Source organism: Urtica dioica, chromosome 2 (genome assembly GCF_054948205.1).
Source record: "Urtica dioica subsp. dioica isolate 48M chromosome 2, U.dioica_male_clone48M_v1_H2, whole genome shotgun sequence".
Classification (NCBI taxonomy): domain Eukaryota; kingdom Viridiplantae; phylum Streptophyta; class Magnoliopsida; order Rosales; family Urticaceae; genus Urtica; species Urtica dioica.
In genome coordinates this window covers 54,623,883-54,676,947 of record NC_142757.1, presented here as the reverse complement: position 1 = coordinate 54,676,947, position 53,065 = coordinate 54,623,883, and the positions used below count along the sequence as shown (strand labels likewise).

General features: G+C 36.5%; 4 protein-coding genes across 4 annotated transcripts; 2 read left to right on the top strand and 2 right to left on the bottom strand.

Annotated features, from left to right (window-relative positions):
- Positions 1 to 18,019: 18,019 nt before the first annotated feature.
- On the top strand, positions 18,020 to 21,076 carry LOC149405782 (histone-lysine N-methyltransferase ATXR3-like protein). Its single transcript, XM_089608057.1, has 6 exons — positions 18,020 to 18,284; positions 18,377 to 18,447; positions 18,796 to 19,548; positions 19,761 to 19,958; positions 20,051 to 20,496; positions 20,608 to 21,076. The coding sequence occupies exons 3-6, from the start codon at positions 18,840 to 18,842 to the stop codon at positions 20,806 to 20,808; spliced, it is 1,554 nt and encodes a 517-aa protein (XP_089464183.1). The 5' UTR covers positions 18,020 to 18,284; positions 18,377 to 18,447; positions 18,796 to 18,839; the 3' UTR covers positions 20,809 to 21,076.
- A 150-nt stretch (positions 21,077 to 21,226) lies between these two features.
- On the bottom strand, positions 21,227 to 25,279 carry LOC149405781 (GRAS family transcription factor). The gene is made up of 2 exons (XM_089608056.1): positions 23,152 to 25,279; positions 21,227 to 22,466 (listed from the first exon to the last, which is right to left on the bottom strand). Exons 1-2 carry the CDS (start codon positions 24,301 to 24,303, stop codon positions 21,555 to 21,557), a joined length of 2,064 nt encoding a protein of 687 aa, XP_089464182.1. The 5' UTR covers positions 24,304 to 25,279; the 3' UTR covers positions 21,227 to 21,554.
- Positions 25,280 to 28,599: 3,320 nt separating this feature from the next.
- On the bottom strand, positions 28,600 to 33,418 carry LOC149405780 (plant UBX domain-containing protein 8-like). The gene is made up of 12 exons (XM_089608054.1): positions 33,314 to 33,418; positions 33,017 to 33,133; positions 32,222 to 32,292; positions 31,304 to 31,877; positions 31,104 to 31,181; positions 30,674 to 30,792; positions 30,335 to 30,554; positions 30,018 to 30,221; positions 29,804 to 29,935; positions 29,322 to 29,465; positions 29,135 to 29,191; positions 28,600 to 29,034 (listed from the first exon to the last, which is right to left on the bottom strand). Exons 2-12 carry the CDS (start codon positions 33,098 to 33,100, stop codon positions 28,927 to 28,929), a joined length of 1,791 nt encoding a protein of 596 aa, XP_089464180.1. The 5' UTR covers positions 33,101 to 33,133; positions 33,314 to 33,418; the 3' UTR covers positions 28,600 to 28,926.
- A 3,360-nt stretch (positions 33,419 to 36,778) lies between these two features.
- On the top strand, positions 36,779 to 41,219 carry LOC149405779 (uncharacterized). The gene is made up of 14 exons (XM_089608055.1): positions 36,779 to 37,064; positions 37,178 to 37,225; positions 37,323 to 37,383; positions 37,545 to 37,577; positions 37,667 to 37,791; positions 37,960 to 38,094; positions 38,212 to 38,288; positions 38,374 to 38,612; positions 39,009 to 39,065; positions 39,151 to 39,319; positions 39,423 to 39,480; positions 39,566 to 39,651; positions 39,738 to 39,794; positions 40,670 to 41,219. Exons 1-14 carry the CDS (start codon positions 36,899 to 36,901, stop codon positions 40,763 to 40,765), a joined length of 1,407 nt encoding a protein of 468 aa, XP_089464181.1. The 5' UTR covers positions 36,779 to 36,898; the 3' UTR covers positions 40,766 to 41,219.
- Positions 41,220 to 53,065: the final 11,846 nt, after the last annotated feature.

Sequence of the window (53,065 nt, the reverse complement as noted above, 5' to 3'; positions counted from 1 at the left end):
CCAGACACGGTCTCTCACAAACCCAAAAAGCTCTGCCTTCCTCTGACCAGAGAATGCGGGAAGACCCAGGTATCGCTTATGGCAGTCCGTCTTCCTAACACCTAGGATTTGAGCCAAAACCTCACCTTCCTCTTTGCTAACCTCCGTACCGAAACAAACATCGGACTTTTGAAAGTTCACCATCTGGCCCGAGGCCTCTGAATAAGTCCGTAAAATGTCTGTAACCCTCTCACACTCGTCAGGAGTCGCTCGGCAGAAAACTAAGCTATCATCCGCAAAGAGAAGGTGGGACACGTGGAGATCTCGGAACCGGACTCCTGAAATCGCTCCAGCATCCTCGTTCGCTTGAAAGAGGCTCGAGAGACCCTCCGAGCAGAAGAGGAAAAGGAAATGAGAGAGAGGGTCCCCCTGGCGGAGGCCTCTGAAAGGAGTCACACTGCCACGGATGGAGCCATTGATGTTGAAAGCAAATCTGACTGAGGTAACGCATCTCATGATAAGGTGCACCCACCGCGTGCTGTATCCCAGTCTCAGCATCATCGACTCCAGGTAGGTCCACTCGACCCTGTCGAAAGCCTTCCCCATGTCAAGCTTGAGAGACGCACACAATCCATTTCCGAAGCGTTTCCGTTTCATCGTATGGAGAGCCTCGAAACCAACCATGACGTTATCGAAGATCAGTCTGCCTCCAACGAAAGCGCTCTGGGACTCAGAAATAGCCTCGTGCATAGTAGTCTTAAGACGATTGACCAAGCACTTGGCCACTATCTTATAGATCACATTGCACAGGCTAATCGGTCTGAAGTCGCTGACCCGTCTCGGGTCCTCGACTTTGGGGATGAGGGTGACCACAGTATCATTAATGGTGGCCACCTCATCCCCGTCGTTAAGAATCCCAAGGCAGGTCTTCAAGACCGATTCGCCAATATGAAAGCCATCCACATATTATTCTATTATTTAATAAGTACGTCTCTTCTAACCAGCTGGGTCTTAAATTACTTTCAGTACGTGCATTCAATTCTACCAATAAAGTAGATCCACGAATCTTAAATTATTACAGTTCACCATTAATAAGTTACACATTGTGAATCACTAATGGAAGGACAAGGTGAAGCAAAGAAGCAACAGAGCTACAAGATGACGAGATTATAGGATAATTAGACTCATAATTTCGAATTTATTTTGTAAATGCTCCTAACTTCATGTGTGTGAGTGTTTATTTATAGAGTTAATAGCGGCAAAAATACTCAAAGTTTTCGAATTGGTGCAGTTTAATACTCAACGTTAAATAGTCGAGGCAAAAATCACTAATGTTGATTATTTGTTCCACCTTTACTACTTTTGCCGTTAAAGTCACATATTAAGCGCCACATGTCATAATCTGGTAATTTTGATTAAAAAATAAATAAATAAAAAATTGTTTTCATTTTATTTAAATAGGAAAAAAAATTATTTAAAAGAAAATAAATACTATTTATTTTAGGATAAAATAATTATATAAAAAAAATTGGCGTGAGGGACCGGGTTGGGGTCTAAAGGAGAATAACCGTCGAGCGCCACCATTAGCGTCCCGGATCCGAACGGCGGTCGATCTCGTTGGAGCGCCATCTCCGGTGACTGAACCTCTGCGCGATTCCAGATCTGGAGGTCGCTGCATCGGATCGACCGCACGATTATTATTTGAATTATGATGTGTACCTATGTGTTGCATTTACTTCAAAGGCTCATATAAAATATTAGTCCACGGTAGTTCATGCAGATGACATCACTCATATGACATCACTGAAAATTGAGACATGTATTTGTAGTAAAATAAGTCATCTTGAATTTAATTGAATCTGGACCAAAATACTTTACAAAGTTGGCATGGCCGTATGGAAGGGATACGTACCGACATGGGTTTAAATATATATATATATATATATATCGCATGGGATTTATTATAGCCAGCCAACTAATTTGGATTACATACATGAACACGTTTGACGGGTAACAAGTTTCCAATATAAACAGCAAGTATATAATAGCATACGACAAGGTAGAGTGTAAAATTAAAACGATTATTATTCAAATTTGTTTCAGATCTTGCATTGATTAGGGCTGATCAAATTATATACAATTTGAAATGAGAAATTTCATTTTATAAACCTACAAGTTAATAAAATATCGGGATTAGACCTCACACTTTAAAAATATCTAAAAATGGACTTTTGTCCCAATTTCGGACATAAATACCATTTTGAACAAATACACTCATTTCACTTGAGATATCTTCTCAATCCTTCATTCGATCTTTCACGCTCGATTTCGACGAGATATAACTAAATTCAATGAGATATGAAGGAATCCGACGAGCTATGATAACATAGAATGACAAAATTTCACGTGAATTTGACTTTTTCCGCTTAAAATGTCCAAAAAATATGAATTTTATAGTATAGCATCGTACATTATCGATGCCGTACGATGTCGTACGATGAGATACAATACATTATTATTATAATGTACTATAAAATTCATACAAATTATAATGTACATTATAATTATAACATACGATGTCGTACGATGAGATACGATATATTATAATTATAATGTACGATAAAATTCATACACATTATAATGTACATTATAATTATAACGTACGATGCCGTACGATACATTATAATTATAATGTACGATAAAATTCATACAAATTATAATGTACATTATAATTATAACGTACGATGTCGTACGATAATGTACGATGGAATACGATAAAATTCATACAAATTATAATGTACATTATAATTATAACGTACGATGCCGTACGATGTCGTACGATACCGTACAATGCCGTACGATAATGTACGATGGTATACGATAAAATTCATACTTTTTTTGACATTTTACGCGGAAAAAGTCAAATTCACGTAAAATTTTGTCATTTTATGATATCATAGCTCGTCGGATTCCCTCGTATCTCATTGAATTTAGTTATATTTCGTCGGAATCGAGCATGAAAGACCAAAATAGAGATTGAAAAGATAGAAAGTGAAAGTGAAATGAGTGTATTTATTCAAAAGGGTATTTGTGTCCGAAATTGGGACAAAAGTCTATTTTTAGATATTTTTAAAGTGTGAAGTCTAATCTCGATATTTTGTTAACTTGTAGGTCTATAAAATGAAATTTCTCTTTGAAATTCCTTACACAGTGATTAAAATAATTATTCAATTAGTGGATTATACAACTTGTTGAATAACCGATTATTTTTAAACATGTTTAATTTAGGTTCATAACTTTTTTTAGTATTATTATTTGAGTTATTTTATTTGTATATACATAGAGGTTATTTTATATAAGCATCTTCGACTTTTTGATTTTCAGTAGCATCTAAATCATTTAAAAATCAATATATATATATATATATATATATATAAGTAACTTAATTAATGTCACATAAGGTTATTGAATGCTTAATTATTGTCTAATTATAATTTTTGTTAACATACAAACATAAAATGTATTGGGAAGGAAAGAGGTGGAAGATGTGTATAGAAATAATATTATAGAAAATGCTATATTAAATAGGAAGGATTAATTTTTTTAAACCTACAAACATAAATGGTCTTGGGAAGGAAGGAACCGGAGGAGGAGGAGAAATGTAATATAATTAAATATTAGTTTTTTTTTTTTTTTTTGTATTTTAAAGAAAGCATTAATACGTGCCACAATTTTATGTACGCATACATCGTATGAAATTCATTACTTGAATTTGGATAAACATATTTAAAGTACACGCCTAAGGTGACACTTTCCAATATAGACACTAGAGTAAATAATAGCCTGGGATTAGGTAGTAAATACTAAATATAGACAACTTAAGTGCTTTTGAGCGGGTGAGTGAGTGAAACACACTATAAAATATAAATAGAGGTGTTGAAACACAAAACCAAATATTAATAATATTGAAAAAAGAAGAAAGAAAGATAATATAGTGATGATGAAGATGAGCAAGGGTAGCGTGGTATTTTTGCAATGTCAAACGTTTAAATTGGTTATTTTCTTAATTTTTTGAAGGGAAAATAACACATTTATATTATGTATTTTAATGAAATGTCGAATTTAACCTTTGATTTTCAAAAATATCAAGTTTGTACCTCCTGTTTCATTAAAATGACAAAATTATACCATAAAATAAATAACAATGTCACAAATAAATTCTATTGACTTTTCATTAATGTTGACTCTGATATAAAAAAAACGAACAAAACACTAAACTAGAACTCCAACCACCCAAATTCCTAATTTTGATATAAAAATAGTAATAAATCGAAATAGACTAATAAACTCATACATCTCAAGAGATCTCTTCATTCTGTGTTCGAAATGCAACTTTGAACCCTGTATTTGAGCTCGAAGAAGCAATTTTGATAACTATAGTCTGTCGATTTTTACCCATTTCCTCTATTTGTATTCCAAATGATTCAGTGATTGTTGTTTGTTTTTTCGTTTTATAAATAAATTATATAAATGACGCGAATAAGTTAGGGTAAAATTGGGTTTACATATAAATATTATAGTCGCTATCAATGAAAAGTCAATAAAAGGAAGATTACTAGCAATGTTATCTATTTTATGGTATAATTTTATCATTTTAATTAAACAAATGATTCAAACTCGGCGTTTTTAAAAACCAAAGGTCAGACTCAACATTTCACTAAAACATAAGATATATACGTATCATTTTCCATTTTTTGAATAATAAAACCATAAGAAATATGACTCAATCTGAAATCCAATATATTCAAATCCCAAAATCACATATCAACTTTCTTTACCAACTCAGTAAAATTATTATTTAGCCACAATCAAACTTCATATTAGCCTAAGCAAGTAGGAAAGGTACATTGCAATGAGACTTTGGTAAAGAAGCCGAGTGCCAAACTCGCAAGAATTCATAAGCAAAACCCTTTGTTTGCATAAATTTTTTCCAAAGATCAAGATAATTTAAGTAAAGTCGAGATTGAGGCTTAACTTGTTATTAATCTAATTTATTTATCTATCTCTTAATGAGAGCTCTTGCTTGCGGCGCCCTGCCCATCATACCTCAGCAACGAGCTACTCATAATTTTCCTTAGCTTTTGCTATTTTTTTGGATATCCCGCTCGGGAAAACTAATGCCACGAATTTAGGTATTCTAGTTTAGCTAGTACTACGTACTAGATAAACTGGGGAACTAACTATTGATGTTGGAATTCGTCCTCCATTAATACAAATTCATTTGGGTTCAATTTAGTTCAGGCCCATAGATTGATCTTGAGTCCCAGCCAATGACACATAGTGAGCTAAGCCATATTCAGCGTAGCTCTCCGGCTCAGCTCGTCAGCCTAGCTCTCTGGTTCAGCTCGTCAGCTCCTTAGCTTAGCTCTCTGGCTTAGCTCGTCATCTTAGCTCTTTGGTTCAGCTTGTCAGCTTAGCTCTCTGGTTCAGCTCGTCAGCCTAGCCCTCCAGCTCAGCTTGTCATCTCCTCAACAAACTGTTTCAAAGAGATACCGGAATCTCGAAGATCGAGGACCATTCTACCACTACTCTCAACCGCTTCTTCAATATCGGATCGTGCCGCATACATGTCACAACCTGAGAGGAGATGACCTATTTGTTGGTGATTGAACACCTTTTAATAACGCAGCGGAAGACTTAATTACGCTATCATAAGCTAATTAAAACGGTTATTAAACAATATCTAGGTTTACATGTTTAATTTCTTATTTAAAAGACAAGAGAGCGAGCAAGCAACCGATAAAAATATTTTAAGGAGTTTCTAGAAGACTTACGGGTTGGGCTCACGAACCGAATCTTCAAGCTTTGACAGATCCGTCTTCAGTCTCTTTGAGACTACTCCTTCGTCTGAATCGTCGTTGATGACACCGTAATCTTCCGAGACGCAATATCCGAGTCGAATGGGAAATATGAGTGGTCAACAATATGTATCTCACTACGATCTCAAATCTGGAATTTAGATCGCACCGTGTTTATGGGAATGGAATCACGGAATTCCGAGGAGAAGGGAGAGAGCAAAAATTTGTCCACTCAAGAGGGGGGGGGGGGGGGGGGGGGGGAACTGTATCTTCTGGGTATTTTCCAGAATATTCTATTTCTATTATTGTGTTCACATCATGTGTTCACACTATGGATTCAATCTGGGCCTTATGATCTTATCTCCATAAATCCTACTTTTTTCTCTCATCCATCAGATCAGTAACTAGGATATTTTATTTTATTGTTTAAATAAAGAATATTTATTATTGAGAGAATAAATGAGAATATATTATTTCCTTTTAATTATATTCTCTCTAAATATTCATGAGAGAGAATAAAGGAGAATATATTATTTCCTTTTATATATCATTCTCTCTCCTTTATTTAAACAACTAAAGAGAAAATATTGGTAAATACCAATCTTAGAATTTTCGAAAATATGCTCAAAGCCCATTTAATTATTTATTTACTTGGTCCAATAACAAATAAATAACTAATTGATTAATTATTTACTTGATCAAACAATAAATAATTAATACTATCATAAATATTTATTTTTATTCTGCAAATACCCAGATGATAACAATGAAAACATTGTCATTAGAAAGTTCCTATTCGTCTTTATCGAAGCCGAATCGGGGACTATGGACCTAGTAGTGGAAGCTTAACAAATCCGATCAAAAAGACAAAACATTCATTTCTCTTTTCCGATCGATTTGTCTAATCTTACTCAGTACTCTACCGTGTAAGCTAAGACTGAACTCTCCTTTAATACTATAATTATATTTACTCATCGTGACGAGTGTCCACTGATATAGTCAGTAAGTGATAAAAAATCCTCCAGGTTCAACTCGTATCGAGAAAAGGTCAATTGATCCATTATACCTTTCTCATACATATGAGCCCTAAGCATTGTTGCTTCCCCAGCGAAAGATTCTCTCGAACGTTACTAACTTCGAGAGTGTGCACAATCAATCGGTTCTGGAATCAACCCTTAGGTGAGAGAACATTTATCTTCTTTCAGGAAGGCTGGATTCCATATCTGTGAAACACTTCACTTCTACGATCATGTCCCGAGTTCCCAAAACATCTATTTATACAACCTCAATTGGCCTTTAACGTGATGAATCAAAGAAGTCGGTAACAAGACCTAGAAGTCCATGATCACTTCAGGATTTAGATTAAGTATCACTGTGACCATCATAGGTGACTTTGGTTAGTGTGTCGTAATGGTCCTTAAACGACTCATCTACAAGCAAAGTTTGTCCAGGTCGTACACTTACCAAAAGTGTAGAATGCTCCCACTACGTGATCAACCTTCACTCGTATTCCACATATATGATTTTAGATACAGCTTCCCAGGCGTGTATCAATCATCGACCATGTTTTAGCTCACCGCCCGAACTTAGATGCCTAACATGTAATTCAGTTTAATACGGAGGCTATGGGGATAGTTGTTATTGATTCTATATTGAAATATCATAACTCAACCCACTAATCATAAATGCTATAGTGTTCTTCTTATCGAATTCAATAATCATCATCTTCAGTGGGCAATATTCCTAACACTATTCAACAACAACGTGCCCCAAAATTCAGCGAAGCTCACCACCTTCTCATGAGGTCTATAAATAGAGACACCTCCATTTGAAGATCAATGGGGGATTTCCAACTGCCATTTTTCTTTAAGCTCTCTATTTATTTATTCTATGTTCTTCATAAATCTTTTTTTATTGCAAATCCTTATTTAATATTTAATAAAAAAAAGGCCCCGAGCCATTCTATTATTTATAATCAGCCTTTATTTATTCCAATAATATTACGAGGCGATCTCGTAACGGAAGTTTGAGGCCCATTTACGAATTCAAATCGACCTATTTGTCATAAAAAATTGTCGAGAGTGTTTTGAAGTGAATTCTCGGTTCAACAGTTATCTTATGGTCTCGACTGTCGAACCATTTGCAGTATTGGTTACCTTATGATTTCGATTGCCAAACCATTTGTAGTTTTGGTCACCTTATGGTTTCGGCTTTGAGTTAGTCATGCATGTATACGAGATAGACCTGAGTGAACTTCTTACAATATACATACCACGCGAACAATTAAAAAGAGTTTCAAATGAGTAAAGATGAGAAATTGAATGAATTTGAACGTGAAAATCATATCATATGCAATGTCTCTGCTTGCATTTATATGATATGATATGTGATTGGTATATTCATGGCATTTGCATTCATGTGCATCTCATCTAAAAGAGAAAATAGTTTTTACAATAAACGAGGTTTTCGAAAAAGGTGTGTGTTGTGTGTCGTCCATTGATGGCTTGACTAGTTCTTAGGCTAGGATAATAGCTAGTTCGAATAACTCCTAGGATCAGGGGGTTAGGTGTAGTCTCGTGAGATAGGATCGGTCTCACGAGTTTGTTGGGCCATTTGCAGTATTAGTTACCTTATTGTCCCGATTATCAAACCATTTGCAATATTTGTTACCATATATATGATTTCGACCGCCGTACCATTTGCAGTGTTGGTCACCTTATGGTTTTGGAGTTAGCCATGCATGTATGCGAAATGGGACATAGTGACCTTCTTACAACACATACAACGCACACAATTATGTAAGAGTTTTTGAAAAAGAAAGAGATTAGAAATGAAAGAAAATGGTTTTGTGAAAATGAACAACATGAACACACATATCATATGCATTGCATTGTTTATGCTTACTGGGCATTAGACTCACTTGTTTTTGTGATACATGTGAGGAGAGTGCTTAAGATATATAGATACAGTAGCGAGTTGATTGGCAAGCTAGCGCCTCCATGCTGACGAGACTTGATATATGGATTTTTTTGACATGATGGGCATTCTAACAAGTGATAAACGTTTTGAGTTTTGAGTCTTATGTGATTTCTCTATGGTTTTATAAGAAAAAAAATTTACCACAAATTTGTGTAGTTGATAAACGACTCATCGGGGCGTGAAACTGAAAACTGAGAAAGACATGTATTTGTAGTAAAATAAATCATCTTGAATTTAAATTAAAAAAAACACTGAATTTAAACCAAAAAACATTACAAAGTTGCATGGATGATAAGGTAAGGAAGGGATACGTATCGACATAACATGAGTGTAGATATATATCACATGGGATTTATTATTGCCAGCCAAATAATTTGGATGACATACATAAACACGTTTGACATCGAATTTTCAATATATACAGAACAAGTAAATAATAGCATACGATAAGCTAGAGTGTAAAATTAAGACGATTAAAATTTATATTTGTTTCAGATCTTGCTGATTAGGGTTGAGAAAATGATATCCAATTGACAAGTTACTGATAGATACGAATCGATCCGCTACAGTACTGGACAACACGATTAAATAGTTTATTGTACAGTTTGAAGTTTGAAGGAAGACAGTTCATAACTTTTTTTTTATATTATTATTTAAGATATTTTATTTGCATATACATAGAGGGTTTTTTTTATATAAGAATCTACGAGTTTTGATTTTTAGTAGCATCTGAGTTTGTTTGTTAATGATTGTTTGTTAACATACAAACATAAATGGTCTTGGGAAGGAAAGAGGTGGAGGAGGAGTAGAAATATAATATTATTTAAAAAACATTAGATTAAATAAGATTTAAAGTGGTGATAGTCAATGAATAACGCATTGTTAATCAATATCAAATTTAGGAGTAGAAGCTGATGATGTCGGCAATTAAACGCGGAGCTAATGTCTAGCCGCTAAACTCTTAAAAAACTAAAAATTTTACCTATGAATTTGTTAAATTTATATTTTGACCCTAATACTCTTCATTTTTAACGCAAAAATATTATATAATTTGTCCCTTGAATATTTTTTTAAATTAGCTATTTAACTCTTGAATTTGTTAACATAATTTTTACCCTAATATCTTTTATTTTTAACCAAAAATTGTAATAATCTTCCCCCCCTGAATATTTTTTTTCTTACACACAACCCCTTGTAGAATTTAGAATAATACTTTTTGAATAAGTTTTACCCTCCATTGTCTACAAAATCTAGCTCCCCCACTGTTGGTAATTGTAGTATTTTTTTATTGCGGTGTTAGGGTTAGCCCATCCCATGTGTTAGGGTTGTTTTCTATGGAGATATACAATACACCGAGCCATGTATTTACTGTAAAATAACTCGTCTTGAATTTATAATGAATGTGTGTGTGTGTGTATATATATATATTGTGTGTGTGTGTGTGTGAATTTGAACAAAAAAAAACTGTAAAAAGTTACATGATTGATAATGGTAATTAAATGGAAGGGTCGTACATGTACCGAACTGTACGCCTATCAAAGTGGGTTTAGATATACATCGCATGGGTTTCACATTTTTGCCAACCAACTATTTTGGATAACATACTTAAACACCATTGACAACAAGTAAATAATAGCATACTATTATTAATACATAAACGATTATTATTTAAAATTGTTTCAGATCTTTGCATTGATTAGGGCTGAGAAAATGAAATCCAATTGACAGAGTCACTAATAGATAGGAATCAATCTGCTGGCATGTACAACACGACTGTAGCATCTAAACATTTTGAAAATCAATATATATATATATATATATATATATATATATATATATATATATATTATGTAACTCATCACATAATGGTGAGTGTCTAATTATAAATAGGTTTTGGACATACAGGCATAAATGGTGTTGGGTAGGAAAGAGGTGGAAGAGGAGGGGAGAGGAGAAATATAATATATAATTATAGAAAATGGTTTATTAAATAGTATTTATTTGTATATGTGTGTCCAAAACCAATGAACGACGTATTCAAGGCAGCTTGATTTATTTTAGTATATATTTTTTTAAATAAGTTGGGACATGATATTGGTGACAAGTTACCTGATTATTTTATCTAAGTAGCTACGACTTTATGATTTTCACTAACATCTAAATTTTGGAAAATCAAATATATAATTAAGCAAGTTGTGACAGGTGGTTGAATGCTTATTATATACATAAATAAAAGATTCAAATCAAGATTTTTTAGCAACTAGATAATAGCATAGAACAAGGTAATAAAATTTAAATAATTATTATTTAAATTTGTTTCAGGTTTCCATGAGATATATACAATTCACCGAGCCATGTATTTACTGTAAAATAGCTCGTCTTGAATTTATGATAAATGTGTGTATATATATATATATATTGTATGTGTGAGTGTGTGAATTTGAACAAAAATAACTGTAAAAAGTTGCATGATTGATAATGGTAATTAAAAGGAAGGGACACATGTAGCGAACTGTACGCATATCAAAGTGGGTTTAGATATACATTCCATTGGATTCATTATTGCCAACCAACTATTTTGGATAGCATACTTAAACACGTTTGACAGGTAACATATTTAGCATACTTAAATAGATACAAATCGATCTGCTAGCACATGTAACACGATTGCTTATTAAATAGTTTGTTGGCATAAAGTTCATAGATTTTCTAATATTATTTAAGATATTTTATTTATATATACATAGAGGTTGGAAGTGTTGGGGCATGATATTTTTTTTTAAAAATAAGTTGGGAGATGATATTGCTGACAGGTTACCTGGTTATTTTATAAGCATCTACGAAATTTTTTTCAGTAACAGCTAATATTTTTAAAATCAATATATATATATATAATTAAGTAACTTGTTACATAAGGTTGAATGCTTATTGTGTAATAATTGTTTGTTAACAAACAAACATAAATGGTCTTTGGAATGAAAGAGATGGAGGAGGAGAGGAGAAATATAATATATAATTATAGACAATGGTTTATAAAATAGGATTATTTACTTATGTGTGTCCAAAACCAATGAACAACGTATTTAATGCAGCTTGATTTATTTTGGTATGTTATTTTGCGGGGCCGGCCCAAACGCACCCGAATTCGTTAGGGACCCTAGGCGAATTCTTATTTTGGGGCCCTTTTGATGATAATAAAAATTTAAATATAAAAGAAAAAAATTTAAAATATAAAATTTTGGGGCCCAGCTCAATCGGAGGCCCTAGACACCAGTCTTGCTCGCCTATAGTCAGGGCCGGCTCTGGTTATTTGCAAGTTGGAGTTGTGATTAATTTCAAAGAAGAACTCAATCATTTAGGCATAATGGGATTCAATACAGGCAAAGGCCTATTAAAACTAATTTTGATACATAATGAGAGAGTAAAAGTTAATTAAATAAAAGCATTTGATCAGGTAGAGTGTAAATTTTAGACGGTTTTTATTCAAAATTGTTCCAGATCTTTGCATTGATTTTTTTGAAACAAAAAAATAATCAATGCAAAGATCTGAAAGTATCGTGAGGTTCCATTTCAAAACCAATTGGCAATGAGAAGAGTAACCCATGACCTTTATAAGCACTTGTTAATTCATATTCACTTTCGATGTGTGATTCCTAACACGCCCCCTCAAGATGGCGGCTTTTTGCGTTCGCTCATCTTGGGCCGAATTCCAACATTTGGACCGGATACCCGTTAAGGTTTAATGGGCTCTGATACCATGTGAAAGTATCATTGGGGCTCCATCTCAAAACCAATTGGCAATGAGAAGAGTAACTCATGACTTTTATAAACACTTGTTAGTTCACATTCACTTTCGATGTGAGATTCCTAACACGCCCCTCAAGATGGCGGCCCTTTGCGTTCGCTCATCTTGGGCCGAATCCCAATATTTAGACTGGATACCCGTTAGAGTTTAATGAGCTCTGATACTATGTGAAAGTATCATTGGGGTTCCATCTCAAAACCAATTAGCAATGAGAGGAGTAACCAACGACCTTTATAAGTACTTGATAGTTCATATTCACTTTTGATGTGGGATTCCTAGCACGCTCCCTTAAGATGTCGGTCCTTTGAGTTCGCTCATCTTGGGCCGAAAATTCCAACATTTGGATCGGATACCCATTAGGGTTTAATGGGTTCTGATACCCTGTGAAAGTATTATTGGGGTTTCATCTCAACATCAATTGACAATGAGAGGAGTAACTCATGACTTTTATAAGCACTTATTAGTTCACATTCACTTTCGATGTGGGATTCCTAACGATATTAATCACGTTTGACAACAAGTAAATAATAGCATACGATGAGGTAGAGAGTAAAATTGAAACTGTTATATTATTTAAATAGTTTGAGATGTTTGCACTGATTAGGGGTGAGAAAATGAAATCTCATGTGACAAACTCACTACACATCAACACGATTATATAGTTTATTATTAAAGCTGTTTATATACATAGAGCTTATTTTATAGCAAGTAAGCATCGACGACTTTTTGATTTTCAGTAGCATCTATATCTTTTGGAAATAAAATAAATATATAATTTAGTAACTACTTATCGTCTAATAATAAGTGCTTGTTAAAATATAGATAAATTAAAGTAAAACTCAATTATTTCGATTTGGACACGTCAAGAAGCAAGTAAAGCAGCGTTATAAATAGAGGTGGGAGTGGCATATATGATGAAGCACACAACACAAAGTGAATATTAAGCATTAAAAGTCGATATTGATACAAAGAAAGTGATGAAGTTGAGCAGCGTGGTAATATTGGTGGTGGTGGTTCTGGCGGTGGCGGGCCCATCTCCATCGGCGGCGGAGCAGATGTTCGGCGGAAATAGGAAGCTTGACGTCATCATGATGCCCAACGCGTGCAAGCAAGCGGGCGGAATATGCGGGTTCGGCACGGGTACTTGCTGCGACGGCCTCGACTGTAACTTTGGTAGTTGCGGCCCGCGCATACCTTGGATGACGCTGCCACGCCCACAGCCCAACGCGTGCAAGCAAGCGGGCGGAATATGCGGGTTCGGTACGGGTACTTGCTGCGACGGCCTTGACTGTAACTTTGGTAGTTGCGGCCCGCGCATACCTTGGATGATGCCACAGCCCAACATCTGCATGACAGAGGGCCGAACTTGCTCCATCTGGTTTCCGTGCTGCTCCGGCCTCAAGTGTGACCCGGGGCCGGACTTTAATTTTTGTGTCAAGAACTGAAATGCTACTCCACTGTCTTTGTTATATTCTATGCTTTTACTATTTCATCTTCGTTTTTATATGTAATAAAAATGTTTGTGTGTCTCAAAATAAAATGGTCATCTGTCTTTGTTATATTGTATGCTTCGTTTTCATATTATAATAAAAATGTCTTCTTTTCCTCTGTTTAACTCATACTGTTTCCTTGTACGTACGTCTTCTTCTTTCTTTTATATCATTCCTTCTGCTATCATCTTCTTCTTAAAATCACTCGGAAACCGTAAGGCCTATACCGCTCTCCTCGGCCAAAACGATGAGCCCATGCACCATCCGAACAAAGTTCGGGCACATCTGGGGTATCGCGAGCTGTAAAGCTCGCAAGAAATCAAGGAGGAGGGGATGAAAGGGAAACCTAAGGCCGTACTTTTCCAACCAGATCTCAAACATACAACTATAGCCCTCGATTATAGTGTTTGCCCTAGCTCCAGGAGGAGGAAGAAAAAGGCGAACCTCTGGTATTTCCTCCTAAAAATCTCTAAATCAGATGATCTAACCGTGGAAGGACCTAATGTGTCCTCGTTTCCTACGAATTTACTCTTAGAAGACGACCCAGCTGTTTTGATTGGTGATTTGGTCATGGTTATTTAAACTAAGAAAATAAGCTAAAAGACCTCGCTAAGAAAAATTGACGCGAACTGAGAAAATAAGTAAGAACACAAAGCGAGCTAAGACTTCGCACGAAGAACTTCGAGCGAAGTAAGAAAAAGCTTTAAACGCGAAGAGAGAAAATTTTAGAGAGAGAAGTAAAAAGTTTAAAATGAGGGAAAACTTACTTGAATTTCTTCGGCTCTGGAGTTATAAATGAGAGTCAAATAAATGACTTTTGGTTTCGCTCATTTATATTGAGTAATTTTAACCATTTTCCAAAAAAAAGTCATGATATAAAATCAAATCCGATATCTTATCCCTCAAAATTCGCGAGAAGGTGAAACGATTCGAGATTTTTGCTAGTCGACGTGGCAACCCTCGAACAAAACACGTCACGGGTTTGTCAAATCAAATTCTTCGTCCCTCGGTCTCCGCGAGAAGACTAACCGACTCGCCAAAATTAACGAGATTCGAACGCGTCATCAGAGATCTTTCGTGCGAATCTTTTCTAAAAGTAAAATAAAATAAATGAAAAATCAAATATTCGAAAAATATTTAGGTTCCCGCCTATATATTTTCGGAGTATGATTCCTTATTCCCGCTTAGAGTATTTTTAATATTTTAATAAATATTAAATATACTGGGGGCTAGTTGTGGGGATCAGAATTCTCATTTATTTAAAAACTATTATTAGGGCTAAAGCCCAGTGCGCAATTAAAAGCCCATTCTAATATATTTAGCCCGATGGACATACTTGAGTCCAGCCCGATAGAATTTGCCAGCTCGTTAAAAAGATAATCTCGACGAAGTCGTGGTCAACACTCTGACCTCGCCGCAAAGCCCGGATCAAAGATGAATTCAAGATAACGATTATTCAAACTAGAGGACGACGTGTCAAGCATCCAGCGTAGTCAACACCACGTGTTCTCCGAAGTTCTCGCACCTCGACGACCTATAAATTCCTCTTCAACGAAGGAATTTGGACGTGATTCTATCTACACAATTTCTGTCTAAGCTCGCTATTATTCTCCTCATATTTGTATTCTTGAGTTCGCTGAATATTGGAGCTCGCTACTCTTTGTTTGGCGACCTCGCTTGTAATCGAAATCTTTTATTTATAATATACGGAATCCCTATTTCCTACTTAATTCCGAATTGTCTATTTCAATTAGCCAGTTTCTACTACGAAGTCTTTTGAGATCCATACAAATAAATCAAATAATCCTTTATCGTATAGTTTAAATTTGAGATTGTTGAAAGCTAGAAATTGACATCAACAACTAGCAAAATTAAAAATTAAACACTCCAACTACACTACTTCTTTTTTTTTTTAGAAACGTGGACGGTGCCACGGAGATTTCATAAAAGCTCTCACGTATGGCGGAGGAAAACCGTGGTTACAAGAGAAAAGAAACAAACACACAACCACGCAGCCAACTCAAGAAACCAAACACGAAAACCCTATCCCGACATGTGGGATTGAATCTCTCTGTCATCGGCTCTAATAGCCTCTTCCGAGCACGGAGGGACAAGCCCCAACCATCTCGAATTAGAACTTTGAGTAACAGCAAAACGGGCTAAATTATGCGCCGCGACATTACAGAGACGAGGAATATGCATAATTTTAAAATCAATCAAAGTACTTACCTCTCTCTTGATGTGATGCAAAATCGTCCCGAGCTCAGTCGCGGGAACCTACCCCCCGGCCACCGCCTTGACCACCTCCGTGCTATCCGAATGAAGCTCCAGTCTCGACCCGCCGATGCTACTAGCCAAAACTACGCCTTGGAGGACCGCAACCGCCTCCGCAAGCTAGGGGGAAACCCCTAGCTTGGGAAAACGTTTGCGAGGCTAACACCCTTCCGGTGTGGTCACGAGCAATGCACCCCACACCGAACCCTCCCTGGTCCCGATCTAGCGCAGCATCCACAGTCACCGAGATTGTTCCTTGCATCGGAGGGATCCACCTAGGCTTGGTCGATCTCTTCTCCTCTCCCCGAGCACACTACTTCTTATTTATCAGTCAGAATTACTTTATTATATTACATTAATTTTTTTCTCTATTTTTTTATTAAATAAATACATAAAAGTAATAAATATTAACTCTAAAATAGAAAGTGTGTTGGAGTGAAATGAAAAAAAACAAATTCTAAAATACCTTTTTAGTTAATATATTAGCTAAAGTATATATAAATATATTAATTCCTTTTGCTTCTTCTTCACATCATCACATGACTTCTCTACCAAGCGAACAACCCAAAAATAGAAAGAAAATAAAAAAAGTACATCTCTCTCTCATAAACTCGCACAAACTCACTCACGAGTCCAATTTTTGGTCCTCGAACATCTGAGCGATATCGATCGCTCGCCAGAGAACATGATTTCCCTAAGCAGCGACGAACCATCGGTTTGTAGTTTTCTTCTTCCAATTAGGGTTTGGCATTGGTTTTGGGGATTTTTTTCCTCTTCTTCGTGTTGGTGATTTCCTCGGCTCCGACAGCCTCACCGCCGCGTACATGATGTTGGACGACACTTGTGTCGTTGACTTGTACAACAAGCAACAGCTTGAGATGCTCTGTAAAGACCTGCCAGAGCTGTTTCCGGCGATTGTCAAAGCTCCGTCGATCGGCATCGGCGCTCCCGTTTGGACCGGAAAGCAAGTGTTCAACATGATCCTGCCTCGGGGGTTGGATTACTCGTTTGAGCCGAGCGGCGTCTGTGTCGAGAATGGGCTGCTCATATCGGCTTCATCGAAGGGTTCTTAGTTCAAAGTACTTATCGCACTCCGATATTGTTTTATTTCGTAGCTGACAACTGAGCTGAACCGAGGGGTTCACTTATACGAAAATGATGTTGAGGCCGCCAAGAGGAAGAGAGGGGAGCTCGCCGGAGTTCAGCAGGGGATGGAGTCACTGGCAGTTGAGCATAGCGCGATGAAGGAGAAGGTCGACGCCCTTAAGAAGGAAGTGGTGACGGACTCCGTCCTCATTACGCAGGATCTCGAGGTGTAAAGTATAAAGTTTTGTAACACTCTAGTTGTAAATTTCGAAAAAAAAAATAAAGAGCTTCTTTTTTTTACAATTAAATTTTTGAGCAATTTAAATATTAAATTATGCTTATTGAATGATTTAAATTATGTTAAGGTTATTTTAAGTATCGGAATAATTAAAGGACGTATCGAGTTCATCTCAATTAAAAAAAAAAATTCAAAGAGACGCTTCGAAATATTTAATTCATCTATTCTCCAAACGAGAATAAAATTCGAGAAAAACCTCAGTTATATTTAAATTAAACAAGATTAGTCAAATATAAAAGCACATTTTCGACTCATTTTCTCCATCTTCACTCTCTCTCACTCTCACTCTCACTCGTCTCCTTCTCCTTCTCTTCGGCCGCCCCACTCCAAGCTTTCTCCTCCGCCATCACCGCCACCCCCTCTCTTTCTTTTCCCGCCATCTCCTTCTTTTTCTTTCTCACCGCGAGCAAACGCCGTCAGAAACCGAGATCTACGAGTCACGAGCCTCAATCCGACCACCACGAACGGCCGCGAGCTCTAAATCGAAGGAAAACATCACCGGAGAGTCACTAGAGGTATGGGTCGGTCCAATTAGTGAGTTTTCTCTCCGATTTTGCAATGGATTTTTCTAGGGTTTGAAACCCATTTTTCTTTTCACCGATTTCAGAGCCACCGGAGAGGAATTTGGACGTCGGAGAAAGTGTTTCGGACTCGGAGAGTGTTCAGATTTGAAGCAAGGTAATGGATCTCGAAAACCCCCAAATTGATATCGAAAATCTAGGGTTTGAAATCTAATTTGGGTTTTTGACTTTGGAAAATTGGGTGTTTTAATTTGGTTGATTAATGATTAATGTACCTGATTTTTATAAATTTCTCTGAATAGTTTTTCCTATTTTTTTTTTTTTTGTTTCTTCTCCGTTGAATCGTCTGTAAGGTTGGAGGTTTTCTAGTATGGATTTTGAGGGGTTTTGGTTGTGGGTTTTAGTTACAAGTGGGGAAAAAAAAGTAGTAAATTTTTTTTTTGGGGTACTTTTTTAACAGAAATTGGATTAAATTAATTGAAGAAGAAAATGTGTTTTATAACAGGTCCATATAGGAAAGAGGAGTTTGATGCGAAAAATCCCTCGCTAATGGCGTCCATAAACTTCAACCCGTTCGAAGGGTGGTTCTCGAAGCCCCCAAAAGCGCTCGCTCCAATAAACCTCTTATCTCTCACCAAACACTTTTCCTTCCCCGCCTCTTCAACGCCCTCAAAGTTCGCGTCCCTCTCGTCCTCAACCGCCGCCACGCCTAAAAACAACGATCTCAGTCCCGACCCTGAGCCCGAAGAGCCAAAGGGTCCGATGTCGGAGATGCTCGACCAGTTCTTCTGGGAATCGGAAAACCTCCCGGACTACCGACACACGCCCGAGGTGGAAGCCATCCTCACGCGCGACCCAGTCTTCGAGAAGAAGGAGAAACCGACGGACGAGGAGATCGAGGAGAACGAGAAGTTTTGGAAAGCTATGAAGGAGAGTCCGGTGATGAATTTCCTTCTGAGGGCGGAGGAGATATACGACTCGGTGAACGAGATGGCGCTGAAGGATAACGACACGCCGTACCGGAAGGAGGATAGGGACATGTGGCGGAAGGTGCCGCACGTGATAGGGCCGGACGGGAGGCCGATGCCGAGAAAGGCCATTAAGACGAAGAAGGAGAGCGATGACAAGTTTTGGGACTTTGCTCGGCAATTCTTCTTTGGGCTTTGGGGGTTTCGGCAGCGGCCTTATCCTTCTGGCCGGCCCATCGACGTCGCTCAGGCCATCGGATACAAGCGCCTCGAGCAGCGCTACTACGACTGTCAGTACTCTCTCTCACTCGTTGTTTGAATACAGATTTTATCAGGAAGTCCCACGTCGACTGTTGGGATGTATCATTTGTGCTCCTTATAAAAGTCACGGGTTACTCGTCCTGTTTCCAATTGGTTTTAAGATGGAACTTCATGATACTTTTAACAGAAATAAAATCTTAATCCTAGAGTCCGTGATGTTCTGGTAATGTGTTTGATTCAGTCATAATGAGGAGCGGGGGTTTTTTCTACAAAGACCGGCTGGGGCGCAGCCGAGGGCCGTGCGAGTTGATCCAACTCAAAACCGCGTGGGGGGGAGGCATCATCGACAAACACACTTTCGTTTGGGGCGAAGACATGGACGAGTGGGCCCCCATCCACATGATCTACGGCATGGAACGCGCCATCGCCACCTGGGAAGGTCCACTCTCTCTCTCTCTCTCTCTCTCTCTCTCTCGCTTGTTGTTTACTTGCTCGTTCCGACCAATCTCGTCTCGCCACCTGTTATTGCAGTTAGGCTTGGCGCCGCTGCGACCGCATTTCTCCACAAGCTACAGAAGGGCGTGCCTCCGTGGGTCCCGCTCAAGGGGTTCGAGAAGAAGACGTACAAGCAGGCCCAAGAGGAGGCGTACGAGAGCAAGAGGCGCGACTTGGCGGTGCTCGAAGCCAACGACGGGGTTTGGCCAGGTGTCAGAATACCGAGCCACGCGCTGTTCCTGTGGGCCAGCGGCTCCGAGCTCACCAACATTCTCGAGGAAGACCACATGCCCAACAAATACATTCCCAAAGACCTGAGGCGTAGATTGGCTAAAATCATCCCTGGTCTGAGGCCTTGGGAGGTCTTGAGCGTTGAACAGGCTATGGATCGGATTACGTACAACGGTGAATGGTACCGAGAACCGCTCGGCGTTTTCACGACCGGCCCGCCCTATATTCAGGAGTACAACAAGGACGTCATGGTATATGAAATTTTAATCAAATGTCTCGGTGTGAGTTTTTGAAATTTTTTCATTTTTATTATTTTTGGGTGTGATCTCGTGTTGTTTTTTTTCTTTTTTCTTTTCTTCCAGAGGCTGTTGGAAACTTACTTGAAGCTTGGTGACGAAGCTTACAAAAAACTGTGCGAAACGATCCCGGGTTTCGACAAGATTATGGATAATTACGAGAAAGAGTCCGACGCCAGGTTTGAATACCGAACGAATAGGAAGGCTCTAGAGAGGAAAGCTGAGCAGGAGGAAGAAATAATGGAGATGCTTAGAGCCAATAAATAGTCGTTGACCCGGAAAGTTTCAGGTGCGAACACTATTTGTTACCGCGCCGAAACTTCTGGGAAGTCGGAGATTCTGACTTTTTTTGGTCAATGATTGTATTGTAATGAGACTACACAGGTTTTTTTTTTATTCCATTTCATGTATTTGTAGGAATTGAGGACAAACAAGGATACACACATTGGATTAATTTTTGCTAAGACTATATACAAATATGGTTTTCTTGTCCCCTTGTATTATAACATCATGCAAGTTTCGAAATTTTGTCCAAGACCTCACTATTATTAGTGAATCGACCTTCATTGAATTACAACACTTCTTTACTGCTATGACGGTATGGACCAAAAAGATACGATTACAAAAATCAAAACCAAAATCGACTAGAAACATGTTGAAACCAATACCATAGACCAAATGGTATAATTTATTTCCTCCGCATCATATTACTTTCAAAAGAAGTACGAATAAAAGAATTACATCATCAAACTTGACTCCAAAAACTAAAGAAACATTACATGATTAAAAATGAATTCATCTATATATATCTTCAGCCACTAAAATATCATATCTCCTACTGTATCGATTACAAACAATTTGTCTTGACTATATTGTTGACTCATAAAAAGAATGAAAGAATAAATAACCCTACAAAGAATGCTCTATATTTCTTTACTTTCTTATCCTTGTACCTATATATTATATATATTGTAAATTTATATAGTACCAAATCAAATAGTCAACCCGTTGACTCAGCTCGACGGAGCGATAGTCCAAGCCGAGACCGTAAACAACGGCTGATCTCTCCACCCAAGCGTTACTCCTCCGCAGCCCTCTTCGCTCTCTCTGACGAAATACCCATTTTGCCCCTCTCCGCTCCATCCGTACATCCTCAGCAACATCCTCGCCTGAGCCGCGCCGCCGATCCCAGCCTCCACGTGGCGAAACCCGCCTCGCTCCTCCATAATCATGCGCCACGTGGCGAATCCGACGTGGCGCTCGACTCGATCGAAGCCCTCGCAGGCCACCAGGTTCCGAATCTCCCTCCCGAACATCTCCTCAACCCTAACCCTAGCCGCGCTCTCCGGCGCGGCTCCGCCGGAAGCCACGGCGTCGAACACCGCCGAGTAGTACCGGAGCGAAGCCGAAACCCTAGATTCCAGATCAAGATCGCCGGAATCGCCGCCGTGGTGGTCCGATTCCTGCTCCGCCACGACCACCACCGTCGGATTCGCGCTCCGAACCAGCGTCAAGAAATCGCGAATCGCCGATCCGGACGAGTCGTAGAGCGTGCGGTGGAGCTGGAGAGCGAGGTTGACTCCGACGGCCTCGCGATCCTTGTTGCTGACGTGGAGCATCCAGAGCCGTACGTCCTCGAGGCGGTCGACGACGGCGTGGAACTCGAAGGGGAGGTTCAGCGCCGCAGCGACTGCGGCGAGGCGGTCGCCGGTGTCGTTGAGCTCTTGTTTGGACTCGCCGACGCCGGTGATTCTGACGTGGCTCGGCGGTCGGGGATGGCGAGAGGCTAGGCTCTGGAGGAGGCTCGGCCATTGGAGACCTTGCTTGATGTCGAAGTCGATGACGTGGACTCTCTCCTTTCCCTCGAAGGCTTGAAGAAGCATCTCGTTCGCCGTGAAATGGATGAACCTCGGAATCGGACTCATCTGAAAAAGGATGGCCCACAGTTTTTGAATCTTTTCTTAAAGGTTCAATTAAAATGTAAATTAACAAGAAATCCTTTTCATGTTTTACTTTTACACACTAGTACTTAATAGTCAAGCTTGCTTATAGTAAACTTTTAACCGAAAATTTTCATAAACTCAAACTTGAATGCCTAAAAATAAGAGTTGGGTAAATTTTCATAACTTCAAACTTGGACAAAAGCAGCTAACCTCTAGCTGAAAATTTTCATAATATTCTTTAAAGTTAACCAAATATTATTATGTTCACGTTTAATTTGATTTTAAAATTGATAGATCATAAAACTAATCAAGAAATTAATATTTATAAATCTAATTACTTCTCATAAATTAAATTTTATAAACTTAATTTTAATCAAACTTACTCTGGTTTAATAAATATCGTTTAGCAAGTTTCAATTAAATTTGATAAATATTTTATTTTTAATTTAAATTCATTATAAAATCTTTTTTTTTTACCTAGTTAAAATCGGTTAATTTTAAACTCAATATGCTTCTCTCTAGAATAATAGTTACAAAATTTTTCGCGCAAGTAAGAATCTAGAAAGGTTACGAGGCAAATTTTGAAATACAAAAAGTTATTTTTATCGACTAAACCGGTTAGAGTAAAAAATATTACAACTTGTTGGGGCCAATATATAATATTTACCTGGTTGAGGATTCTGAGAGCAGAGGCAGGGGAAGAGTCGTCGTCAATGGAGGCAGAGAACCTCTCGAAATCCCGCGGCGGAGCGACGTGAAAAACGTGCGGCCACAGACGCGCCGCCCTGAGCGCGAGCGCCTCCGTGTAGTACGCCATGAGCCGATGCAGCGTTCCGGCGGCCCACGGCGAGGCCATTCCTCCGAGCCTCGCGATGCAGTGTCCGATTCCCTGTACGCTCTTCGCCGCCATAGCCTCCACGCACGAAGCTACGAGGCTCACCATCTCCATTCCCTCCGCCTCCTCCGATCCTCCGCCGCCGTTGCCGTTGCCGCTGTCCGGCCCGGAGCCCCCCGCCGGAATCGCCGCGATCTGGTGATGGCGGAGATGCTGGTAATGGCGAGGGTTAGGGTTGGGGTTAGGGTTGGGGATAGGGATAGGGATGTTGCTTCCGTTTCCGTTCCCGGCGGCGATCTCCGCCGACGACGCGCTCGACGAGCCTCCGATCATCGGAAGGAGAACGTCTTTCTCGCCGAGGTCGGCGATTTCCTCGATCCATGGAAACGGAGAGTCCTGTTCTTCGAAGCTCTCTTCTTCTTCGGTGCCGGAATAGGTCAGAGGGAAATGAACCTGTGGATTGAGCCAAAACTGACCTAATTCCAAACTCTGATCTTCTTCTAGTCCTTCATCTTCTTTCTCCTCTTCTTCTTCTTCTTCTTCTTCTTGTTCTTCGTCCTCGTCGTCCTCGTCGTCGATGCTTTTCTTCCTCTTGATCCTTCTCATCATCGCAGGCTCGTCGCAGCAGAGCTCCTCTGCGAATCTCTTCAAGCTCTTCCTCTTCACGCCATTGTTGATGTTGATGCTGTTGTTGTTGTTGTTGTTCCAGTAGTCTTCTCCGATCGCCGGCGCCGCCGCTCTGGTGGTGGCCAGCGGAGGAAGCCTGATGCTCTGCCGGAGCGAGCACGACGAGGCCTTGGTCGTCGCCGGCTTCGGCTTCGAATCCTCGGCGGTGAAGCTTGCGGTGCAAGGCAAGTCGAGCCTCTGAGCGGTGTTCATCGCCGGAAAATGGCGAGCCTGGAAGTTCTTCGGTGACGGAGCTTCGCTTCTCACTCTGTGCCTCGGAGATAGCAATGTCGATGAGCTCGAACAACCGGCCAACATGATCTTCTTCTCTATCGCCTTTCAATCTCTTCTTTTTCTTTGCTTTTGTTTTTTTTTTCTTCTCTTTGGAAAACAAATGAACGAATGAAGGAATAAAATGAAATAAAAATAAAAATAAAAAATTCACACCCCAATCCCTGTGTTTTATATGAATTTCTAAGTGTTTTTGTGCTATAATGTTTATGTTTGTATGTGTGTGAATTTTAATTTCAGCTTAATCAATCAAAGTGAAAAAAAAAGAAAAAAAAAACACAATAGGAATCCGATGAGTGAAACAAATCAAACAAATGTGTGTGTATGTGTGTGTGTGTGTGTTTCTGTGATCCTATATATGTTTTTTTTTTTTTGTGCAATAAAAGAATGATCAGATCAGATGGTTTAAAAAAATAATTAGGCTGTTCAATGAAATAAAACCCAACCCCAAAAGACAAATATAATCAAAAGAATGAAAGAATATGAATTTATCCAAAGCTTTGGTTAGAACATGTATAATCAAATCAAATCAAACAAACATATAAAAAATTCATCGGATTCCGAAACCTTCAAACAAAGCTCATAACTGGGATGGACAGGAATGTGTGGCTTTTCTTCACTGCCACGGAACGAAGAGAAATCGAAGAAGATTGTGATGAACTGAAGAAGAAGAAGACGAAGAAGAAACCGAAACGGACTCTCAGACCTTCAATTCTTGAGTGCCAAGAAATCTCCATGGCTGACATGAGAAGAAAACCTCTCTCTGACTCTCTCAACCATAAACCCTGGAAATCACTATTGCCCTTTTTCTGAATATGAATGAAGAAATTTCTCTCTTTTCGTTGAATACTTGTTCTTGAGTCTATCTACTACAATGACATACTTTGCCTCTACAAAACCCAAGTCACTATCATCATGGAGTTTTTTTTTTTTTTTGTGATTTGATTGTTTTTTTGGCGAACTAAAGCTCTGAAAGAAGAAAAAAATGATGACGAGCGTGGAAAGGGAAGTTATTGATGGAGAGGAAGAGAAGGGAGTTTTTGATCGGACGGTGGAGATTGAGCGTGTAGGGTTGTGGGTATGTGACCGTTGGAGTTTGTCGGGGGAGAAAATGTAACCGTTGGCCAATATGTGGGTTCGGTTGGTCAAGTATGTATGTAATGTTATGTTTTGTAAAAGTGTGTACGGAAAAAGATTAAACGATTTATTCTTATTTATTTATTAATTATTCACTTCATCGCACGTGCCCTTCTACGCTTCACCATTTCAACTTGACCGTTGGCTTTATCTTACTATTGTTATTATAATTATTTATTTCTATGTTTTTATTATTCATAAATTATCCATTCATACAAACTAATTTTAATAATAATAATAACATAACTTATTTAGGTAGTGTAAAACAAAATAGGGATAAGGTTAGTGACCAAATTAAGGGATCTTTATAATCATTTTATTAATAATGATGTGTTAATGACTTTAATTTACTAATGTATGGCTTTATGATAATAATAATATGTATGTATATAGTGATGCCATATTCCTTAACAATATTAAAATGGCATCTGTCACCAATATGTATCGCCATTTCTTATAGCAATTATTGTATCATATGCTTAATATTGTAAATTTATAAAATTGCATATTTGGATTTTACTTGCATTTTTTTTTCAATCTGTAACACATTATTTATTAAAAAAATTCATTTTTTAATATATTTTTAGTACATCAACAAAAGTTGAATGTGGATTTTACTATTGGTGGAGTGAAATTGTGAAAGTTATATTCTTTAGTCAGAGAGAATAAGCACTTGTCCAAGAAAGTTCAAGACTAAAAAGTAATTTACTTCACATGACCAACTATTTTACCGTTTATTTATGGGAGAGGCTGCTAAGTATATTATTGTACATGTTTAATGTAAAGTTTTTAATAAATTTTATTCCACGTGAAGGAAAAGAATAATAGCCCTGAAAAAAATGAAAATTGGTAAAAAAAAAAAAATAAAGAAGGGTGGGGTAAAAAAAAAAAAAAGTGCTTCCTGGTAACGGTAAGTAGGAAATCTATACACAATAGATTAATGATACATATTGAATTTTTTTTCTTCTTCATTCTAAATAATCTTTCTGTACATAGTATGATTATTGACATCAGCTGGGATTTTAGGGAGAAAGCGGGAGGAAGTTTCTGTTGTCAAAAGCAACGACAAGAAAATAATTACGACAAGAAAATAATTATTGCAAAAAATAATGGAATTATTTTGTGCCGTAAGAAGATGTCGTACTTGAAACTTTTTACAACTTTTTCAGTTTTTCTTATGCTTTGATAATCATTATTATTGCATTGATTATGAGGGTAGTCTTGTGTTTTAGAGGAAGGCTTTTGATATTATATTAGTTGATTTGGTTGCATTAAGAAGTACCATTGGAAATTTGGAATATGGTACCCCACGGTCAAGGACGAAGCCATAAATTTCTTTTAGAGGGGGCAAAAATTTTATTAGCATATGTAAAGATGATATAAATTTACTTTATTTTATTTATTTATGTCAAATGGATGTTGATTTTCCATCGAAACAAGTTCATTTTCTCCATGTTAATACTAGTTCTATTTGCTTGCTAATACTAGTTGGTACTCGAATATTATGATAACCATCATTAGATTTGTGGGGGTTAAAAATCAATTCTTGAAAATAATGATTCGAGTTGGTTTTTAGCTCGACCAAAAGCCCAACAGCCGACCCAATTCGACTCCTGAAGGTCAGCCCAAGCCCAATCAGCAGCCCAGCTCGCCAAAGGAGGAGCGAGTTCGATCGTGTTGACTCGGTCGAAGGAACCAGTCTTGGTCAGATAGAAGATTATTTCGCCGCGAAGACCGGATTTGAGATGACTTCGACCAGCGACATGGAAGATCCGAACTGATCAACACGTGTCCTCTCCGATGAATTCTCTTCTGCTTTAAATAGAAGCCGATATGCTGATTTTCGCACACACAAGCCTACGCAATGAATATTTCTTTACTGTTTATTTTCTTATTGTGGAGCTCGTCTGCTAGAGTTCGTCACTTCGCCCATTTGTAATACATTCGCTCATCAATAAAGATATCGTTATTTTAAAAAAAAAAAAGTATTTCACACTACACTATGACTATGACCTTTGTTGATGTCAATTTCCGAATCGATCAACAATCACGAATAATAATACGTATATATTTAATTTTTATTAAATGGAGGTCTCAGAAGACGTCGTATAAGAAACAATTTAGAAATGGAAAAACTATAATAAGGGGAAAGTATGAATAAACTTTATTGTTGGCGAAATTGAATTACAAAAGGGACGAAGTGCCGAGATCTAACAAACGAACTCGACTTTGAAGGCAATGTAAATATGAGAATAATAATTGAGAAAATAGATTCTAAGCTTGCGCGTGCTAAAATCGACATTTGATCTTCTATTTATAGACGAGGCGGAGTTCTTTTGCTAAAGACACGTGTTGATTGATCCGTTCCTCCTTGTCGGGGTTGAAGTCGTCTCAGATCCGGTCTTCGCGGCGAGGTCGTCTCTTTGACTATGACCGATCCTTCTGGCCAGGTGGACGTGGTCGAGCTGGAATCCTTGGAAGAGCTGGAAAGTGTAATTGGGCTTGGGCCGACCTGTTGAGATCGAACTAGGCCCAGAATTGATCCCATGAATCGATCTGCAAAGAGGGTATTGAGCTTTGGTCGGACTAAAGCCCAAAATATGATTAATAATTTATTTTTAACCCCCACAACCTTTAAATGTATGATGTTATTTTTTCTCACTAATTTGTTTTGAAATTAGAAAATGGGAGAAAATACTCATTTGATTGATAACTAAACCATAAACCCTAGATTTAGGAAGAAAATAGAGAATGTCAGAGAAAGCTAATCGATTGTATTCGTTTGATTGATAACTTTGCATTACATTCACTTCTCCCATTCTATAGGCATTTGATTGATAACTTTCACAACAAGGAAAAACCATCAATCAATTTTTCCTCTTTTATTCTCTCTTTCCCTTCCAAACCTATCTTCGACGGAGCCGACACTTGCTCTCACTCATCTGATAACCTATCAAACGCTCCGACACTCATTCGAAGAGTGATATCTAATACCTCAACCTATCAAACACGCACGCACCTCTTAAACCATCGGCGCACAAATAATCTCGACCCTAAATCCACTCTTTCTCACCGGAGAGAACACGATGGAGAGTAAAAGAAAAGGGCACGCTTTTTTTTTTTTAAGAAAAAAAATATATTAAATAGCAATAGATTCACATAAAATTAGCAGGGTGCACAAGAAAATGTAATAGAGCATCTTAGATAAATTTAAAGCTCTAGGAAGAACAAATAGGAAATAACTATTCGTATATAGCCACATCTTTATATGCCATAAATATGTACATGGGCAACAGAACAGACCACAAAAAGGCAGCCATTGAAACACAGAAAGAAGAAGGAATGACTATCAATCTTCTTCCCACACTTTTGGGTCTCTCATCTCCCCCAAATTTTCATGCACTTTCAACACCATATCCAATTCATCGATGTGAGCCTATGTATCTCAAATTCTAGATAAATAAACAATGTTTCAACAGAGTGTAGTTCATTGAGTCTTGTATCTGTGAGCCACTAAACCAACTCCAAATACAAGGCCTCTTGTTTGCTGGTTAGGCCAAGCTCGCTCAGCGTCAAACCACTCTCACCTTCCTCGAAGGCTCGCCTCGGATACGGCCTTACCTGTTCCAGAGAATTCGTAAAACGGGGTTTTTTTTTTTAATTGACCAAAATTCAATAGAATAATAGTACATACGAAAGCGAGGGAAAAGATTTTGCTCACCAATCTGTAAGAACCGGGTTTGACTACTCTGCCGATATCCATGTAGTCGAAAAGAGACTGCAAAAAAGAACAATCGCAACACGGGTCAATCAAGGTTTCACTAAAACCATGCAACTGAAAGAGACCTGGGATGAACTGATTTTTTTATTTTTTTATTTCGGTCTTTACAAACGTATTGAAATATTACCTGCAAGTTGTCCGACTTGAGAAATCGACGGCCACGGCGACTGCCATCTGGCATTCGCACCAAGAGGTTTACGGCTCTCTCATCGTTCGACGCTGGTTCTTGAGGCAAAGCAGCTTCTTTTGCAGCAAGTAAACTCTCTAATTCCTGAGTGTCACAATCATATCAACAATTAAAAATAAGTGCTTGAGTTTATTACAATTTTGTCAAACTAGATTCATTATCAGTATATCTTTCATTTCATTTTTCTTTTTTCTTAAGAAATAAACTGCACCAACTAGGGTTTAGTACCTAACTCTCCAATATGACCCCACAATATTTAGGGTGTGTTTGGAACATGGAAAATAGGAGGGAAAAGAAAAAATGAAGTCTAGATAGTCATTACTATATAAAAAATCACATACCAAACTGAACGCCGATAACTCGGGAACTCTGTTGTTCTTACTTCTAGAAAGGACGAATTGAGCACAAAAAAAAAATTTTACCTTTTCCTCCTCCAATTTCTTCCGAGACTCTTCCTCTTTTCTCCTCTCTTCCTCGAGACGAGCTTCAGCCTCCTCTCTAGCTTTTTGCTCCTTCTCTCTGTCGGCTTGCAGAGACGCGAGATACTCATCATCCTTTAACGAGCAACAAAAAATAAAATAAAATTAAAAATTAGACCGAATCATCAAAAAATAAATAATAATAAAAAAAGTTAACCTGTTGTTCACGTATCAACCGCTGAGCTGTCAGATTGGGCGAAGGAGGCCTAGGCATCGGTCGAGGGTATCGACCACCCTCGGGGCGCATCATCTGATGAGGCGGGTAAGGATATCGATATCTTGTTTCTTCGGGGACTCCACCGAACATGGCAGCCTCGAGCATAACCGCTTCATCGTGCTCCAACGACGAAATGCCTCCCCACTTGGGCGCCGGAAAAAAAAAAAAAAAAAAGTATAACAGAAATTCAATTCGCTGTAAAACTATTCATGATTTTTTTTTTCTTTTCAAAAATACGAGAAACGTGAAATATATACATCTTCGGAATGAAAGGCATCGCCGTTGCGCTCCGGATTACTAGGGCCGCCCATAGCGGGCCGTCTAGGGCTCAAGGGAGGTGTGGAATCTTCGAGGACATCGACGTCTTTTGCCGATCCCGCGGAGCCGGAAGACGTACGTCTCGATCTATGCCTTACTAGAGGTTGCTCGTCAACATCTTCGACTTCATCGTGAACAGATGAACTTCCTGGCTCCAACCTATAGTGCCTCAAAGCAACATCATCGAATCATTTTCCAGGCACCAAATATATGTACGTAAAAAAAAAAAAAATGGTGTCACAAAAGGTGTTTGATAATAGCATAATACACAAACCTACCTTCCATTGGTTGTCCTGAAAATACTATTTTGCTCCACCACGGCAGCCTTTGATGCTCCTTCTGATGAACTGCCGACATTTTGTTCCTGTGTCCGCAGAGCTTTCTCTTGCTCTGCTGCCTGGATTTCATTCGCAATTTTGGATTAGTCAATAGTACTATATCTTTTTTATTTATTTTCAAAAAGATGATTAATTATTTTTTGGTGTGGGTCTGATATGAACTGGTATTTATTGTATGTCTGAAAACATAAACATAAGTTATCTCTCCATATAAGAATTTCTTCCTCAATCTATTATTTCGTACAATTTCCATTTATTTTCCCTCTTAACCTCCTTAATTCATCGGCTACCTAACTTCTACTATTGCTATATTTATATATATTGTTACCATTCTACCCTCGAAACCTGCGTAGCATAAGGAAGAACGGACCTTCAGTGACAGAGAAACTGCCTGTGCAAGATACGGATCTTCTGACTGAGCATGCTCAATTCCCGGGTTTATCACATCCTGAATCACAAGAACCAAGTTAATAATTACAGCATCTAGTTTTTTTTTTTTTTTTTTTTTTTCCTTTCCCTTCTAAACAACTCACGAATGTGAATGTTATATATTCATATCGGAAAACATACATTATCCGCATCAAATTGCTGGTTGGGAAGGCTTTCGGAAACCTCCCTCTTAGAAGCCTCGATCGCAGCTCGAATCATTTGCTCTTCGACATCGTTATATTGCAAGTCCTCGGACCGACGAGGCGGTCCGAGAGCACTTGGCCCGCCAGCCGAGACAACATCTCTCCTCTGCCCACCGAGAGACACCAAAGCCTCTTCATCGTCGTCGTCGACTTCGTCGTCGTCGATGATCACAGTCCCGCGATTACGAGGGCCGTGAGAGCGGACCGTATCAGTGATGTCCTCGATGACAACGCCAGAAGGGCCGCCAGACGGCTGATTATCGCCGTCCTTGACTTCTATGGGTATCTGTCTCACCTCCCTCGGGTGAGTGACGAGAGGCTCGGAGCTCGCCAAGTCAGCGCTCGGATCGAAGAGGTTTCTCCTGAAGTCTGGGTCGAGCAGAGAAAAGGGACTCGACATCCCGGCAGCCGCCGGAAGCCGAGGCGGAGGAAGTCCCCACGGCCCGATTTCTGCCGGATCGTCGTCGATGTCCATGAAATCTTCTGGAGCGGAAATGGGTAATGCGCGGGCACTGGACGCGGGGATTTAAAACGTCAGAATCCGTGCAAAAGCGATAAACAAATTTTTAAAAGGCGTAAACGGTAATCGAGGGGATTTCCGTTTTCGAGGCGAGGCGTAAGCCTAAGAAATTTTTAGGCTCGTAAAACTTAGTCCAACTCTCAAATACTTATTTAACTTATGACTCTATATAAATGGCTAATTTAAAAGTTGGAGATTCCATCATCGTCGCGATCATGTTCTTCGTGATCCGGGGGTATTATCATCACACTCTGCCTCAAAAACGGGATTTTAAACATTGAGCGAGAATCGGACTTCATTCACAAAATTTAAATAATGGCATTAAAGAATACTTACTTTCTCACCGCACCTCCGTCTCCTTCGGCAAAATGTGCATTCACGGCTTCATTGAGATCTCCGCCGTGCTCCTGAGTTTCAGAAAAACGAAAAAATAAATCCACTTTATTTTTACGAAATTGACACTCAGTACATTAAAGAAAAAAGATTTAATAATCTCCCAGCTTTTACTTAATCTCGTGCAAATACACCAGATTTCAGTCAAATATTACAAACATATCACCAGAAAAAGAAAATTAGATAGCTTATCATCTACATAATTTCTCTGAGTGTGCTAGAAATTATATGCGAAGAAATTTAGCACCACGGTGGCTATAAAACTACAATTGTGTCGTTATATCCCTTCTTCTATTTGTTCTCCATTGAAATTATTATTCTTTTTATTGAACTTTAACATACACTTCTTCAGACTGTAATACAACGATTCAAGATATATATGTTCATTGACAAGCAAAAGCTAATACCTAGAAAAACTAACTAGCAAAGCTTAAGATTCAATCTTTTGGTAACAAAAATCAACATCCAATACTGACACATCTCCAATCAACGAACACCTATGAAAAATTCCCAAACTCAGAACCCATCGTCACTGCCGAAGAAACCCTAATTCGGGACTAAACAATACTAACCTAATCGCAATTCACAGGCGAGCTAATTTAGGATAACGAAAATTCGATCAGACACTTAGAATCAGAATAACCATCACAATCCATCGATGAACCAACGGAAAAGAAAAAGAAAAAAACTCGGGAAACGAAAAGCAAAGTGAAGAAAACAAAAAAAAAATCAAAATACCTCGAGCTTTTGCTCTGCGATTTCCTCAGACGCTCCGGTGATGCTCATGAAGGTCTCAATCGCTTCCTGATTGTGTCTCGCCATTGAAACCCTCGTTGAATCAGAGCTCCACCGATTCTGTAAGAAAACAAAATATCTCGGACTCAGTTGGTTCTGAGATTTTCTCTGGAGTTCCAAAAAAATTTAATTTTTTAACCGAAAAATAAATAATAAAATCGGTGACTTTGTAGATAGAAAAAGAATAAAGGATGGGCTTGGCTTTGTGTATGCTTTTTTTTATTTATTTATTTATATTACCTGGAAACTGGCTGTGTTTAATTTGAGGGTAAAACAGTGAAAGTGCTCCTATTTTCTCCAATCTTCCATCCAAGCACGCTTCTTTCTTGGCTTTGGAAGGTATCAAGACTGGCTTTTTATGTCCAAAACTTGTTCCATAAGTAAAAGTGGTAATATACATAAAATCAATTAATTATTTTATAAGAAAGAAATGATAAATAATTTTGAAATCTGCCCTACCTACCCAAATTGCTAGATTATATATTGAGAAAGTCTAGTACGAGTATAATCGTTTCTCAATTTCTGTAAGTTTGTTAACGTTTTTTTTTAATATTTTATTTTTTATTCTTCATGTTGTATAATTTATAACCTAATTATTTAATTATTTTAGCAAAATTTGTAAAGCATAAGCCTTTAATTTTAAAATTGTTTTCTAGAGAAATGTCATCGCTCATTACCATAATGGAGCGGTTGTCGAAGAAAAATGTTGCAAAACTCCACAAATTTTTGAAGTCATGAAACTAAAAAAACAGTTTTTTGTGTTGGATATAAAAATAAAAAGATTGAATCGAATCGTGACCGAGATGGATTGTCTCTAAGTCGTCTAGACTCTAGGGTGTGTGTAGCAATGCTCAAATGTGTTCGTCTTTTGGTTTATGTATTAATGACTATAAAGCTCTTATGTCAGAGTTTGAAGGGGTTATAACTAAGTTGTCCATCGTGTTATTCTTCTCGTTGTATACTCGAAGAACCATTGTTTGAATGGGGATTTGTTTGAACATTTTTGCATATGTCACTAATAATAAAACTTGTTTCTTATTCGAAACAAAAATCTCACCTAACTTTGTCTTCCCTTTAACTTCAAATATAATATCCTTTCACTCTCAACTCCATTTTAACACTCAAATTTTTTTTTTTCCTAACACTTATATCAATCTCTTATTATCTCCTTTTCATTTCCAAAGCCCAATAATCACTTCAAAAACATTTTTTGTACTAAAAATTGATTTTTTTCCTTCATATATTTTACGCATGTTTGATTGAAAAAACGCATTAATTTTCATCGGAATCCATGGTAATATATATATATATATATATATATATATATATATATATATATATATATATATATATATTAGTCCGATATCTTGAAACTCAAATCATTTCATAGTGTTATTTAAGATGCAAAAATAGATATCCAATAACACAATAAAAAAAAATCGTTGTCTTTTAAAATAATAATAATAATAATAAATGTGTTTTATTGGATTTTTGGGGAAGTGAAAGAGACAAAGGGAAATAGATAAAATAGATAGAATGTAAAAAAAAAAAATAGAGTCGAAATGAGAAAAAAAATTATTTATTTGGAATTAAAAGCATTTTAGTTTAAATTTGTGTCAAAAATATATTTAGCTAGTGTATATCAATTAATCTACTCTAAAAAAAGTTCTCTAAATAAATAAATACGGTGAGTAAAAGAAGAAGAAAAATTATTGGACTATTGTTAATAATACATATTGAGTTTTATCCTTGTTTTCATGTATTCATTTGTTAATTTTTATTTTTTGCACGATATTAATATGATTCGTTGTAAGCATGTGATAGAATGATTAAGTTGATTCTTGCTCCACCTTTTTTTTTTCTCTTCCTATTTTTGTCGATTGTTATAAATTAATACAAGGAATGATTTTGATAGTGACACGTAGCAGAAAGTGTTAATTGGTTGGAGCCACATGGCTACAACCTTCGTTTGTTTGTACCTTTGATTTAATGTCATAGTGTTTCATGCCAATATGTGTGAATTTGTTGTAACAATTATTTTATTCGACATGGCTAAAGTTGACTAATATGATGAATATGTGTTATTAACCTTCGAGCACTATGTGATCCTTTGATTGAGCGACTATCGGGTCGAACTTGGAAAAATTGATAGATAATTGGGCCAAGTTCTTAGATGAGCCCACTTTCTTGGACTCATGGGCTTGATCCACAGTTGGTCTAAATTTTTTTAGACTCGATTTCTTTTGTAATTTTATGTGTAAATGTAGTTAAGCAGTCAATTTAAAGTTATGAATTTGCAAAATAGCCAAAGTTTGTCATAATTTAATGAAATAGTCAAAATGTGCAGTAATATGGTTTCAAATTTTTTTTACCCCAAGATATTTTTTTAAGTGATAAATTGTTTATATTAATCGAAAAAAAATTTAATCAATAAATTGGTTTTTGAAAACATAAATTTATCTAATTTTGAAAACGTAAATTTATCTAAATTTGTTGAAAAGTTGAAATTTGTCTATTTTTCTAATCAATAAGTTAAAATAAAAAATAAAAAAAATAAGGCTAGTATAATATCAGCTCGAACGATTTTTTCTCTCTCCAAAGTTTAAAACCTAGTTGCTTTCTTGCCGCCGCTCCCCTGGGAACCGGACGTCGATAGTACGACTCCGACCCGGGGGAAGGCGAAGGTCGCGTTTCTTCGCGAATGGTGGCTTCTCCGGCATCGATCTTCTCTTGACCTCGCACGACTTGCAAGGCGGTGACCGAGAGGCATTTTCAGATCTGAAATCTCAGATCTGATTTTGGGTCCGTAGTGGAGGTTGGCTCTGTCTTCTTCTTCGACCGGGACTGGTGCAGCGCTTCCGCCGGAGGTTCTTGCAGCAGCTGTGTTCTTCATCGTGCTCCACCGGAGAAGGCAGAAGCGGTCCATCGAGGGTCCATGGCTCAGTTCGACGCCGGCCTCGTCGTCTCGGTGGTTCGGTTCCTCCTCGGCGAGGGTGCCTTCGTCGCGGTCCTTGTGGGGTGGGATGTCTTGGAGAGCTTTTTCTTTTTCTTTGAGCATGACGAAGATAATATTTTGTGTTTTGATTTCTTAGTTTTAGTTCATGCTGGTACTGTAGTGAATCTTTATTTTTATTGTTGTGCTTTGGTTTTTTTGACTTGTTTTGGAGCCGGATTAGCCGTAGTCTCCTTATCCGTAGTGGATTTTCTGTTAGGTCTTGATCTATGCAGGTGGAAGAGTCATCTTCTTCGTGGTCATCGGACCGAGGTTGGTTGGATTTTTCCACCGCCAATCTTTGGGTTTTTGAACGAGCCTCTTGTGTGCTCTATTAGTGCTTGTAATTCTTCTCGTTGTCGGAAGTATGCACATAACGTACTTTTACCGGATCTTAGTGTTAGATTCACTTCGACTTAGATCTTGGTGTTCCTTGTACTAAGGTGATATTCTCATGTATTAATGAGTTTTTACCAAATTTTAATGGAAAATCCGTTTATTAAAAAAAAAAAATTTATAATCAATAAGTTTCAGTACAATTTTTCCTTATATATATTATATAACTTGAAAGACTTATTACCCCTAAAGATTTAGTTTGTTTATCAAAGTTTAAAAGATTTCCTATATTTAATCATACACTCTATTGAAAAAAATAGTTATAAAAAAACAATTTTTTTTTTTAATTACAATCCTGCAAGACTTTTTATAGTATACTAAAGTCTAAAACATACAACATTTTTGTGTTTTTTTTTTCCTCACTGCAAATTTAATTCTCGTGTGGACCTCTGTAAATTCCAACAGTTTTCCATTCCTCTATCGCCATCCAAAGTAAAATGGCAAAGAAGAAGAAGAACGAAGAAGAGCACGAAGAGAAAGGAAGATTCTGGAGATGGTTATTGGCGTCGATCGCTCTCAGACTGGTTCTGATCTTCTTCCCCAACAATCTCAACCTCTCTTCTCGCCCCGAACTCTCCACACCTCTCACCAGTCTTCGACGCCGTACTCTCTCTCTCTCTCTCTCTCTCTCTCTCAAGCTCAACGCTTTCGTAGCTAGGTCACGGATTTTCCTTTACTAAATTATCTCGCATTTTCGTTTTCTGGTTGAATTGAAGTGGCCGAGGGATATTGGTTGAAGCAATCGTCACTTTCTCCTTATGCAGGTACTTCACTGCAATTTTCGCTGATTATGGTTACTAAGCTCTTGATTTAGTTTGGGATCTGATAAATTTCTTCTGAAATTGTCTTTTGTTTTGGCAGGATCTATGTACCACGGCTCTCCTTTGTTGCTCTCTCTTCTTGGACCACTCACAGTGAAAAGGTGATAAAAATTAGCTCATTTTAGCAATCCTTGTGCTATTTTTGCGGCTAAATTTACATTTAATTGTGTCATAGATGTGAAAAATATAAAAGTTACATAAAATTGCTGTCAAAGCTGGATTGTAGAAATCTGTAAATGATTGATATTTACTTTTGTTGTAGAGTTGAAGGACTGCCCAATCATATATTATGCAGGTGAGTTTCTTATTCATCTCTCTTTTTTTTTAAGAACTTTATTTTTTTTTTTAGTTTGGAAGTTGATACCGACACAAGTCCGGATACAGTTTGGTATTCGTTTTCGCAGATGTTTTGAACGCGTTTCTTATTCGTAATATCGGGAAGACTCTTCAGGTTTCGTACAACCAGCGCTTGAAGTCATTAGGGCTCGATTCTCTGTCGAAAAACTCGGGTAAATTACGAGGATTTCATGATTTGAAAAAAAAAAGCTTTGGTTTTTCATTTAACTATCAATGTCCAAAAATGAGTGTGTTAAATTAAGCTAAGACCAAGGAAGTTAAACAACAATTTTAGCTATACAACTTTTAGTGATGTGTTATCTATCAATACATTGGTTCAGATGTATTTCCTTCTCGGGATATTGCAGCGCTGGTCTATTTGTGGAATCCTTTTGCAATAGCTGCGTGTGTCGGGTCTTCGACTTCTCCGATTGAGAATTTGGCTGTCATATTGTCTCTCTACGGGGCTTGTATACGTAAGAAGTCTAATACTTGTGTGTTTTTTTTTTTCCGTTCTTGTAAGTGTTTTTTTTTTTTTTTTCCTTTTCTTATATAAAGTTCTAATATTGCTCGGGAATTCTGATGAACCTCAGGTAAAGCTCCTCTGGCGGCTTTTGGATGGGTCGTGGCAACACATCTCTCCCTTTACCCCGCGATTTTACTTATTCCAGTATGTTTCCCTTTTTTTTCTGCCACTTTAAAGTTTAATTTTTTTTCCAGTGTTGCGACGATAAGTAAGTCTTGGTCAACCCTAGGTGATTCTTTTATTGGGATATGGTCCGGAAACTCCTCCGAGAAAATTGTTTCTGCATCCGAGATATGGAAAAGTTGAAGAAAAGCCTTCTTCGAGTGATCAAAGCCATCGAGCAATTGTTTTCTCTTGGAAACCGGTTTTGAAGTTTCTGGTGTGGTCTAACTTCTGGTCGGTCTACGTGTTGGTTCTGTGTGGTCTGTGTGTTAATCAGTATGATGGTCTTCGTGAGATGTTCAAGAGGTATAAATGGTGTTCATAAATAGTGCTCTAGCAAAATAGCCAATCTAAACTATTGATTTTGCAAAGTAGCGAAAGTTTGTCTAAATTTAATGAAATGGCATAAAATTACAAAAAAAAAAAAAAAGTGCAAGTACAAGGTGTCGATACTTACTTTTTGAGTGGTAAATTGCTTATAAGCAGGGGTCGTATTTTTATATTGACAGCGTAAAAATATTAATATGGACACCGTAACTTTGGCTATTTTGATAATCATTTGGTTTCAAATGGCTATTTTGTATAATTTTTTCCTATATTCTTATGTCGAATTGACAATGCTCGTTTAGTTTTTAATTCATATATCTGTATATCTTTTTTCTTTTCTTTTCTTTTTTTTATTTATTTATTTTTTTTATACAGAACTTATGGGTTTATCCTGACCGTCCCAGATTTATCCCCAAATATAGGTGTACTATGGTGAGCCTTGAATTTGGTTTTCTTTTTTGAATTTCTTATATAAATTTAAGTGCTAATGCAATCACTATCGTCTGACCTAACGCAGGTACTTCTTCGCAGAAGTTTTCGATTTTTTCAGAAATTTCTTTCTGATTGTTTTCCACACAAACATTTTGTTTATGATATTGCCGTTGGCCATTCGGCTGAACCACCGTCCCTGTTTTCTGGCCTTTGTGTTCATCATGATCTCTTCAATCCTCAAGTCCTATCCTTCGGTGAGTCCTTTTCTTCTTCCTAAAGATTCCCCATTGATGTGTGTGCACGGAAATACGAGATCTCGAAATCTGAATCGTCATTTTTTTAATCAATTTTGATCAGGTTGGAGACTCGGCTCTGTACCTTGGCTTGCTGGGACTGTTTGTTAATGAACTAGCCGGTAAGTTTATTGGTTCATACTAATCTTTTACTCAATAGTTTTTTTTTTGGTATTTGAAACTTCTGCATTTGTGATGATCAAACAGAAATGAAGTTCTCGTTTTTCCTATTTTGCGTTTATTTCGGGGTTTCTCTCCTCAGCCCGGTGATGCACAACCTGTGGATATGGAGGGTAAGCAAAACAATCTCTCAAACTGCTAAGAGTGGTCTAATGAATAGTTTCATGAATCTTGGACTCTCCTAATCTTGATGTTTCAGGGCACTGGAAATGCGAATTTCTACTTCGCAACCGCCATAGCCTATGCTTGCTTGCAGGTATTTTCCTTTTAGGGCTAAATTCCATTTTCTATTTATTTGTTTATTTGAATACGCAAATTCGGTTTTCGTTGAACTTTTGGACCAAACCGAAGATTTCGGTTCTTAAAAGGCTGCAGAACCGATAACCCAACTGGACTGTTAAGAACTAAACCGGCAATTCATTTCGGTTCTGGTTCGGTTCAAACCACAAATTCTATATATAATACATATCACGGCAAATATATACAAATGTTATTAGTCCTATAAACTACACACAACTGGTTTGGGCCTCCTGTAGGTTTAGGGTTTTAAAATAAGTATTTTTGTAAATATTTGTATACAAAACATTATATATATATTATCAATAACCGGTTCAGTCCAATTCAAACAAAAAATAACCAGAGCCAAAAACGGAACCAGTAGTTCCTGTTTGATACGGTTCGATTCGACTTGGGTCTACTTGATTTATCGGGTTTATTTTTCTTCATACCTAGTACTAGGATACCTCGCGACAAAATATACAAATGTTAAACTATACACAACTGGTTTGGGTCTCTTGAAATTTTGGGGTTTAGAATTAGTAACTTCTTAAATATATATAGATATAAAATAAATTATAAGTAGGATAAATAATATTAATAGCCAGTTCAATCCGATTCAAACAGAAATTGAAATAATCAGAACCAGAACCGAAACAGTAGTTCCTGTTTGATACAGTTCAATTTTACTTGGGTCTTCTTGATTCGTCGTTTTTTTTCTTTCAGACCTAGTACTTTTAAGACACAGTAGAGAATTAGGAAGCAAGTTTCAGAGCAAACCAAACAATTGTCTTAAAACCTTTTTAGCTGCATCGGAAATATAGAGACTGAGAATGTTGTGTTAATTCTCTGCAGATCATTCTGGTGGTTGAGAGTGTAAGTTCAATGCTGAATCACGACAGGAAGCTAACAAATCTCTCGCTCGCAAAGCAACAAGATATCAAGACCTGAATCTCGACCGATTCGTAAAACCCTATAAAAAAAAGAAGAAGAATTGTCGTGCTCGATCGCTCTTTCGAGTTCCATTAACACGCCCACAAGTCGCAGAGGACCTCAACGCCTTTGAGAGCCCCCCCAAGAGTTCGATTCGAAAGACCCGTTGCAACCCAAATCGATCAAAAGGCTAAACACAATTTCAACTGATTTAGAGGATCACAATGATTAGACTACAGTTCTGGGGGGGTTTTATTTTCTGATGCAATTGAGTGTAGAGAAAGTGTCAATTTATTTGGCTGATTTCATAGTTTGGTAAAAATTCCTGGTTTGGAGTCTCTACAAAAATGGAATGGCAACAAGTTTTATTTTATTGACTTACAGATGAGTAGAAAAAAAAAATCACCTGTATCTGCCAAATTTTTAAGCTCAAAAGTTATTTGATTTTTTATATTTAATTAAAAATTCCCTCTCTCTCCATCCAAATTTCAAGAAGTAAGACATAAGGGCCCACATGCCCCAACCAATCACGTATTTTGAGTTCCATTAATTCGTTGACCATTCTTCAACTCTTATTGCCATACATAGTAAAAGCTTCACTTACATCATTGGTGACGTCACTCATTGAATCCATGCACTAAAATGTCCCTCATTTCATCTCACCATTTTTACGTATAGAGTGATTAAAAGAGAATATGATCATACACAAAATATTTGTACTTTCCCTATCCATCTTTAGTTATGTTGAGTTAGTAGTAGTAGGTAAAATGTTTGCCTACCTACTTCCTTGATATTAAAAATAAAAATAAAGATAGAAAGAGGAAAGATAATTAAGATTAAAGCATAATACATGGCTTTAAGTTTAGGGTCATGTGGCCTTTGACATAATTGAATGAAGAAGTTGCCGAAGTGCATGAACTTGGATGATATTTGATTGTTCCCCAAGGAATATATACACACACATACATACACATGTATATTTAATGCCACTGGATTGTTCAAGTTCCCTAGGTCTTGACGAACAGTTTCCAGCTTAATTAGCTGTATTGTTTTAATTTATTTTCTTTCTATTTTTAATCTTTATTATGGCTCTACAAAGATATCAACACTCCACATTTTGAATTATGTTATACGTATATCTATTGGCATTAGAGCAGTTCTACAACACTCCTATTTGCTATGAGAGTTGTCATGGACGATGGTTAAAAAAAAAACATTTGTTGAATATCTACACGTGTGGTCACAGTCACACTATTTACATTATACCTTATTAATGAATGTAATAATATAGCGAAAAATGCTGGGGTGGTAAAAGAAACTTTCACGTTTGAAACAAGATAACAAACAAGATAACGATAACTAAACATTGACACAATAACTCACATTCTAAACAAACAAAAAAATATTTTAAATGTCTCATATGAAGTTTGTCGAATTAGATTCGTATACATTGATTATTATAATTTATTATTATTATTACCATTATTTTGGGGCAAATTATACTCTTTGAGATCCCGGCGGGATGATTTTGTTTAACTATTCTTATTTAAAATATTTTTAATAATGATAGTTATATCTAACATTCGACACTTTGATTCTCATATTATAATGAAAAAGCACACACATTAGAATGTATATGTGATAGTATAATTAAAGAGGATATTTAATTTTTCATTGTTAGAAAATTTATGATATATTTGTATTATCTAAAATAATGTGCTGTGCGTGTTATATTCTTTTTTCTTTATTTTAGATAAGTTCCCCTAACACGTTGTTAAAGAATTTTTTATATAGAAACTGAATAATCGTATCTTTAGCTAAATAGAGTAGTTTAAGTATATACGAGAAAAATATATATTAAATACTTAGTCGTACGTAGAAGTCAATGCAAAAGAGTTACTTCAGGTAAATTTACGTATATAAACCCTTTTATTAAACAAAAGTTTATAATTCTGTAACAATGCCAATGTTACCATTCATTAACATAGAGTATATGTTAGCAAACACGTGAATTGTAATGTTAAATATTTTATATGTTATCTCGGAGAAGTAAATGAAAGCAAACAAAAAGATGATATGCTACTATTGTATTTTATTACTAGGCCATTATATATAAGACCTTAGATGAGCATGAATATCCACAAAGGTTCCATATATATAGTACATACAAATATATATATACAATACACATATAGCTAACGTCTAGTTTCAACCACCCATTCACATAATTATATACTCGTGAGTCATGACCTACGTTTACATATGTGTATGTTACTTCAATGCTATAATTATCTCGTTAATTATTTTAGAAGAAAGTTAATGTATTTTCAGTGTGAATAGTTTAGAATTAGCACACGAGTGATATTTTGATCTTTATATTACTTTTTTTGAATCCCTCCATTTGTTTTTTATTATTTTATTTTTAATAAAATTGTCCTCGAATGATTGATTTGTAATGTTTTAGACATTTTCTTATAAATATTAAAACCTATAATGAAACCGATCACATAAGAAACTTAAATTTTATATCCTAATTTAAGTAACTTATAACTTTCATTAAAGAAATTAGCTTAATTATATTATAACCCTAAATAAAAAAATATACAATTTTAAATTATAAATAACTTAGGTATATCCTAACTATAGGTTTTTATTTTGACGATACTTCCAAAATTTTAAATACTTGTTTATATATGTACATATTTTAAAGCTATTTAGATGTTGAATTTCAAGGATGCATATATATATATATATATATATATATATATATATATATATATATATATCTCCAAGGAATCTTGGATATTTGTAAATAGCTTTAAACATCCTTGGATACAGTTAACTCAACCAATTTGGATTCATATATAACAATCAAACGCGTAAACTAAATATCTACAAATATAATAAAGATGCTTTTTTTTATTTATGATTGATGAACAGTGAACTCTTCTAATCAAAACATTCCCTTTCTCCATAAACTTTCCCAAAGATCGACACAATGATATTAGAATCAAGCAAAAATAGAAAGGAAAAAAAAAAACATAATGATATTAGACATGGCCTAGTTGATCAGATTGTGACTGTATATACCTTAAAACTAATTTGTGAATCAAATTTTGTCAAACTAGTTTCTGGTATCATAAACGACGTCATACATCACCATACAGACGTGCATATAGAATTAATAGTGTTTTTTTTTTTTTTTTTTTTTTTTTTTTTATACATCTATAATGTTCTAACAAATAAAGAACTCTCATAACCATAGCAATCTAACTTGTTATACCATTCATATTCTGATTATTTTAGGTGATTACAAAAGTAGTTATATTTCGCTTCGTGATCCCTAATTATTTTTTAGGATAAAAAATAATATGTACATTTATATACATATAGCAATGCATGCTTTGCTGTGGAGGAAATTAAATTCTGCAGTGAAAAAAAAATGCATATGTACTTATAGAATTAGGGGAGAAATAGCTCGGACTGATTAATGACTATAAAGGTATCAGATTGTTGTAATTTAAGTAACTGATTCTCTACATTTAGTATGGGAATATTGCGACTTTTTGAGATTTTTATATGTATATATATCCTTGATATGCATATTCCATTTAGTTAATGTAAATGACCTTTTTCGATCAAAAAATAAAATTGTAAATAACCTTTTCTTGTCAATAAGTAGTAATTTAAAGCGAAGTATGCTAAATATATGTGTTATGTATACTTCGCTTTAAATTACTACTTATTGAGTTATTGACAAGAAAAGGTCATATAAATATACACATATATTTAGCATACTTCGTTTTAAATTACTAAAAAGGTCATTTACATTAACTAAATGGAATATGCATATCAAGGATATATATATATATATATATATATATATATATATATATATATACATATAAAAATCTTAAAAAGTCGCAATAGTCCCATACTAAATGTAGAGAGTGATATATATATATATATATATATATATATATATATATATATAAATCTTAAAAAGTCGCAATATTCCCATACTAAATGTAGAGAGTGATATATATATATACACACACACACACATATAGCTAGCTAGTGCCAACTCCATTTAACTGGATAACACATATAAAAATAAAATTAAAAAAACATTAGAACAAAAACAGATGATAAATTTAGCCTTTTAAATGCGTGTGTAATTAAATTATACACAAATATACTAAGCCGGCTAACTTGAAAGTGTTGTATAGATATACGTTAGTGCAAGTATACTATAGTTTATATTTTTAAATGGCTATTGCCAGGCAAGATATTGATAGTGAAATAAGATTCAGGTGTTTGTTTATGATCATCAGTAAACAAATGATTTTTCTAAGGATGACAAGGCCAAAATAGTAGCTTTAATTGTTCATAACACGATTCATAATTAAATAGAAGCTAAAAAAAACAGTGAATGTGTTAACGCCGTTTTCGGGTTAAACACTTAGAATCACACGTGGTTCGATCTAGGGCCGGACCCTATGATCGCACATGGATCGAGAGATGGTGAAGTTGATCGCTTCTTGAATTGTTTCGTCTGAAGTGGTTTTCGGGTTCGCTTTATTCTCCGAGATCTTCGTGTTCTTCGGGTTTGTTGTTTTCTTTGGGCCTTTCGAGTCCTTCGGTTACTTCGGGTTAATCGAGACTCTCAACTAAGAAATGGAAAACGTAAGCTTAAAGAGACGCGGAGGGTTTCCCCTCGACGCGCGCTCCGACGCTCAACATTAGTCCAATCGTGGTGCCGAGGTGGGTGATATCAAGTTCGTCTCTAAGGATTTTAGAGAGAGAAAACGAGTTGTGATTTGGGCAGCTTTTTACCAAGTTTTTTATTCCTTACCTTATGTCTTGTGAAGGTGGGGTATTTATAGGTGAGCTTTGAGGTTGTGGCCAAGATGGAGAATCATTGAAGACCCTTGAGAATGGCCTAGAATCTGAGCATTGACTTCGTCCAAAAACATGACATCGAGCATCGTCATGAGACTATCGGCATTGAGTCTTGCCGATAGTCTTTGAGATGATCGATGGTTTGTACGCCAAGGTTTCGCACGCCGATAGTCTGATTGGCTCGTGTTCGCCGAAGGCCATGATCGCCGATAGTTTCACACCGATAGTCTCGGTCATGAAACTCGCCGATAGTTTTATGACGATGGTCTCGACCATGAAGTTCGCTGATGGTCTAGCGCCGATGGTTTTATGCCGATAGTCTTGGTCATGTAGGTTCGCCGATTGTCTTGTCACTTGGAGGCTCGCCGAAGGTTTTCATGGACGATGGTTTGGCTTGCATCTTGTCAATAAATTTATTGACAAGTCGTCGGTTCGAGAATTTTTACTTCATAAATCGCCTCGCACGATATTATTTATGAATTTTCCTCAACGGTATTCTTGATGACTTGACTTTAGGATTTTAGCTCGTTGAAGTATCTTGAGTTGTTGGTCTAAGAGCTGTTACGTAATTCACTTCGAGGTTTTTCATAGAGCTTTTTTGTCTAAGGATTATCCCCTAGTTGACGTTGCGGGACTTTTCTTGAGATGTCGTCTCAGAGCTATTCACGGTTCAACGTCGTTCATGGGATTTGGCGAGGCATCGACTTTAGTCCAATCTCGACACATCAAGTTAATGGGCTTCGTTATTGGAGGGATGGCCCAATACTTCGTGCGCCTATTTTTTCGGTGGTCCGCTAATTTGACATCTCGAAAAATAACGGAATAACAGAATGCAAAAGACATATTTGACCTCAAACTAGATCATTAGACCTATCAACGAAATCAAATAATAACGCAAGAGAAAAAACAGTATATAAATATTTATTCATTTTTTTGATTAATCGTTTATTTGCTTTCTTAAAATGGCTAATGATGTCTTTGAACGTGTTGAAATTTTTTTGGCGCGATAGGTCAAACTACGCAAGATTATCGATCCGCTATGGATTTTTTTGGAAATTTTTTGGCGTGGTAGGTCATTCGTGATTAATTTATTTCTACCAAAGACATTGCTCTTCAAACAAAGGTGTATTTATACAAACTCGTTTAACAATTCGCGTGTTATCAACTTTGCGGAGTGTTGATTATATTTGTTTGTTGTCTAATACTAAACTAGTTTAACATATTATGTGACATTTTAACCGGTTATATAATTTCAATTTTTTTATTTGAAGTTTAATAATTAAGAATTAATGGTTTTTTCTCAAATTAATATATATAACTTATGCTATAACAAGCTATGAAAGAAATTAATCCAAACGTTGTCCTATGCAAAGTATATAATTAATTAGACGTAATTATCTGCATACATTTTCGTGAGAAAAATAAAATAATAGAGCTATCAATTATTATACCATATAGAAATTTCTACAAATACATCCATCACTTATAACTTAATTAATGGTTATATCAATATTAAGACAAAATTTGGACATTGATTAGTCTTGTTCTAATACAATACACAATTAATTTTATTTGAGTTAAAGTATTGATAAGCGACTCCAAGAGACCAACTTAGGTGACATTTTGTATTGGTGATTGTGTTCCTCATCAATGTTAAAAAAAATATAATATCAAAGTTTAAAGGTTGTTCTTTATGATTTGTCTTTAAAAATTCAAATGTCTAAATGATTGTATATCATATATGATACATGAAAATCAAATAAGGTAAGAGAACTCTTCACGCTCAGAAAGGTCTGGAAGTAGCATTTTTCATTATGGAAAAGGCCAAGTTCTACTCTACACTCTACAGGAAGTGATGGTAAGGGTAAGAGATGATTTATTAGTCCTTAATTCGACTAATTATACGGACCATTGCTTTTGCTTTTGCACGTCACAGACAAGGAGAACAACTTTCTCCTTAATTCTCTCATTTTTTGACTAACTTGTGAACAAACTATTTAATTCCATCACCGACATTATCTCTGTTTTCTTATTTTTTGTGCTTTAAAAATTATTATAATAGTACTATTTTATTATTATTAATGTTGCCATTATAATACTTTTGTAACTTAGTAATAACACTATTACATTTGGTCTCCTTCCTAAAACACTTTGAGATGAAACCCTAGCAAAATCCGGTAATCCGGTACAGTTGATACTCGATGTCTTGATGCAAACTTTCTCCAACATCTCGATCACTTCATCTTTCACGTCGTCTCGAACTTCAAATTTGAATTTAGAGGACACATGAAATATAAATAGAAAAATATACGAAGAAAGCACCAAGGACAAACTAGTAATTTAAAAATAAAATACGGGTTCCCTCAGTCTCCAAAAATAAAAATAGTGGTCATAGTTGTTTTGACTCTAAACGTTGAGTTGTATTGAGAGTGAACCACTATGTTAATATGTGTGTCATTTATATTCTTTATTTCAAGAATGATTTTCGATTAGGTCGAATTAGGGGCTCTAATTCCAATAATAAGGACAAGTAGATGAATAGAGCAAGAAAAGTGTGATTTCCTTTTACCATTGAGGTTGATCATCTTAACAATTCCCTATGTACGAACTTGAGGATGACTTGGTAAACCCCAATATAATCATTTTTTTTTGTTCGGACACGATTTTCATAACTTGCAAATCTTGAGCGTTGAGAGATGAGGAAACCTCGTTTTATATTATGGGAGTCAAAATTGGAATTGAACTTGATTTCTATTACCATGATTTGTTTTAGTGTGATGATCCATGCATAGTACTAGACTAATGGGTATTAGCGGCCCTCAAAAAACGTCTTGAAAATTGTTCACAAAGGCACTGCTATTTTGGGTTCCTCTAAAAGTATCTCACGGCACTTCATAAAAGCTCCACGAAATGTTGGTGTCAAATGGGATTCAGGTAAAATGGAAGGATTTTTAGTGCCGCTCTACCAGCGGGAGCCCTTACAAAATAATTTTTTTTTCTTATATATGAGATTCAAATATAAAAATGGAAATAAATCCACATTGATCAATATTTGGCGGTGAAGAAAATAGATTTTGATATGAATTATTAAAATATAAACAAAAGAGTAATATAAAAAGAAAAATTCATCAACGGTAAAATGAATGAAAAATCATTATGCATGGGAATCCGGGTATCGATTAGTCTCTCGTCGCTTTTTCGCGGATGATACCTTGATCATTTTTCATATTAATTTCAAGGGGGGAGGAAGGTTTTACGTTGTTTTGATACCTATGCACTTGCTTCCATCCTACTCACCATATACGACAAATCCAAGATTTGCTTCGGAAAGATTACGAAGGACCTTAGAGCTAGCATGGCACAAGCTCTCAGGGTCAAAGTGACCAAAGGCCACAAAAAATCACCATGGCCTTCCTTTGGACATAGGTAGAAGTAAGGCGAAGATCTTTAGCTATATCTACAAACGGGTGTGGAACAAGATCAATGGGTGGAAAGGAAAGTTATTCTCCATGGTCAGGAAGGAAATCATCATAAAACCCTTTGTGCAAGCCATCCCGAGCTACATCATGCATTGTTTATAAGCTCCCAAGCCATCTCGTTGAAAACCTCAACAAGATTGCGAAAATTTTTGTTTGTGAAGTGAGGATGAGAAAGAGGAAAGCTCGTACGTCGAGGTCGTTGGGAAAATATTTGTGCTCGAAAAAACACTAGGGATTAGGGTTCTGCAATCGAGAGCCAATTGGAGAGTTCTCCGTAAACACTAATTCATTAGCCTTTCGAGTCCTTAAAATAAGTTACTTTCCAGAATCCTTTTTCATAAATGCCTCTAACTCCAACTATGCCTCTAGACTTTAGAGGGGGTTATTTGATGATTGCATTATATACGCACGAATTCCTCGTTCTCGAGCGTGAATCTAGCGAGTTCTCGAGTGTATTTGAAGGTTATTTCTTATTTTTAAAGTGAATTTCAGGCTTTGGGTGCATAATAGAGTATTAGGACATCATTGGAGCCATTTAGAATAAAATCGGAGGTCAAAACAAATCAAAACGACAGCTTTTGAGCAAAGTTACTAAGACCAGTGCTAGTCAATGCGTCAGCGCGGCGCGCTCAACATCACTGTGCCACGTTGCTTCTTCATAGTCGCGTCACGATCCAACCCAGCCATCAGCGCGCCGCGAAATCACTTCTGCGCAGCGTGCTGACCCTCAGGCAACAAGTTTTATTTTCCGATTTTTAGCGTTTTTGAGCCTTTAGATCTAATCCAAAGGCCAATTTTGCTCCGAAAAACACCCATAAACCTATTTAAAGTATTCTTGTAACCTTAAAACACATTTTTTTATTTATTTTTTTTATAGTGTTCGACTAATTTTGTGGAGAGCTTTTGGAGAAAAAAAAAAGTGGATTCTCAACGGAATTGACAATCCGACGAGTTTTTCTTCTCCGAATTCAATCGTTCGTCTTTCTTCTTCCTTTTTATTTCTTTTTTTGCTTTAGATTATTTTTTAACATCGTTTATTTAATATGAATTCATTTTTTGTTTCATTGTTGATTTTATTGCTTTCGATTATAATTTTGTGCTTGTCTTTGATTATAAATTCGTTTAGAAGCTAGATTTTTATGGAATTGTGACATAGCCTGGACCGATGTTAATACTTTGATGATTTCCTAATATTTATCTATAGCTCGTTCTCATTCATGTTTGCTTAATTATTAGCCGCACAAATTGTCATATTCATTGATTAGCTACTTTTGAATTGTTATCTTGGATTGTTTGCTTTTCAAGATAGAGTAAATTATCGTGTTTTTGCTATAATCTTCATTGTTGACCTAGGTTAGTAGGAAACTCTAGGAAATAGTACAATCTTTTGTATTCTTGTTCTTTATGCATGTGATTGTTTTAATATGATTAGAAGCCGAGATGATAATAATCCGTCAATTGCATAGGTTTTCTAGAGCACTCAAGAGAGGATAGTTAATATGTTAGAAATAATGAGATTGGTAATATATGAACAATACAACAATAGATAAATTAGGGATAGTCAACGTAATCAGTTCGTGGTGAATGTCGTGGCCCTGCTTTTTGTCGTTAATTAAACTTGTTAGAATTTTTTACTTGTTTTCTTTTATTTATTTTTAGTTTAATTGTAATAATCGCTCATCATACTTTGGAATCAATTCATTTCAAGTTAATTTAATCGTAAAAATTACTAGTCTCCATGAGATTGATACTCGTACTTCAGTACACTATATTACTTGGGCGATACATGCGCTTGGGTGTGTGATTTTATCGCGACGTTACTTTGGGATCAGGAGATCTTGGAACGAGGATCAAGATGACGACTGGGTATTGTGACCAAGGTGTATGTTGTTGTGACCATTGACTTCCTAGGCTTGAGGAATTTTAAATTCGAGACCTTGGTCCCGACACTAGAGTTTTGGACCTCGCTCTCCTGGGTGGGGAGTGGAATTTGGATATCACGGTCCTAGTTTTGTCAAGAGGATGTCAACATATTCTTAAGATTCTGGACATCTTTACCCTCGCACGGGGAAAATTATATTGGCATCATTCCAAAGATGATATATTTCTAAGGAAGATTTTGGATTGCCTCTGATTCCCAAGCTACATCAGCAATTTTCTCTTTAGGTGTTACGACTCTTTGGTGGGACTATCTTTGACTTCCTTCCGCTGGAAGCTTAGCTAAGAACGGATTCACACGGTGGACAATCTAAAAACTTGTAGCATGAAGCTTGACCCCCGGTGTCCTCATTGTACAATCGGCCATAAGACCTCTTTCCATTCCATCTGAACATGTGTATTAGAATATCCCACATCGATTGGGTACTTGAGCAATGTGCTCCTTATAAGTGTGTGACATCCCTCCACTCTTGAGCTATGTTTTGAGTGTGAGTTAGACCCACACTTCCAATTTGGTATCAGAGTGGGGCCCCATTTCGATCGTGGGACCACCCGTGAATGTTCATTCTCACAAACTTCATGCTCCACTTTTTCATCCTGGGCGTGAGGGGGTGTATTAGAATGTCCCACATCGATTGAGTACTTAAGCAATGTACTCATTATAAGTGTGTGTCATCTCTCCAATGGCTCTCATGGGAGGTTTTGCAAGAATAGGGAATAATGAAATCACTATTTTAGTAAATGATGCAGAGAAGGGTAGTGACATTGATCCACAAGAAGCTCAACAAACTCCCTTGATCTAGTTTTTGAGTATGAGTTATGCTCACACTTCTAATAATGTGTGGATAGGAAGAAAATATGTAAACCAATGAGTGGTAGCACTTGATCAAGAATAGTTTATGAGGTGGTATAACTGAGTTCCTTTCTCGTATTAAGGAAGCTTGTGCACAACTTCGATTCTTTTGTCCTGTATACTAAAATGACAAAAACATACTAAAATACCTCTAAAATTCTAAATCGAGAGTCTTTTATTAGTCTGGACCGAAAATCAGAGTCTCATTAACTGAAAAGAGACTGTTGCGCTGAAAATTGAAATCTTAAATTTTTCATCTCAAAATTATTATTTTACTTTTTTTTTATGTTATTTAAGAAGAATCCCTTAAGAACTACGTTTAAAGTTTGAATCGCGAAGATAATTATATTAAAAGAAAAGAAAAGAAAAAGTACTCAAAATGCATAAAAAATTAATTGCTCCTCGCCGATTATAGTACCCAATAATAATCGTTTTCCCATATAAAAAAGTGCACAAACTTTATATTCATAATACAAATAAGTATAGCAGTCAAAACAGTGCTCACAATTCACAACTGATACGATATAAGGAGGTAGTACTTCAAGGAGCAGACAAAAAAAAAAACCGAAAATAAACAAAGATAAAAAAAAAAACTATATTCCAAATGCAATACATAGTGGATATGATTGAATGATATATAAAAATGAATGAAAAGATGTGGAGTCTTTGCATGTGGGTTCCCATGATCAGATTTATGACACCGTGTACAACTATAAGCAAGACATGTGGGACCTCTTTTAAAGACATGAGAATTTTCTTAAAATAATTTATAATTTAAACTAGTATAGCAAAAGATTAAAAGTGCTTAGCTTACTTTATAATCAAAAGAATTAAAAATCAAGGAAGAATAAACCTAATGTCTAAGGGAACAGAAAACTTGACCTCATTATAATAGCAATACCTTTATAGAGGCTGTATTATATGTCACACAAGAACTATTTTATTCTATTTTTATAATCCCAAAATAGGAGTTGTCTGAGCTGTCATTATTGTGCACCCCTTATAAGAGACCTTTCTCTTCGCCAGTCAAGCAATCTGGACGTGTTTATGTCATTTTCTTGTTATTAATTTTTATTAGTTGAGTTATATGATATATAATAGTAACCTAGTAACATATAGTAAAAAAAAAAAAAAAAACCTAATAAC

What these genes read in the sequence shown, in the direction of transcription:
- LOC149405779 (XM_089608055.1), top strand. Translation starts at nt 36,899, where the DNA reads ATGGCAAAGAAGAAGAAGAACGAAGAAGAGCACGAAGAGAAAGGAAGA. An exon ending in TCTCTACGGGGCTTGTATAC is followed by an intron (nt 38,095 to 38,211) that starts GTAAGAAGTCTA and finishes GATGAACCTCAG; the next exon opens with GTAAAGCTCCTCTGGCGGCT. An exon ending in CCGCGATTTTACTTATTCCA is followed by an intron (nt 38,289 to 38,373) that starts GTATGTTTCCCT and finishes GGTCAACCCTAG; the next exon opens with GTGATTCTTTTATTGGGATA.
- LOC149405782 (XM_089608057.1), top strand. Translation starts at nt 18,840, where the DNA reads ATGGCGTCCATAAACTTCAACCCGTTCGAAGGGTGGTTCTCGAAGCCC. An exon ending in CGCCATCGCCACCTGGGAAG is followed by an intron (nt 19,959 to 20,050) that starts GTCCACTCTCTC and finishes CTGTTATTGCAG; the next exon opens with TTAGGCTTGGCGCCGCTGCG. An exon ending in AGTACAACAAGGACGTCATG is followed by an intron (nt 20,497 to 20,607) that starts GTATATGAAATT and finishes CTTTTCTTCCAG; the next exon opens with AGGCTGTTGGAAACTTACTT.
- LOC149405781 (XM_089608056.1), bottom strand. Translation starts at nt 24,303, where the DNA reads ATGTTGGCCGGTTGTTCGAGCTCATCGACATTGCTATCTCCGAGGCAC. An exon ending in CTCTCAGAATCCTCAACCAG is followed by an intron (nt 22,467 to 23,151) that starts GTAAATATTATA and finishes ATCCTTTTTCAG; the next exon opens with ATGAGTCCGATTCCGAGGTT.
- LOC149405780 (XM_089608054.1), bottom strand. Translation starts at nt 33,100, where the DNA reads ATGGCGAGACACAATCAGGAAGCGATTGAGACCTTCATGAGCATCACC. An exon ending in TCGCAGAGCAAAAGCTCGAG is followed by an intron (nt 32,293 to 33,016) that starts GTATTTTGATTT and finishes TCTGAAACTCAG; the next exon opens with GAGCACGGCGGAGATCTCAA. An exon ending in AACCCGGTTCTTACAGATTG is followed by an intron (nt 29,035 to 29,134) that starts GTGAGCAAAATC and finishes TCTCTGGAACAG; the next exon opens with GTAAGGCCGTATCCGAGGCG.